Below are 71,549 nucleotides of genomic sequence, written 5' to 3'. Positions count from 1 at the left end.
GAACTCCCTCCTACTGTCTCTGTACGTTCTCCCTACCTACCAATTAGATTGTAAGCTCCTCGGGGCAGGGACTCCTCTTCCTTAATGTTACTTTTATGTCTAAAGCACTTATTCCCATGATCTGTTATTTATATTATCTGTTATTTATTCGATTACCACATGTATTACTACTGTGAAGCGCTATGTACATTAATGGCGCTATATAAATAAAGACATACAATACAATACAATAATAATAATAATAATAATAAGGTCTCATTAGTATTACTTTTGTGATTCACGGGATCAGTAATTACACCACCAGGAAACAGCAAGAGAGGATCAGAGATATAACAGATCAGATATGAGCGCATGGAAATCAGACAAATAATAACATATTTAGAGATATATTTTTGGGGCCGAAATCCTTTTCTTTGTCTCTTGTTTTACTGCCTTTACATTTAGTTGTGTTCAAGTAATGAAGTAAGAAATTACATTGACTCAAGTAGTCTCGTAAGAACATTTTATGCACAACCCCCCCCCAATATGTTACTAGTTTCCTTCCCACATATTCCTATTATCTCGAATAAATGTTCAGAAGACAACCCCACACATTTCTGCTGTGCCCTTCCTCCGTCTTTATACCAAATGACTCAGACAATTGAATAAGCAGCCACATTTTACGGGTACCTTGTCTCAGTGTTATTCTCCTCCTGTTCGTCTTTCTTCCCGTTCCCCCGCTGGATGTAAGATCTGCGACGGATGAGCACCTCTCTGCAGGCTGCTGCGCTCCTCGTAGATAGAATGAGTGATGTCAGGAGGAGATCTGCGTTTAGGTTGGTGTGCGTGGGGAGCGCGTCACATCAGATCCAATCAGATATCAACGCAACGCATCGTCATCCACCTAAGCCTCTAGAAAACAAATTCTTTCAGAAGACAAAGATGAACGGCTCTACGTGCTCAAAATATTACATTCAAAAGTAGTACAAATCTTCCTAAACTGTATAATGCTGTGTTTATCACGGTTGTTCTGCGACTTCATGATGTTTGTTTGTGAAATGATGTTTGATTCGTTGCATCACGTAGAATACACGATTGATACAATTTAAATTAAAACAGAATGAAGGGTATTTTGTTATTTACAACTAGTATAACTAGTAAATATTAGTGTGATATTATTTATTATTGACATAGTTCATTTTCTTAATCTACATAACGAAACTTCCAAGCGGCATTACATATTATTTGGTGTGATACATAAGACCCTCATTCTGTGCGAACACGGGAAACTGTTCGGAATGACCCGGGTTTTACTTGGCCGGCGATTTTGATGCAGGTTAAACTATTCTTTGAAGTAGATACCATTTACACCTGTGCACCCACGCACCTCACTTCATTGTGCCAGATTAACGGATTAAAACTGTTTCTTACACCTTGGGCTCACAGTAGGAAAACACGGTTTGTACACAAACGCACACTAGAGCAATATCTTTTTGTTATATCCATGCATCAATTTTACGCTAAACCTTTGCGATGTTTAGTAGATAGAACCCAGAAAAGGGTATTTTTTTTAATTTTCTTGTAAGCCAAGGCATAACATAATAAAAGTGAGCATGGGGATTTGGTTTGAGCATTCATGGTTTCCTACACAAGAGAAACATACAGTAGCCACAGTTTTGGACTTGCCTATTTATACCTACTATACAGTGAGTATGCATTCTATATGAGCCAAGACATATACTGTATATGTCCAAATAGAAATGATTCAGCGCACAGCCAATGGCGTGGGTCCCAAACAGAATAAGTAAAAAATGATCTTTATTGGTCCATAGTTAAAAAAACCCGGAGGTAAGTACCCTCCTACGCGTTTCGTACCTGAATGGCACTTTATCAAGTGTGCTGAATCTAGAGCGCTGAATTATTCCCTGATGAAGTAGCGTTTCAGCTACGAAACGCGTAGGATTAGTGTTTTACACTGTTCAATTGCACATTCCAATTTATTGTGGGACATTTGTCAGCCATATATTCCGCTTATATATGACGGAAGAGCGGTGGACATCCCCTGTGACGGGGCTAGCGGTCACATTACGCTCTAAGTGTCACTGTGGGGCTCTATGATCCGAGTCCTGTGTTGTTTGGACTGACACCTCGCATCACGCATGCGCAAAGGACTTACCATCACGTGACTGCCTTACCTCCGAGTGGTGACGCAGCCCAGGGTATTCTGGGACTCTCATTGCCTTCGCTTTTCGAGGGGGATCCCCTATTAACAAGGTCTGTGCCAAGTGAAGGACGGAGTTTGCAGCGCGCCATCTGTTCGAGACGCGGAGCTGACGTCACAAACTCATTCGAGGTCTATCAGAGGGCATATTTCATCTGCTGCAGTTCTACCGTGTGGTAACCTGTGTATTACACACTCAATGCGCTTGTTTTATCTACTAAATGTACGCAGAATACTTACCTTATACTTTAATCAATTATACTTGATATACTTCACTATTGCGGTTTTGCGCTGTTGTTTTTGTTTTTATATACATCAGGAACCTTCTCCCACTCCGTATACATCAGGAACCTTCTCCCACTCCTTATACATCCGGAACCTTCTCCCACTCCGTATACATCAGGAACCTTCTCCCACTCCGTATACATCAGGAACCTTCTCCCACTTTGTATACATCAGGAACCTTCTCCCACTCCGTATACATCAGGAACCTTCTCCCACTCCGTATACATCAGGAACCTTCTCCCACTCCGTATACATCAGGAACCTTCTCCCACTCCGTATACATCAGGAACCTTCTCCCACTTTGTATACATCAGGAACCTTCTCCCACTCCGTATACATCAGGAACCTTCTCCCACTCCGTATACATCAGGAACCTTCTCCCACTCCGTATACATCAGGAACCTTCTCCCACTCCGTATACATCAGGAACCTTCTCCCACGCCGTATACATCAGGAACCTTCTCCCACTCCGTATACATCAGGAACCTTCTCCCACTCCGTATACATCAGGAACGTTCTCCCACTCCGTATACATCAGGAACGTTCTCCCACTCCGTATACATCAGGAACCGTCTCCCACTCCGTATACATCAGGAACCTTCTCCCACTCCGTATACAACAGGAACCTTCTCCCACTCCATATACATCAGGAACGTTCTCCCACTCCGTATACATCAGGAACGTTCTCCCACTCTGTATGCATCAGGAACCGTCTCCCACTCCGTATGCATCAGGAACCGTCTCCCACTCCGTATGCATCAGGAACCTTCTCCCACTCCGTATGCATCAGGAACCTTCTCCCACTCCGTATACATCAGGAACCTTCTCCCACTCCGTATACATCAGGAACCTTCTCCCACTCCGTATACATCAGGAACCTTCTCCCACTCCGTATACATCAGGAACCTTCTCCCACTCCGTATACATCAGGAACCGTCTCCCACTCCGTATACATCAGGAACCTTCTCCCACTCCGTATGCATCAGGAACCTTCTCCCACTCCGTATACATCAGGAACCTTCTGCCCTCCGTATACATCAGGAACCTTCTCCCACTCCATATACATCGGGAACCTTCTCCCACTCTGTATATATCGGGAACCTTCTCCCACTCCGTATACATCAGGAACCTTCTCCCACTCCGTATACATCAGGAACCTTCTGCCCTCCGTATACATCAGGAACCTTCTCCCACTCCATATACATCGGGAACCTTCTCCCACTCCGTATACATCAGGAACCTTCTCCCACTCCGTATACATCAGGAACCTTCTCCCACTCCGTATACATCAGGAACCGTCTCCCACTCCGTATACATCAGGAACCTTCTCCCACTCCGTATACATCAGGAACCTTCTCCCACTCCGTATACATCGGGAACCTTCTCCCACTCCTTATACATCAGGAACCTTCTCCCACTCCGTATACATCGGGAACCTTCTCCCACTCCGTATACATCAGGAACCTTCTCCCACTCCGTATACATCAGGAACGTTCTCCCACTCCGTATACATCAGGAACGTTCTCCCACTCCGTATACATCAGGAACCGTCTCCCACTCCGTATACATCAGGAACCTTCTCCCACTCCGTATACATCAGGAACCTTCTCCCACTCCATATACATCAGGAACGTTCTCCCACTCCGTATACATCAGGAACGTTCTCCCACTCTGTATGCATCAGGAACCGTCTCCCACTCTGTATGCATCAGGAACCGTCTCCCACTCCGTATGCATCAGGAACCTTCTCCCACTCCGTATGCATCAGGAACCTTCTCCCACTCCGTATACATCAGGAACCTTCTCCCACTCCGTATACATCAGGAACCTTCTCCCACTCCGTATACATCAGGAACCTTCTCCCACTCCGTATACATCAGGAACCTTCTCCCACTCTGTATACATCAGGAACCGTCTCCCACTCCGTATACATCAGGAACCTTCTCCCACTCCGTATGCATCAGGAACCTTCTCCCACTCCGTATACATCAGGAACCTTCTGCCCTCCGTATACATCAGGAACCTTCTCCCACTCCATATACATCGGGAACCTTCTCCCACTCTGTATATATCGGGAACCTTCTCCCACTCCGTATACATCAGGAACCTTCTCCCACTCCGTATACATCAGGAACCTTCTGCCCTCCGTATACATCAGGAACCTTCTCCCACTCCATATACATCGGGAACCTTCTCCCACTCCGTATACATCAGGAACCTTCTCCCACTCCGTATACATCAGGAACCTTCTCCCACTCCGTATACATCAGGAACCTTCTCCCACTCCGTATACATCAGGAACCTTCTCCCACTCCGTATACATCGGGAACCTTCTCCCACTCCGTATACATCAGGAACCTTCTCCCACTCCGTATACATCGGGAACCTTCTCCCACTCCTTATACATCAGGAACCTTCTCCCGCTCCGTATACATCAGGAACCTTCTCCCACTCCGTATACATCAGGAACCTTCTCCCACTCCGTATACATCAGGAACCTTCTCCCACTCCATATACATCAGGAACCGTCTCCCACTCCGTATACATCAGGAACCTTCTCCCACTCCGTATACATCAGGAACCTTCTCCCACTCCGTATACATCGGGAACCTTCTCCCACTCCTTATACATCAGGAACCTTCTCCCACTCCGTATACATCGGGAACCTTCTCCCACTCCGTATACATCAGGAACCTTCTCCCACTCCGTATACATAGGGAACCTTCTCCCACTCCTTATACATCAGGAACCTTCTCCCGCTCCGTATACATCAGGAACCTTCTCCCACTCCGTATACATCAGGAACCTTCTCCCACTCCGTATACATCAGGAACCTTCTCCCACTCCATATACATCAGGAACCGTCTCCCACTCCGTATACATCAGGAACCTTCTCCCACTCCGTATACATCAGGAACCTTCTCCCACTCCGTATACATCGGGAACCTTCTCCCACTCCTTATACATCAGGAACCTTCTCCCACTCCGTATACATCGGGAAACGTCTCCCACTCCGTATACATCAGGAACGTTCTCCCACTCCGTATACATCAGGAACCTTCTCCCACTCCGTATACATCAGGAACCTTCTCCCACTCCTTATACATCAGGAACCTTCTCCCACTCCGTATACATCAGGAACCTTCTCCCACTCCGTATACATCGGGAACCGTCTCCCACTCCGTATACATCAGGAACCTTCTCCCACTCCTTATACATCAGGAACCTTCTCCCACTCCGTATACATCGGGAACCGTCTCCCACTCCGTATACATCAGGAACGTTCTCCCACTCCTTATACATCAGGAACCTTCTCCCACTCCGTATACATCAGGAACCTTCTCCCACTCCGTATACATCAGGAACCTTCTCCCACTCCATATACATCAGGAACCGTCTCCCACTCCGTATACATCAGGAACCTTCTCCCACTCCGTATACATCAGGAACCTTCTCCCACTCCGTATACATCAGGAACCTTCTCCCACTCCGTATACATCAGGAACCTTCTCCCACTCCGTATACATCAGGAACCGTCTCCCACTCCGTATACATCAGGAACCTTCTCCCACTCCGTATGCATCAGGAACCTTCTCCCACTCCTTATACATCAGGAACCGTCTCCCACTCCGTATACATCAGGAACATTCTCCCACTCCTTATACATCGGGAACCTTCTCCCACTCCGTATACATCAGGAACCTTCTCCCACTCCGTATACATCAGGAACCTTCTCCCACTCCGTATACATCGGGCACTATTCACCTCGAAAAGAAGGTGAATTTACAATTTACGCCGCACTACTAACTCGCCTTTGTGCCGGTAAGTCTACCAATAAACTAATTAGATTGTCAGCTCCTCAGGGCGTCCTCTCCCTTTGCCTCGTGTTATCATTTACTTGCTGCTTTTTAACCCCGTTATTTGTACTTTGTTTTCCCTGTATTGTAAGTCGGTAAAGTGCTGCGTACACAATTCCCCCCTGAAACGGGGGGAAGATCACAGCACGCCCTGAAACGGGGGGAGATCACAGCACGCCCTGAAACGGGGGAAAGATCACAGCACGCCCTGAAACGGGGGGAAGATCACAGCACGCCCTGAAACGGGGGGAAGATCACAGCACGCCCTGAAACGGGGGGAGATCACAGCACGCCCTGAAACGGGGGGAAGATCACAGCACGCCCTGAAACGGGGGGAAGATCACAGCACGCCCTGAAACGGGGGGAAGATCACAGCACGCCCTGAAACGGGGGGAAGATCACAGCACGCCCTGAAACGGGGGGAGATCACAGCACGCCCTGAAACGGGGGGAAAATCACAGCACGCCCTGAAACGGGGGGAAGATCACAGCACGCCCTGAAACGGGGGGGAAGATCACAGCACGCGCTGAAACGGGGGGAAGATCACAGCACGCCCTGAAACGGGGGGAAGATCACAGCACGCGCTGAAACGGGGGGAAGATCACAGCACGCCCTGAAACGGGGGGAAGATCACAGCACGCCCTGAAACGGGGGGAAGATCACAGCACGCCCTGAAACGGGGGGAAGATCACAGCACGCCCTGAAACGGGGGGAAGATCACAGCACGCCCTGAAACGGGGGGAAGATCACAGCACGCCCTGAAACGGGGGGAAGATCACAGCACGCCCTGAAACGGGGGGAAGATCACAGCACGCCCTGAAACGGGGGGAAGATCACAGCACGCCCTGAAACGGGGGGAAGATCACAGCACGCCCTGAAACGGGGGGAAGATCACAGCACGCCCTGAAACGGGGGGAAGATCACAGCACGCCCTGAAACGGGGGGAAGATCACAGCACGCCCTGAAACGGGGGGAAGATCACAGCACGCCCTGAAACGGGGGGAAGATCACAGCACGCCCTGAAACGGGGGGAAGATCACAGCACGCCCTGAAACGGGGGGAAGATCACAGCACGCCCTGAAACGGGGGGAAGATCACAGCACGCCCTGAAACGGGGGGGGAAGATCACAGCACGCCCTGAAACGGGGGGAAGATCACAGCACGCCCTGAAACGGGGGGAAGATCACAGCACGCCCTGAAACGGGGGGAAGATCACAGCACGCCCTGAAACGGGGGGAAGATCACAGCACGCCCTGAAACGGGGGGAGATCACAGCACGCCCTGAAACGGGGGGAAAATCACAGCACGCCCTGAAACGGGGGGAAAATCACAGCACGCCCTGAAACGGGGGGAAGATCACAGCACGCCCTGAAACGGGGGGAAGATCACAGCACGCCCTGAAACGGGGGGAAGATCACAGCACGCCCTGAAACGGGGGGAAGATCACAGCACGCCCTGAAACGGGGGGAAGATCACAGCACGCCCTGAAACGGGGGGAAGATCACAGCACGCCCTGAAACGGGGGGAAGATCACAGCACGCCCTGAAACGGGGGGAAGATCACAGCACGCCCTGAAATGGGGGGAAGATCACAGCACGCCCTGAAACGGGGGGAAGATCACAGCACGCCCTGAAACGGGGGGAAGATCACAGCACGCCCTGAAACGGGGGGAAGATCACAGCACGCCCTGAAACGGGGGGAAGATCACAGCACGCCCTGAAACGGGGGGAAGATCACAGCACGCCCTGAAACGGGGGGAAGATCACAGCACGCCCTGAAACGGGGGGAAGATCACAGCACGCCCTGAAACGGGGGGAAGATCACAGCACGCCCTGAAACGGGGGGAAGATCACAGCACGCCCTGAAACGGGGGGAAGATCACAGCACGCCCTGAAACGGGGGGAAGATCACAGCACGCCCTGAAACGGGGGGAAGATCACAGCACGCCCTGAAACGGGGGGAAGATCACAGCACGCCCTGAAACGGGGGAAGATCACAGCACGCCCTGAAACGGGGGGGAAGATCACAGCACGCCCTGAAACGGGGGGAAGATCACAGCACGCCCTGAAACGGGGGGAAGATCACAGCACGCCCTGAAACGGGGGGGAAGATCACAGCACGCCCTGAAACGGGGGGGAAGATCACAGCACGCCCTGAAACGGGGGAAGATCACAGCACGCCCTGAAACGGGGGAAGATCACAGCACGCCCTGAAACGGGGGGGAAGATCACAGCACGCCCTGAAACGGGGGGGGGGAAGATCACAGCACGCCCTGAAACGGGGGAAGATCACAGCACGCCCTGAAACGGGGGAAGATCTAGCACGCCCTGAAACAGGGGAAGATCACAGCACGCCCTGAAACGGGGGGGAAGATCACAGCACGCCCTGAAACGGGGGGGGGAAGATCACAGCACGCCCTGAAACGGGGGAAGATCACAGCACGCCCTGAAACGGGGGAAGATCTAGCACGCCCTGAAACAGGGGAAGATCACAGCACGCCCTGAAACGGGGGAAGATCACAGCACGCCCTGAAACGGGGGGAAGATCACAGCACGCCCTGAAACGGGGGGAAGATCACAGCACGCCCTGAAACGGGGGGAAGATCACAGCACGCCCTGAAATGGGGGAAGATCACAGCACGCCCTGAAATGGGGGGAAGATCACAGCACGCCCTGAAATGGGGGGAAGATCGCAGCACGCCCTGAAACGGGGGGGGGGGGGGGGGGTAAGAGCCGCAGGGAGCCAGGATTCCAGTAGTTTTCAACTTTTTGGGGGTAAGGAACCCTATAATTATATTGTGAAATTCTTTGTAACCCCAACCCTCTCTAATAGCTCGTCTGAGATCAGATGCATTGTAAGGAACCCCGACCCTCTCTAATAGTGTGTCTGAGATCAGATGCATTGTAAGGAACCCCAACCCTCTCTAATAGCGCGTCTGAGATCAGATGCATTGTAAGGAACCCCAACCCTCTCTAATAGCGCGTCTGAGATCAGATGCATTGTAAGGAACCCCCACTCTCTCTAATAGCGCGTCTGAGATCAGATGCATTGTAAGGAACCCCAACCCTCTCTAATAGCGCGTCTGAGATCAGATGCATTGTAAGGAACCCAAACCCTCTCTAATAGCGCGTCTGAGATCAGATGCATTGTAAGGAACCCCAACCCTCTCTAATAGCGCGTCTGAGATCAGATGCATTGTAAGGAACCCCAACCCTCTCTAATAGCGCGTCTGAGATCAGATTCATTGTAAGGAACTCCAACCCTCTCTAATAGCGCGTCTGAGATCAGATTCATTGTAAGGAACCCCAACCCTCTCTAATAGCGCGTCTGAGATTAGATTCATTGTAAGGAACCCCAACCCTCTCTAATAGCGCGTCTGAGATCAGATGCATTGTAAGGAACCCCAACCCTCTCTAATAGCGCATCTGAGATCAGATGCATTGTAAGGAACCCCAACCCTCTCTAATAGCGCGTCTGAGATCAGATGCATTGTAAGGAACCCCAACCCTCTCTAATAGCGCGTCTGAGATCAGATGCATTGTAAGGAACCCCAACCCTCTCTAATAGCATGTCTGAGATTAGATTCATTGTAAGGAACTCCAACCCTCTCTAATAGCGCGTCTGAGATTAGATTCATTGTAAGGAACCCCAACCCTCTCTAATAGCGCGTCTGAGATTAGATTCATTGTAAGGAACCCCAACCCTCTCTAATAGCGCGTCTGAGATCAGATGCATTGTAAGGAACCCCAACCCTCTCTAATAGCGCGTCTGAGATCAGATGCATTGTAAGGAACCCCAACCCTCTCTTATAGCGCGTCTGAGATCAGATGCATTGTAAGGAACCCCAACCCTCTCTAATAGCATGTCTGAGATTAGATTCATTGTAAGGAACTCCAACCCTCTCTAATAGCGCGTCTGAGATTAGATTCATTGTAAGGAACCCCAACCCTCTCTAATAGCGCGTCTGAGATTAGATTCATTGTAAGGAACCCCAACCCTCTCTAATAGCGCGTCTGAGATCAGATGCATTGTAAGGAACCCCAACCCTCTCTAATAGCGCGTCTGAGATCAGATGCATTGTAAGGAACCCCAACCCTCTCTAATAGCGCGTCTGAGATCAGATGCATTGTAAGGAACCCCAACCCTCTCTAATAGCGCGTCTGAGATCAGATGCATTGTAAGGAACCCCAACCCTCTCTAATAGCGCGTCTGAGATCAGATGCATTGTAAGGAACCCCAACCTTTTCTTGTAAATTCTTCTGTATTTGATATAATATTGAAATGAAAATTGCAGAGACCCCTTTAGCGATCCCGGGGAACCCAGGGGTCCTAGGAATCCCTGTTGAAAAACCCTGCAGTAGGCTAACTCTGACCTGCTGAGGCTATCTGCTGCTCTCACTGTGGCCAGAGCGCCTGCAGGGGATGTTAATGTGGCTGCATCTGTATATACATATCCTGTGGAGTTCCCTTATATACCTGCAGCTCTGTGAGGGACAGGTGTGATTAGAGGGACAGGTGAGATTAGAGGGACAGGTGTGATTAGAGGGACAGGTGAGATTAGAGGGACAGGTGAGATTAGAGGGACAGGTGGGATTAGAGGGACAGGTGGGATTAGAGGGACAGGTGGGATTAGAGGGACAGGTGAGATTAGAGGGACAGGTGAGATTAGAGGGACAGGTGTGATTAGAGGGACAGGTGAGATTAGAGGGACAGGTGAGATTAGAGGGACAGGTGTGATTAGAGGGACAGGTGAGATTACAGGTGAGATTAGAGGGACAGGTGGGATTAGAGGAACAGGTGGGATTAGAGGGACAGGTGTGATTAGAGGGACAGGTGAGATTAGAGGGACAGGTGAGATTAGAGGGACAGGTGTGATTAGAGGGACAGGTGTGATTAGAGGGACAGGTGTGATTAGAGGGACAGGTGAGATTAGAGGGACAGGTGAGATTAGAGGGACAGGTGAGATTAGAGGGACAGGTGTGATTAGAGGGACAGGTGTGATTAGAGGGACAGGTGGGATTAGAGGGACAGGTGTGATTAGAGGGACAGGTGAGATTAGAGGGACAGGTGAGATTAGAGGCACCTGCAGTGTGTGCTAATGACATCAGTCAGCTTGTTCTCTCTCCCTAAGGACACGAGGAGCAGGAGATGCAGATAGTGAATCTCAGGGAGGAGAAAGTGGCATATCAGGCCAGGGACATCTGGGTCAGTGCGGCTACCTAACCACCATGGTGCATCCTGCAAAGCAATAGCACTTTCCCTGTAACCAGACAGAGGCCAGCAACGTATTCCAGGACATGCTGGCAGTGAATGGGTTAAGCTCCCCCCGCTCACCCCCACCCACCCCACAGCTGGCCCACCCGTCACCCCCTCACCCCCAGCAGCTGGCCCACCCGTCACCCCCTCACCCCCAGCAGCTCCCCAGGGCCCAGGAAGAGGCGTCAGTCCCAGGGAACCCAACACTTACCCAGCGCCGGGTCTGAGTGCTGCCTCCTCCAGCCGCAGGGAAACCAGTGCCATCTAGTGGTCATTATACAGAAATGACCCAGTGAGTGTTCATAATGTGTCCCATAGCAGCACCTGTGTATGTCCCCTAATACAGCCCCTGTGTATGTCCCCTAATACAGCCCCTGTGTATGTCCCCTAATACAGCCCCTGTGTATGTCCCCTAATACAGCCCCTGTGTATGTCCCCTAATACAGCCCCTGTGTATGTCCCCTAATACAGCCCCTGTGTATGTCCCCTAATACAGCCCCTGTGTATGTCCCCTAATACAGCCCCTGTGTGTGTCCCCTAATACAGCCCCTGTGTATGTCCCCTAATACACCGCCTGTGTATGTCCCTAATACAGCCCGTGTGTATGTCCCCTAATACAGCCCCTGTGTATGTCCCCTAATACAGCCCCTGTGTGTGTCCCCTAATACAGCCCCTGTGTATGTCCCCTAATACAGCATCTGTGTGTGTCCCCTAATACAGCCCCTGTGTATGTCCCTAATACAGCCCCTGTGTATGTCCCCTAATACAGCCCCTGTGTGTGTCCCCTAATACAGCCCCAGTGTATGTCCCCTAATACAGCCCCTGTGTATGTCCCCTAATACAGCCCTGTGTATGTCCCCTAATACAGCCCCTGTGTATGTCCCCTAATACAGCCCCTGCGTATGTCCCTAATACAGCCCCTGCGTATGTCCCCTAATACAGCCCCTGTGTATGTCCCCTAATACAGCCCCTGTGTATGTCCCTAATACAGCCCCTGTGTATGTCCCCTAATACAGCCCCTGTGTATGTCCCCTAATACAGCCCCTGTGTATGTCCCTAATACAGCCCCTGCGTATGTCCCCTAATACAGCCCCTGTGTGTGTCCCCTAATACAGCCCCTGTGTATGTCCCCTAATACAGCCCCTGTGTGTGTCCCCTAATACAGCCCCTGAGTATGTGCCCTAATACAGCCCCTGTGTGTGTCCCCTAATACAGCCCCTGTGTGTGTCCCCTAATACAGCCCCTGTGTATGTCCCTAATACAGCCCCTGTGTGTGTCCCCTAATACAGCCCCAGTGTATGTCCCCTAATACAGGCCATGTGTGTGTCCCCTAATACAGCCCCTGTGTATGTCCCTAATACAGCCCCTGTGTATGTCCCCTAATACAGCCCCTGTGTATGTCCCCTAATACAGCCCCTGTGTATGTCCCCTAATACAGCCCCTGTGTGTGTCCCCTAATACAGCCCCTGTGTATGTCCCTAATACAGCCCCTGTGTGTGTCTCCTAATACAGCCCCTGTGTGTGTCCCCTAATACAGCCCCTGTGTGTGTCCCCTAATACAGCACCTGTGTATGTCCCCTAATACAGCCCCTGTGTATGTCCCCTAATACAGCCCCTGTGTGTGTCCCCTAATACAGCCCCTGTGTGTGTCCCCTAATACAGCCCCTGTGTGTGTCCCCTAATACAGCCCCTGTGTACGTCCCCTAATACAGCCCCTGTGTACGTCCCCTAATACAGCCCCTGTGTACGTCCCCTAATACAGCCCCTGTGTACGTCCCCTAATACAGCCCCTGTGTACGTCCCCTAATACAGCCCCTGTGTACGTCCCCTAATACAGCCCCTGTGTACGTCCCCTAATACAGCCCCTGTGTACGTCCCCTAATACAGCCCCAGTGTACGTCCCCTAATACAGCCCCTGTGTATGTCCCCTAATACAGCCCCTGTGTATGTCCCCTAATACAGCCCCTGTGTATGTCCCCTAATACAGCCCCTGTGTGTGTCCCCTAATACAGCCCCTGTGTATGTCCCTAATACAGCCCCAGTGTATGTCCCCTAATACAGGCCATGTGTATGTCCCCTAATACAGCCCCTGTGTATGTCCCTAATACAGCCCCTGTGTATGTCCCCTAATACAGCCCCTGTGTGTGTCCCCTAATACAGCCCCTGTGTATGTCCCTAATACAGCCCCTGTGTATGTCCCCTAATACAGCCCCTGTGTGTGTCCCCTAATACAGCCCCTGTGTATGTCCCTAATACAGCCCCAGTGTATGTCCCCTAATACAGGCCATGTGTATGTCCCCATATACAGCCCCTGTGTATGTCCCTAATACAGCCCCTGTGTATGTCCCCTAATACAGCCCCTGTGTGTGTCCCCTAATACAGCCCCTGTGTGTGTCCCTAATACAGCCCCTGTGTATGTCCCCTAATACAGCCCCTGTATGTGTCCCCTAATACAGCCCCTGTGTATGTCCCTAATACAGCCCCTGTGTATGTCCCCTAATACAGGCCATGTGTATGTCCCCTAATACAGCCCCTGTGTATGTCCCTAATACAGCCCCTGTGTATGTCCCTAATACAGCCCCTGTGTGTGTCCCTAATACAGCCCCTGTGTATGTCCCTAATACAGCCCCTGTGTGTGTCCCCTAATACAGCCCCTGTGTATGTCCCTAATACAGCCCCTGTGTATGTCCCCTAATACAGCCCCTGTATGTGTCCCCTAATACAGCCCCTGTGTATGTCCCTAATACAGCCCCTGTGTATGTCCCCTAATACAGGCCATGTGTATGTCCCCTAATACAGCCCCTGTGTATGTCCCTAATACAGCCCCTGTGTATGTCCCTAATACAGCCCCTGTGTGTGTCCCTAATACAGCCCCTGTGTATGTCCCTAATACAGCCCCTGTGTGTGTCCCCTAATACAGCCCCTGTGTGTGTCCCCTAATACAGCCCCTGTGTGTGTCCCTAATACAGCCCCTGTGTATGTCCCTAATACAGCCCCTGTGTGTGTCCCCTAATACAGCCCCTGTGTATGTCCCCTAATACAGCCCCTGTGTATGTCCCTAATACAGCCCCTGTGTATGTCCCCTAATACAGCCCCTGTGTATGTCCCTAATACAGCCCCTGTGTATGTCCCCTAATACAGCCCCTGTGTATGTCCCTAATACAGCCCCTGTGTATGTCCCCTAATACAGCCCCTGTGTATGTCCCTAATACAGCCCCTGTGTGTGTCCCCTAATACAGCCCCTGTTTATGTCCCCTAATACAGCCTCTGTGTATGTCCCCTAATACAGCCCCTGTGTATGTCCCTAATACAGCCCCTGTGTATGTCCCCTAATACAGCCCCTGTGTGTGTCCCCTAATACAGCCCCTGTGTGTGTCCCCTAATACAGCGCCTGTGTGTGTACCTAATACAGCCCCTGTGTATGTCCCTAATACAGCCCCTGTGTGTGTCCCCTAATACAGCCCCTGTGTGTGTCCCCTAATACAGCCCCTGTGTGTGTCCCCTAATACAGCCCCTGTGTATGTCCCCTAATACAGCCCCTGTGTGTGTCCCCTAATACAGCCCCTGTGTGTGTCCCCTAATACAGCCCCTGTGTGTGTCCCCTAATACAGCCCCTGTGTGTGTCCCCTAATACAGCCCCTGTGTGTGTCCCCTAATACAGCCCCTGTGTGTGTCCCCTAATACAGCCCCTGTGTGTGTCCCCTAATACAGCCCCTGTGTGTGTCCCCTAATACAGCCCCTGTGTGTGTCCCCTAATACAGCCCCTGTGTGTGTCCCTAATACAGCCCCTGTGTGTGTCCCCTAATACAGCACCTGTGTGTGTCCCCTAATACAGCCCCTGTGTGTGTCCCCTAATACAGCCCCTGTGTGTGTCCCCTAATACAGCCCCTGTGTGTGTCCCCTAATACAGCCCCTGTGTGTGTCCCCTAATACAGCCCCTGTGTATGTCCCCTAATACAGCCCCTGTGTGTGTCCCCTAATACAGCCCCTGTGTGTGTCCCCTAATACAGCCCCTGTGTGTGTCCCCTAATACAGCCCCTGTGTGTGTCCCCTAATACAGCCCCTGTGTGTCCCCCCTAATACAGCCCCTGTGTGTGTCCCCTAATACAGCACCTGTGTATGTCCCCTAATACAGCCCCTGTGTATGTCCCCTAATACAGCTCCTGTGTATGTCCCCTAATACAGCTCCTGTGTGTGTCCCCTAATACAGCCCCTGTGTGTGTCCCCTAATACAGCCCCTGTGTGTGTCCCCTAATACAGCCCCTGTGTGTGTCCCCTAATACAGCCCCTGTGTGTGTCCCCTAATACAGCCCCTGTGTGTGTCCCCTAATACAGCCCCTGTGTATGTCCCCTAATACAGCACCTGTGTGTGTCCCCTAATACAGCCCCTGTGTATGTCCCCTAATACAGCCCCTGTGTATGTCCCCTAATACAGCCCCTGTGTATGTCCCCTAATACAGCCCCTGTGTGTGTCCCCTAATACAGCCCCTGTGTGTGTCCCCTAATACAGCCCTGTGTGTGTCCCCTAATACAGCCCCAGTGTATGACCCTAATACAGCCCCTGTGTATGTCCCCTAATACAGCCCCTGTGTATGTCCCCTAATACAGCCCCTGTGTATGTCCCCTAATACAGCCCATGTGTACGTCCCCTAATACAGCCCCTGCGTATGTTCCCTTAGGAGCCTCTGAATTGGAAGAGGTGTCAGATGTGGATGCAAAACAGTATCAGTTGCACAGATGGGCCCATTAAACAGATCACTGTGGTGCTAGGAGGGAGTGTATTACAGACTAAGCTACTCTGGTACTAACACAATCAGAGAGATCGACACAACGTATAACAAGGCAACACTTAAAGACCCTTCTATCCATTAGCAGTATGAACATAACATTGTATTGCTTCTATAGCAGGACTGGCCAACTTCAGTCCTTAAGGGCCACCATCAGCTCAGGTTTTCAGGATATCCCTGCTTCAGCACAAGTGGCGCAGTCATTGACTGAGCCACTTGTGCTGAAGCAGGAATATCCTGATAACCTGACCTGTTGGTGGCCCTTGAGGAGTGGAGTTGGCCAGTCCTGTGCTATACCTTTGCATGAACTGTGGGCGTTTGAATGATCACACGGAGATAATGTGTCAGCTCCGGCAGAATAATGCACATACTGTACTGTAACTATGTAACTATAACATACTGTACTGTAACTATGTAACTATAACATACTGTACTGTAACTATGTAACTATGTAACATACTGTACTGTAACTATGTAACTATAACATACTGTACTGTAACTAGGTAACTATAACATACTGTACTGTAACTAGGTAACTATAACATACTGTACTGTAACTATAACATACTGTACTGTAACTAGGTAACTATAACATACTGTACTGTAACTAGGTAACAATAACATACTGTACTGTAACTATGTAACTATAACATACTGTACTGTAACTAGGTAACTATAACATACTGTACTGTAACTAGGTAACAATAACATACTGTACTGTAACTATGTAACTATAACATACTGTACTGTAACTATGTAACTATAACATACTGTACTGTAACTATGTAACTATAACATACTGTACTGTAACTATGTAACTGTAACATACGGTACTGTAACTATGTAACTATAACATACTGTACTGTAACTATGTAACTGTAACATACTGTACTGTAACTATGTAACTATAACATACTGTACTGTAACTATGTAACTATAACATACTGTACTGTAACTATGTAACTATAACATACTGTACTGTAACTATGTAACTATAACATACTGTACTGTAACTATGTAACTATAACATACTGTACTGTAACTATGTAACTATGTAACATACTGTACTGTAACTATGTAACTATGTAACATACTGTACTGTAACTATGTAACTATGTAACGTACCGTACTGTAACTATGTAACTATGTAACGTACCGTACTGTAACTATGTAACTATAACATACTGTACTGTAACTATGTAACTATACCATACTGTACTGTAACTATGTAACGATGTAACATACTGTACTGTAACTATGTAACGATGTAACATACTGTACTGTAACTATGTAACTATGTAACACTGTACTGTAACTATGTAACTATGTAACATACTGTACTGTAACTATGTAACTATAACATACTGTAACTATGTAACTATAACATACTGTACTGTAACTATGTAACTATAACATACTGTACTGTAACTATGTAACTATAACATACTGTACTGTAACTATGTAACTATAACATACTGTACTGTAACTATGTAACTATAACATACTGTACTGTAACTATGTAACTATACCATACTGTACTGTAACTATGTAACTATACCATACTGTACTGTAACTATGTAACGATGTAACATACTGTACTGTAACTATGTAACGATGTAACATACTGTACTGTAACTATGTAACTATAACATACTGTGCTGTAACTATGTAACTATAACATACTGTACTGTAACTATGTAACTATAACATACTGTACTGTAACTATGTAACTATAACATACTGTACTGTAACTATGTAACTATAACATACTGTACTGTAACTATGTAACTATAACATACTGTACTGTAACTATGTAACATACTGTTCTGTAAGAATGTAACTATGTAACTACGTAACTATGTAACATACTGTACTGTAAGACTGTAACTATGTAACATACTGTTCTGTAAGAATGTAACTATGTAACTACGTAACTATGTAACATACTGTACTGTAAGACTGTAACTATGTAACATACTGTTCTGTAACATACTGTTCTGTAACTATGTAACTATGTAACATACTGTTCTGTAAGAATGTAACTGTGTAACTATGTAACGTGCTGTTCTGTAACTATGTAACTATGTAAGATACTGTTCTGTAAGAATGTAACTATGTAACGTGCTGTTCTGTAACTATGTAACTATGTAACATACTGTTCTGTAACTATGTAACTATGTAACATACTGTACTGTAAGAATGTAACTATGTAACATACTGTTCTGTAACTATGTAACTATGTAACATACTGTTCTGTAAGAATGTAACTATGTAACATACTGTTCTGTAAGAATGTAACTATGTAACTATGTAACGTGCTGTACTGTAAGAATGTAACTATGTAACATACTGTACTGTAAGAATGTAACTATGTAACATACTGTTCTGTAACTATGTAACTATGTAACATACTGTTCTGTAAGAATGTAACTATGTAACATACTGTTCTGTAAGAATGTAACTATGCAACTATGTAACGTGCTGTTCTGTAACTATGTAACTATGTAACGTGCTGTTCTGTAACTATGTAACTATGTAACATACTGTACTGTAAGACTCCCCTGTGTGCTCTCCTCCAGGGAACGGAGATCGGCGGAGTTGGCCGGCGAAGGAAATGATAGCATCTTTCTCAGAAAGCCAGATACATTCCTGCGTTATGGTGGGCAGCAGAGCCCTCGGGCAGAGTCAGTATTTTCTAACAACATGGTTACGGTCAGGCATCGTTTCATTGTCTGAAATACTTCAAGTCAGGCTTTTATTGAAAAAGTGGTGGTATACAAGGGGCGAAGGCGTTACACACATCCAATAAGAGGCAACGGGATATTTCACTATCTACTGAAAAGAGTGTGCTAAAAAGTGTGACACGGAGGTGAGGAGGAAGTGTTCCCCTGTCAGACTTTATTTTTGATAGGCTGCTGTGTTCACCCATTGGGTTCCAGGAGACCCTGCAGCGTATGGGGGCGGGGGGGGTTATGTGACAGAGGTTAAGGCGGACCAGCACACCTCAGGTGGCAGCCCCAGCTGTTACTGGCATGCAGAATATAGGATATGAGAACTGATAGTAGGAAACTCTAAAACAAACTATGAACTGAATAATATATGTGTGAAGTGTTTCCTCCCTGACTTTACCTGGGCGCTCTGTATAATCATAGAGAGGGGGGAGAGAACCTCCCTCCCCGCTCCGTATAATCCCCTCCTCTGTTTCATACTAATGCCATTTGTGTTACTCTTCACAGTTACTTCTGGACACCCAATGATTTTCTCAGCCACAATTTCCAGTGGAATCTCTTCACTGTTCCAAAGTTCAGAAAACCCAGACAGACCCAATTGTACGTTATTTAGCTGTACGTTATTTAGCTGTACGTTATTTAGCTGTACGTTATTTAGCTGTACGTTATTTAGCTGTACGTTATTTAGCTGTACGTTATTTATCTGTACGTTATTTAGCTGTACGTTATTTATCTGTACGTTATTTAGCTGTACGTTATTTAGCTGTACGTTATTTAGCTGTACATTGTTTATCTGTACATTATTTAGCTGTACATTGTTTATCTGTACGTTATTTAGCTGTACGTTATTTAGCTGTACGTTATTTATCTGTACGTTATTTATCTGTACGTTATTTATCTGTACGTTATTTATCTGTACGTTATTTATCTGTACGTTATTTATCTGTACATTATTTATCTGTACATTATTTAGCTGTACATTGTTTATCTGTACATTATTTAGCTGTACATTGTTTATCTGTACGTTATTTAGCTGTACGTTATTTAGCTGTACATTGTTTATCTGTACATTATTTAGCTGTACATTGTTTATCTGTACGTTATTTAGCTGTACGTTATTTAGCTGTACATTGTTTATCTGTACATTATTTAGCTGTACGTTGTTTATCTGTACGTTATTTAGCTGTACGTTATTTATCTGTACGTTATTTATCTGTACGTTATTTATCTGTACGTTATTTATCTGTACGTTATTTATCTGTACATTATTTAGCTGTACATTATTTAGCTGGCGGCCCTGAGATAAACACAGTGTTTGTGTAAACGGTTATCCAGGAAAGCTAAGACTGCGTCCCCGCTGGCGCTGACCGCGCTCATGCTTGGAGAGCGGTGACGTCACCAGCTTTCCAAGCATGAGCGCCAGGTGTCGTGCTATTTTGCAAGCGCACGCGGGGGGGGGGGGGGCATTGCAGGCAAGCTGAGCGCGGTTAAAAGTCATTTTTTTTGTTTATGTGTGGGTGAACGTGTGTGCGCGCGCACCGCGTGAGCGGGAACGTCAAAATTTAAATTGTGAGAAGTAACCTCGTCAAGCACCGTGTGGTCACCGTGGTCAGCACGAATCAGCGGCAGCGCGGTCAGCGGCAGGGCGGCCGCAGCCTTAGGAGAGAACTGAAATAAATGTTGCTACATGGCTTGGAGATTCCTCCATTAGGGCTTAATATCTAAACAGTTCTAAGAAATCCTACAAATATATTAGTGTTTGTTTGTAAGAGTGGATGTTCCTTTACATAACTCCCACCACAAACACTGTAAAGGATTGTAGGACTGTAACAGGGACTTATCCCTGGTGAAGAAACTATCTCTAAAATCCAGCAGGGATCTGGTTAAGTGCAGCAGGCGATTAACCAGACTCCACCTGGCCAATTCACTCTGTAAGAAAAGTGTTCTGTTGGAAACAGGAGAGAAATTCCTTAGCTCACATTTGGGCTGACATAAGGAGAGGGAGGACTGTAGAGATTTCCTTAGCCTACAACTGGGCTGACCTAAGGAAAAGATGATGTCTTGATGCACACAGAAGGACTGTATGCTGACTGTATGCTGACAGCAAGACAAGGGGACAAGACCCCTATACCTGGACACAGAGAGTGCCATAGCACACAACGGTGCTGACCCAGGAGAGCAGAGAGGCCTTCCCCTATAGCTACAACAGAAACAGATCAGAGACTTTCTTGTTGGATTGTTGTGTGTGAATATATATATATATATATATATATATTTGTTTGGGGTGGTAATCAGCCTAGCTACCCACCCAGTTAGATAGGGCTGGTGTAAAGGTTTAATTATTTCTCCAAAATGGAGTAGGTTTTTCTTTTATGTTTTGTGTTTACAGTGTTTAAAGGAACAGGCAATAAAGCCTTATATTAATTTCACCCTAAAACGGTCTCTATTTGCATACCTCTGCACACATCTCTTACAAGGATGTATGAGGCTATTTACAACCTGTCATGAAACCGTGTGTTGTTAATTCACAGATGGACAAGAGAAGGCAGGGGAATTAGGTATGTACTCAGTATGTGGACGGGAGATACATTAGGAGACAGTGGGATATGCCTGTTTCCAAGCCGAGAGATCTTTGATGGAGCGATCCCACAATAACTGTACAAGCCCAAGACTGTTTGACACAGAAGAATTGCTAAATTCTAGGAACAAAACGAACCACATGCCAGAAACACGGAAAATTGACTCTATTTTTTATCACAGACTTGATTTTGCAGACACATAGTTGATCTGTTGCCCCGGAGTGACCAGCGCTCCCACATATCAGAGGGCCGAGAGTAGCCTCCTAAGTCTCAAGTAATACTGTTAGATTGGTAATCATTTGACTGGTACAAAATACAAGATATGCAAAACCCGTCAGAGAAACGTTCAGAAGCCTCAGGGGATGAAACCGCGGCCCCACAATTATCTGCCCACGGGGCAGCTGTCCTCGGAAGGCTTGCTTTTTACATGGAGAATAATGCATTCTGCACTGGTGCCAGCCTGGAAGAACGCCCCCAGGAAGCTGAGGTGGGCAGCTCAGGCCTTGGAGGTGTTTGTAATATACATCGCATGGGCTGGGGTTTTACTGTCACCCAAAACTTTAAACAGGAGGAAGTGGTGAATGGATCATTTCTAGCCACAAATCTGTGTGTGTGCCAGGAGGACTTCGCAGTGTAAAGGCCTCACTCAGCAGAGGCTCACAGAGAGATGCTCAGTGCATCGGCAATCTTGTTTTTAATGTAACTTCTTCGGTGACTGAATACATCGCGTGCCCCTCCAATGCTAAATGGGACATATTACACGAAGCCAAGAAAAGATCTTTAGGTGATGAGTTATGAGTTCTGCATTAACAGCACTATTGAACCTCTGTGTAGTTTGTGTAATGTTTGCGTGTCTTTCACTTTATTGCACTTTTAAATAGTGTTGCAGTTTTGATCCTCCGAGTTTGGACAGCCCGGCTGCCCCCCGCACTGCCTTTATTACCCCCATTGTATGAGATAATGTTGTGGCCTATTCTTAGCAACAGACAAGTTACAATAACAGATGGACTTTAAGTTTCTCAGCGATATACAAAATGTTGCTGTTTGTGTGTAATGTCAGATACAAAGAAATACATCATTGTTTGCGATGGGTGAATTGTTTTTGCTGCCCCTGAAAAAAGGGCTATATACACAATTTAAAGACATGCAGAGAAGAAAACTGGGTGAGAGAGAAGGGAGGGGACGGGGACAGTATGGAATGGGGGGGTGGGGGTGCGCGGTTTATGCGGGTGACACTGAGGAGTTGGAGACAGAAGACACTTCTGTCCGGGACGTAGAAGAAACCTCAGAACCGTCATCAACCTTCCTGCCAAAAAGCTGAGAGATACAGTTGCGGAACTGGAAGGAGAGAGAGACATCCTGTTATAGCAGCAGTTACACCGGGTATAACAGCAAAAAGCAATGTATTCCCGGAACAGCGGGGTAATGTATGGTGCTGGCTGGACCACTGAACCCAAAATACAGCACCAGCTTTATCAGAGAAGCTATTCCCAGCTATATCAGAGAAGCTATTCCCAGCTATATCAGAGAAGCTATTCCCAGCTATATCAGAGAAGCTATTCCCAGCTATATCAGAGAAGCTATTCCCAGCTATATCAGAGAAGCTATTCCCAGCTATATCAGAGAAGCTATTCCCAGCTATATCAGAGAAGCTATTCCCAGCTATATCAGAGAAGCTATTCCCAGCTATATCAGAGAAGCTATTCCCAGCATTATAATAGACGTGGTGCGGGTTGTTGCCAGGATATCGCATCAATTCTGCAGCCAGGACACCTTGAGAAGTAATATAGTGCAAAAATGTCACATTTACAATGAGCAGTAATAATCCCTTTAATTTAGTAACTTTCTACCGTAACCAGGCTCTGAAGCCCCCACGTCCAAGGTTAGCGTACGTGTTCTCCAACGGAGCGCTGGGCTGTGCGCCTCTCCGATACTAAACCCCCCTAGGCTACCTGCCGTAGGACGAAAGCACCGAGCGCTGCACCCACCTGCCTGTTCATGAAGACGTAGATTATAGGGTTGTAAATCGTGGCACTCTTGGCAAAGAAGGCGGGCAGCGAGGCAGCCAGGGGGTGGAAGGAATAGCCTGGGTTGGCAGCAGCAAAGCAAGCAAAGAAGGTGTACGGTCCCCAGCAGAAGATGTACGCCATGATCATCACCACCACCATCCTGGAGACCTCCCGCTCGGCTTTCTGGGTGGATTCCGACTCTTTCTGCTGCTGAGCAACCTGAGATATTCCAGGATAAAAACGTGCGCTGTGTCTCTTATCCGGCTACTTTACCATCTTCCAATAAAGGAAGGCCCAAGAACGCATGGGGTGTAACTTCCCTTAGCAGAAACCCCACACACTTCTCTCTTTATAGGCTATACCCCCCTCCCCCGCTCCTCCTTATATCTCCCCCTAATATCTCACTATACCCCCCTCCTCTGCCCCTCCTTACAGCTCACCCTAATATCTCACTATATCCTCCTCTGCCCCTCCTTATATGTCACCCTAATATCTCACTATATCCTCCTCTGCCCCTCCTTACATCTCACCCTAATCTCTCACTATACCCTCCTCTGCCCCTCCTTACATCTCACCCTAATCTCTCACTATACCCTCCTCTACCCCTTCTTACATCTCACCCTAATATCTCACTATACTCTCCTCTGCCCCTGCTTACATCTCACCCTAATCTCTCACTATACCCTCCTCTGCCCCTCCTTACATCTCACCCTAATATCTCACTATACCATCCTCTGCCCCTCCTTACATCTCACCCAAATATCTCACTATACCCTCCTCCGCCCCTCCTTACATCTCACCCTAATATCTCACTGTACCCTCCTCTGTCCCTCCTTACATATCACCCTCATATCTCACTATACTCTCCTCTGTCCCTCCTTACATCTCGCCCTAATATCTCACTATACCCTCCTCTGCCCCTTCTTACATCTCACCCTAATATCTCACTATACCCTCCTCTGCCCCTCCTTACATATCACCCTAATATCTCACTATACCCCCCTCTGCCCCTCCTTACATATCACCCTAATATCTCACTATACTTTCCTCTGCCCCTACTTACATATCACCCTAATATCTCACTATACTCCCCTCTGCCCCTCCTTACATATCACCCTAATATCTCACTATACCCCCCTCTGCCCCTCCTTACATATCACCCTAATATCTCACTATACTTTCCTCTGCCCCTACTTACATATCACCCTAATATCTCACTATACCCCCCTCTGCCCCTCCTTACATCTCACCCTAATATCTCACTATACCCTCCTCTGCCCCTCATTACATCTCACCCTAATATCTCACTATACCTTCCCGCCTAAAACCTCTCTCACTCACTGCCCCGCACCCCTGGGATGTCCTTACCCTTAATATCCGACACACACCCTCTCTCTCCACCTTTAAAACCCATCTTAAACACACCTCTGTAACGCAGCTTATGGGCAGCTCCGTGGCGGATACTATACACCTCGTGCACTGACCCCCTGCAGATGCACTGACCCCCTGCAGACGCACTGACCCCCTGCAGATGCACTGACCAGAACGCGCCCTCCTATTGCCTCTGTAAGTTCTCCCTAATCACTACGTAGATTGTAAGCTCTTCGAGGCACAGAATCCTTTTCCCAATGTTACCTTTATGTCTGAAGCGCTTATTTTCATTATGTGTTATATGATTATGTTGCGTGTATTACTGCTGTGAGGCACTATATACATAAAGATATACATACCCATTAAGCCATGTCTCCTATACACCCTGAGAAAAGAAACGGCGAGGTCTGTGCGGCGAGGTCTGTGCGGCAATGTCTGTGCGGCAAGGTCTGTGCCCCAATGTATCAATGCCCCAAGGTATCAATGCCTCAAGGTATCAATGCCCGAAGGTATCAATGCCCCAAGGTATCAATGCCCCAAGGTATCAATGCCCCAATGTATCAATGCCCCAAAGCTCAATGCCCCAATGTATCAATATCAAAATGTATCAATGCCCCAATGTATCAATATCCCAATGTATCAATATCCCAATGTATCAAAAGCACTTGCTCACCTTTCGAATGGCCCACCAAACCTGTATATAGCACAGGATTATGACGGACAGAGGCAGAATGCAGCATGTAGTCATAAGCACCATCATGTAGGACTGCACTCCTGGGTCAGAACTTCCACTGAACACATCTGGACCACAAGAGGTCTTCAAACCGTGAGGCCAGTACCTGCAGGGACAGATTGGGATGGGATGGCAGGAGCTGTTATTCTAAAAAGGGAACTGGATGCATGAGAAATATTGCGCATGCGTGTTAAAGTGTTACAGTCACAAGCTGGCTCTGTGTCTTTTTCTTTCCTTCACAATCATTTTGTATCAGACATTTGAAAGCTTCAAAGTTCACAAATGTGTCCTCGTTAGCGAGATGCCTCCTGATTGCGTCGTTATCGCCTGGTTAGTTGCAGTAGCTGTGAGATTTGCAGCTTAGGGAATATGAGCCGTAGACAGTTATAATCATTTGCAAAAACATTGGTTACACACGTGCCCCTCGTTCCATGAGCAGGGGCAGATAATGCGGACAGGACTTCTCCAGGACACAGCTTCCTGCCCAGTATGGTGAATGTGTCCTTAGTGATAGCATCACTTAGTAATGCTGGGCTTTAATCTGCAAAGTATTTTATTTCTATGACCAAATAAGAAATGTTCTCCTGTATTGCGTTTTTTGGGGGATCTTTCTGTATTATAAATTCAAACTAAGTGCAGTGGCCCCAGAATACTAATACTATTTGTGGGCAGGTGCAAAGACGGAGGGGCTGGTACTATGTCTGCGGCAGCGTCCGATCGCGCCATTCTCAGACAAAACTCGCCATTGACTTCCTGACCGCTGCGACAGATGTAGAATAAGCGCCCAATAAACCGGGTGTTAGAGGCACTGCTGGGTTTACCTGCTCCAGCCAAATATAGGAGGTGCACACCAGCACGACGCCCACGACCAGGCGAAGACGATGCCCGCGATTGCCAGTTTGCCATCAAACTTAATGTTTCCAAATGGCTTGCACACCACGAACCACCTCTCCCACGCTATGATGGTCAGGGACCAGAGGCCAGTGATTCCTGGGGAGAGAGCAGTGATACTGCGTTACATCGGGGTCACAGGGGAGCAGTGATACTGCGTTACATCGGGGTCACAGGGGAGCAGTGATACTGCGTTACATCGGGGTCACAGGGGAGCAGTGATACTGCGTTACATCGGGGTCACAGAGCAGGAGAGCAGTGATACTGCGTCACATCGGGGTCACAGGGGAGCAGTGATACTACGTTACATCGGGGTCACAGGGGAGCAGTGATACTGCGTTACATCGGGGTCACAGGGGAGCAGTGATACTGCGTTACATCGGGGTCACAGGAGAGCAGTGATACTGCGTTACATCGGGGTCACAGGGGAGCAGTGATACTGCGTTACATCGGGGTCACAGGAGATCAGTGATACTGCGTCACATCGGGGTCACAGGAGATCAGTGATACTGCGTTACATCGGGGTCACAGGGGAGCAGTGATACTGCGTTACATCGGGGTCACAGGGGAGCAGTGATACTGCGTTACATCGGGGTCACAGGAGATCAGTGATACTGCGTCACATCGGGGTCACAGGAGAGCAGTGATACTGTGTTACATCGGGGTCACAGGAGAGCAGTGATACTGTGTTACATCGGGGTCACAGGAGAGCAGTGATACTGCGTTACATCGGGGTCACAGGAGAGCAGTGATACTGCGTTACATCGGGGTCACAGGGGAGCAGTGATACTGCGTTACATCGGGGTCACAGGGGAGCAGTGATACTGCGTTACATCGGGGTCACAGGGGAGCAGTGATACTGCGTTACATCGGGGTCACAGGAGAGCAGTGATACTGCGTTACATCGGGGTCACAGGGGAGCAGTGATACTGTGTTACATCGGGGTCACAGGAGATCAGTGATACTGCGTCACATCGGGGTCACAGGAGATCAGTGTTACTGCGTTACATCGGGGTCACAGGGGAGCAGTGATACTGCGTTACATCGGGGTCACAGGAGAGCAGTGATACTGCGTTACATCGGGGTCACAGGGGAGCAGTGATACTGCGTTACATCGGGGTCACAGGAGAGCAGTGATACTGCGTTACATCGGGGTCACAGGGGAGCAGTGATACTGCGTTACATCGGGGTCACAGGGGAGCAGTGATACTGCGTTACATCGGGGTCACAGGGGAGCAGTGATACTGCGTTACATCGGGGTCACAGGAGAGCAGTGATACTGCGTTACATCGGGGTCACAGAACAGGGGAGCAGTGATACTGTGTTACATCGGGGTCACAGGGGAGCAGTGATACTGCGTTACATCGGGGTCACAGGGGAGCAGTGATACTGCGTTACATCGGGGTCACGGGAGCAGTGATACTGCGTTACATCGGGGTCACAGGGGAGCAGTGATACTGCGTCACATCGGGGTCACAGGGGAGCAGTGATACTGCGTTACATCGGGGTCACAGGGGAGCAGTGATACTGCGTTACATCGGGTCACAGGGGAGCAGTGATACTGCGTTACATCGGGGTCACAGGGGAGCAGTGATACTGCGTTACATCGGGGTCACAGGGGAGCAGTGATACTGCGTTACATCGGGGTCACAGGGGAGCAGTGATACTGCGTTACATCGGGGTCACAGGGGAGCAGTGATACTGCGTTACATCGGGGTCACAGGAGAGCAGTGATACTGCGTCACATCGGGGTCACAGGGGAGCAGTGATACTGCGTCACATCGGGGTCACAGGGGAGCAGTGATACTGCGTCACATCGGGGTCACAGGAGAGCAGTGATACTGCGTTACATCGGGGTCACAGGAGAGCAGTGATACTGCGTCACATCGGGGTCACAGGGGAGCAGTGATACTGCGTTACATCGGGGTCACAGGGGAGCAGTGATACTGCGTTACATCGGGGTCACAGGAGAGCAGTGATACTGCGTTACATCGGGGTCACAGGAGATCAGTGATACTGCGTTACATCGGGGTCACAGGGGAGCAGTGATACTGCGTTACATCGGGGTCACAGGGGAGCAGTCATACTGCGTTACATCGGGGTCACAGGAGAGCAGTGATACTGCGTTACATCGGGGTCACAGGGGAGCAGTGATACTGCGTTACATCGGGGTCACAGGGGAGCAGTGATACTGCGTTACATCGGGGTCACAGGGGAGCAGTGATACTGCGTTACATCGGGGTCACAGGAGAGCAGTGATACTGCGTTACATCGGGGTCACAGGGGAGCAGTGATACTGCGTTACATCGGGGTCACAGGGGAGCAGTGATACTGCGTTACATCGGGGTCACAGGAGAGCAGTGATACTGCGTTACATCGGGGTCACAGGGGAGCAGTGATACTGCGTTACATCGGGGTCACAGGGGAGCAGTGATACTGCGTTACATCGGGGTCACAGGAGATCAGTGATACTGCGTTACATCGGGGTCACAGGGGAGCAGTGATACTGCGTTACATCGGGGTCACAGGGGAGCAGTGATACTGCGTTACATCGGGGTCACAGGGGAGCAGTGATACTGCGTTACATCGGGGTCACAGGAGAGCAGTGATACTGCGTTACATCGGGGTCACAGGAGAGCAGTGATACTGCGTTACATCGGGGTCACAGGAGAGCAGTGATACTGCGTTACATCGGGGTCACAGGGGAGCAGTGATACTGCGTTACATCGGGGTCACAGGGGAGCAGTGATACTGCGTTACATCGGGGTCACAGGGGAGCAGTGATACTGCGTTACATCGGGGTCACAGGGGAGCAGTGATACTGCGTTACATCGGGGTCACAGGGGAGCAGTGATACTGCGTTACATCGGGGTCACAGGGGAGCAGTGATACTGCGTCACATCGGGGTCACAGGGGAGCAGTGATACTGCGTTACATCGGGGTCACAGGGGAGCAGTCATACTGCGTTACATCGGGGTCACAGGAGAGCAGTGATACTGCGTTACATTGGGGTCACAGGGGAGCAGTGATACTGCGTTACATCGGGGTCACAGGGGAGCAGTGATACTGTGTTACATCGGGGTCACAGGAGAGCAGTGATACTGCGTTACATCGGGGTCACAGGGGAGCAGTGATACTGCGTTACATCGGGGTCACAGGAGAGCAGTGATACTGCGTTACATCGGGGTCACAGGAGAGCAGTGATACTGCGTTACATCGGGGTCACAGGGGAGCAGTGATACTGCGTTACATCGGGGTCACAGGGGAGCAGTGATACTGCGTTACATCGGGGTCACAGGGGAGCAGTGATACTGCGTTACATCGGGGTCACAGGGGAGCAGTGATACTGCGTTACATCGGGGTCACAGGGGAGCAGTGATACTGCGTTACATCGGGGTCACAGGGGAGTAGTGATACTGCGTCACATCGGGGTCACAGGGGAGCAGTGATACTGCGTTACATCGGGGTCACAGGGGAGCAGTGATACTGTGTTACATCGGGGTCACAGGGGAGCAGTGATACTGTGTTACATCGGGGTCACAGGGGAGCAGTGATACTGCGTTACATCGGGGTCACAGGAGAGCAGTGATACTGCGTTACATCGGGGTCACAGGGGAGCAGTGATACTGCGTTACATCGGGGTCACAGGGGAGCAGTGATACTGCGTTACATCGGGGTCACAGGGGAGCAGTGATACTGCGTTACATCGGGGTCACAGGGGAGCAGTGATACTGCGTTACATAGGGGTCACAGGAGAGCAGTGATACTGCGTTACATCGGGGTCACAGGAGAGCAGTGATACTGCGTTACATCGGGGTCACAGGAGAGCAGTGATACTGCGTTACATCGGGGTCACAGGGGAGCAGTGATACTGCGTTACATCGGGGTCACAGGGGAGCAGTGATACTGCGTTACATCGGGGTCACAGGAGAGCAGTGATACTGCGTTACATCGGGGTCACAGGAGAGCAGTGATACTGCGTTACATCGGGGTCACAGGGGAGCAGTGATACTGTGTTACATCGGGGTCACAGGAGAGCAGTGATACTGCGTTACATCGGGGTCACAGGGGAGCAGTGATACTGCGTTACATCGGGGTCACAGGGGAGCAGTGATACTGCGTCACATCGGGGTCACAGGGGAGCAGTGATACTGCGTCACATCGGGGTCACAGGAGAGCAGTGATACTGCGTTACATCGGGGTCACAGGAGAGCAGTGATACTGCGTTACATCGGGGTCACAGGGGAGCAGTGATACTGCGTTACATCGGGGTCACAGGACAGGGGAGCAGTGATACTGCGTTACATCGGGGTCACAGGAGAGCAGTGATACTGCGTTACATCGGGGTCACAGGGGAGCAGTGATACTGCGTTACATCGGGATCACAGGGGAGCAGTGATACTGTGTTACATCGGGGTCACAGGGGAGCAGTGATACTGCGTTACATCGGGGTCACAGAGCAGGAGAGCAGTGATACTGCGTTACATCGGGGTCACAGGGGAGCAGTGATACTGCGTTACATCGGGGTCACAGGAGAGCAGTGATACTGCGTTACATCGGGGTCACAGGACAGGGGAGCAGTGATACTGCGTTACATCGGGGTCACAGGGGAGCAGTGATACTGCGTTACATCGGGGTCACAGGGGAGCAGTGATACTGCGTTACATCGGGGTCACAGGGGAGCAGTGATACTGCGTTACATCGGGGTCACAGGAGAGCAGTGATACTGCGTTACATCGGGGTCACAGGGGAGCAGTGATACTGCGTTACATCGGGGTCACAGGAGAGCAGTGATACTGCGTTAAATCGGGATCACAGGGGAGCAGTGATAGTGCGTTACATCGGGGTCACAGGAGAGCAGTGATACTGCGTTACATCGGGGTCACAGGGGAGCAGTGATACTGCGTTACATCGGGGTCACAGGGGAGCAGTGATACTGCGTTACATCGGGGTCACAGGGGAGCAGTGATACTGCGTTACATCGGGGTCACAGGGGAGCAGTGATACTGCGTTACATCGGGGTCACAGGGGAGCAGTGATACTGCGTTACATCGGGGTCACAGGGGAGCAGTGATACTGCGTTACATCGGGGTCACAGGACAGGGGAGCAGTGATACTGCGTCACATCGGGGTCACAGGACAGGGGAGCAGTGATACTGTGTTACATCGGGGTCACAGGGGAGCAGTCATACTGCGTTACATCGGGGTCACAGGAGAGCAGTGATACTGCGTTACATCGGGGTCACAGGAGAGCAGTGATACTGCGTTACATCGGGGTCACAGGGGAGCAGTGATACTGCGTTACATCGGGGTCACAGGACAGGAATTCGTGTTGTGTGTGAGGATTTAAAAATAAAAAGTTTGCGGCTCTGAAAGAGAAAACATTAACAAAGTAATAGCACAAACTGCCTGGGACTGTCTTCCATTAGTGATACACCCACCACAAAGGGCAGCGATGTCACAGGCCTGCATGGAAGATGGGCTTGTCTGACGGGGTCTCACTTGCAGATATGGTGCATTCCGCATTGTATAATTTGGAACGGTTATGCCAAACAGGCTTGTGTAGGGTGGAGAAGGGGGGCTATACAGGGCACGTATCTCCTTAGATCAGCCTCAGGAAACCTGCTTATAGTTCCGAGGTTCCATAAAGAATCGGGGCGCTCTTCCTTCTCTTACCGAACACCCCACTTCTGGAACAATTTACCCGAGTCTCTCAAAACCTCCCCCTGACTACATTCTTCCAAGACTTTCGCTGTTTCCTACTGGAAACATGTTTGTAACGGTAACTTGTCATGTTGTCTACTTATTACGCTGTACCCAGGACATAGTTGAAAACGAAAAATTTCCAGGTTAAATATTTTATAAATAAATAAAACTCCTTGAATCCGCCCAGAACAGTAACGGCCCCTAGCACGACATGATAAGATATTGTAGGCCCATTATAAGAGTGAATATGAGTAACAATGTGCAGAGTTCTTAGTTCCCAGACCCTCAGACACATTACATAGAGATTAATTACTTAATGAGGTCTCCCGGTGTTAATATTTCGGAGCCCCAAGTCTGAGCGTGTGTGGGGGTATCTTACCGCAGACTGAGACCGTGTAGCCTTCAATGACACAGAGCGGGTGTCCTAGGATGAAATAGCCGAAAAGCTGGTTGATGACACTGATGGTGCTGGCGATGACCGTCTCTCCGAGGTCAGCGATGGCCAGGTTGACCAGGATCCAGTTCAGGGGGTGCCGGAGCTTCTTGAACTTAAAAGTGGCCACCAAGACCAGCCCGTTAGTAAATACAGAGGCAATAACCACAAAGACCATCCAGAGCGTGGTGATGTTGTAGACCCAGCGAGGAGCAATGTGGTAATTCGGACCCTCAAACGGGCCTGCAAATGGATGAACACGAGGGGTTACAACGCCGTGCACAGCCGCCAGGACAACAAGCCTTCACATGCATCAGACAGAGTTCCTGCTGCGTGGGTCATCTGCATTATTTGGGTTTAGCCTCAGGGTAGCGTAATAAATGTGTCTGTAATCTGTGGGATCTATGTACCAGGGGAGGGGTCCCCAGGGAAAGGGTCCCCAGGGAAGGGGTTCCCAGGGAAGGGGTCCCCAGGGAAGGGGTCCCCAGGGAAGGGGTCCCCAAGGAAGGGGTCCCCAGGGAGGGGGTCCCCAAGGAAGGGGTCCACAGGGAGGGGGTCCCCAGGGGAGGGGGTCCCCAGGGAAGGGGTCCCCAGGGAGGGGGTCCCCAGGGAAGGGGTCCCCAGGGAGGGGGTCCCCAGGGAAGGGGTCCCCAGGGAGGGGGTCCCCAGGGAAGGGGTCCCCAGGGAAGGGGTCCCCAGGGAAGGGGTCCCCAGGGAGGGGGTCCCCAAGGAAGGGGTCCACAGGGAGGGGGTCCCCAGGGGAGGGGGTCCCCAGGGAAGGGGTCCCCAGGGAGGGGGTCCCCAGGGAAGGGGTCCCCAGGGAGGGGGTCCCCAGGGAAGGGGTCCCCAGGGAGGGGGTCCCCAGGGAAGGGGTCCCCAGGGAGGGGGTCCCCAGGGTGGGGATCCCCAGGGAAGGGGTCTACCCTGACGCGGGTGCATACATTTAAAAAAAAGAAAAGTGTTTCTGTCTGAAATGCGACATTTCTCGGGTGTATTTCTACGCTTTTAGAATTTGACGCGCGCTGCGCTAATATTTTCCGAGATTTGTGCGACCTTCGCGGTGCCGGCGAAAACCAACGCAGAAAACGGCCAAGGAACGTAACGCCGGCCGCGCGTTTCTTAGTGCAGAGACCTGCGCCAGTATGCAAATGTTCCACCCCCCAAACCCCTCCCCCTGCTCCATCAATCCCTCATCTTCCCGCCGACAGACGCAGACATCCCGGAAAATTACGCAAGAGCAATAACACCCGCCCAGGTGTATCTTAGCGTGGGGTGCGACAAAATAACGACTACGCCGGCAATAGTAATTTGATATAGCGCCTTGTATCTAGTAACCTCGTCCCTGCTGGAGTATTCTGCAATACAGCGCTTTGCGTGTTGTTATAATGCTTGCAATGAGTTGTAAACCACTTTGGCAGCAGAGGGGTTTAACATTTAGTGGACTCGGTGTGGTTTGGTTTCGCGCCCCCCCCCCCCCCCCCCCCCGTGCCTTCTCCTTCAGACAATTTATCCTTTCATTCATGCTTTTTTAAATCTGGTTTCCAGGGTACACCCGATATCTCTCGGCATTTGTCGGACGTAAGTGACATCGCTGGGTCAGAGGTCATTCCTACAATACACAATTACACTAATCTATATCTCCTTGGAACTTTTCCTCACAAAGGCAGATCTATCCGTGCAATTTGTAACTGATATTAAAAATAAACCGGAACAGATGCACCAGCCGGTGGGTTCAATCCCAGCCCTTTACCTTCCTGTGCCTCAGTGTTAGATAACAACTGCGCAGTGACACTCCATGGACCAGATCCACAAAAGGGTGCTAAGTTTTAGCACGCTTTTACTCCAATGGGAGTCAAAGCGTTCTAAAGCTTAGCACCCTTTTATGTATCTGGTCCATGAGAGCTAAACACCGGGGAATATCTGCAGTAGGAACGGGTTTGTCCCAGTAAAAGCTTAGTCCAAAAGTACCTCCGGAACAGCCTGGATTCGGGGGAATTGTGCGAGTTTAATGGGCTGGAGAATCTCAGTATTTAAGGCCCTCTCACGTGGCAGAATCTGCTATTTGTCCAGCAACTTAACGACTCCCCTGCTTTATTTATACTATACAAACCATGCGATGAAATGGGGTTACACGCAGAGCACACCGGGGTGTCATTCAATATTCTCCGAAGCGGCATTGTTACTGACCGAAAATACCCAATCAAGCCAATTGCCACATTGGTCTATATTGCATTAGTACCGTAGATATACGTGATAAGAGGATCACCCCGAAGGCAGCGGTGAAGTGGTCAGTATTTATTCATCCAACGTTTCGGGCCAGCCCACGACCTTTCTCAAGGGTAACCTACGGTGCTGGCCCGAAACGCTGGATGAATAAATACTGACCACTTCACCGCTGCCCGGGGGTGGTCCTCTTATCACGTATATCTGTGGGAATTCACCGCCGAGTTTTAGCACCTGCAAGTATTGTCTGGTCTCTTTGAGTGCACGTATATTCTTTAAAAGGGACCAATATTTATCAGTATCAAAGAAAACTAGGCCTGCTGCCAGGATTAATCTCTCCAGGGCGGGTAACACTTGGAAGTGTATCAGACAACCTTCCCCATAACACCTGCAGGGCTGTATTTACTAAACAGTGCTACTCCATAAGACACCTTCCGTATGGGGGACTTGCTACAGCCCATAATGGAGTAGAATTACTTAGTAAACATGGCCCTCAATATGTTACCATGAAGAAATCATGGTCCCAGCTCGCGGCTTCTTGGCGAGCAGCCATCAGGAACAACCCAACCTCCTTCTCCAGCTACACACTGTGTTTCCACGCTCCCCTTTCCTTTCTGATTGTAAGCTCTGCAGACCAGGGCCCTTCTTACCTGCTGTAGCAGCGACGGGTAACATTGCAATGCTTTATTATTCTGTTCACACCCCAGCTGGACAACGCAGGAGAATCTTTCTGGTGCGTTATAAATAAATGGGAACAATACAATACATAGAGGTTCCTGCGCATTTCATAGAGGTAGAGGGGGAGGGGTGGGGGGGGGGCAGAGTAAGAGTTAATTTATTAAAGACATTGTTGCCCAGAAACAGTCCTGTTCTGGGGCTTGTTTGGTCCTTGGCACCCACTTCCTCGGAGTTGATACTGGGTGCTACAGACCCTCGCCTTTGACCCCCCACAATGAGCAAATCTTTTATTTTATAAAAACAATTAAAAAAAGGCTTCCAAAGAGCCCCGCCGTTTCACCGCGCTCAGTACCGCTAGTTTTATGTGATGGTGCTGACAGCTGGCTTCCTCTATCCCAGCGGCCGTCAACAGGTTTTCAGGATATCCCTGCTTCAGCACAGGTGGTGCAGTCTTCGACTGAGCCACTGATTGAGCCACCTGTGCTGAAGCAGGGATATCCTGAAAACCTGCCCTGTTGGTGGCCGTTGGTCACCACTGCTCTATCCACTGTATATACCCCGCAGGCCCAACCTGCCTCCTCCGTGGCCCGGCACTACTCACCCCGTGTGTTGTTGCTATTTGTATATGTGAATATGCTACTCCTGGTCGTCTCCTCCTCGTCCTGCCTCCGCCGGGCGGAAAATACGGCTTCATTCCACGGCGCCGCCATAACCCGCGGGTCCCACCAGCTTCCTCCTCGTGTCTGCTGTGCGGTTTCAGCTATCCCGTGATTCCTTTCCACCACCTCCTTGGCGCTCCCTATCCTGCGCACTCCCTAGCCTCTCCCCGCGTTCTCTGTCCTTGGCTGTCACCTGGATGGGTAGTGGGGGGGGACTTCCCGCGCGTTATATACCAAGCTCAGCAGGATTAACCCAGACACTCACAAACCAGCTCAAACCCCCTTTAAACTTTTTATCTCTTAATTGGCATTGGGGTTTTACCTTCACCCCTCCTCTCCGGCCCTTCTCTTTCCTTCTTGGCTCCTGACGTCAGTGGATCAGGCTAAGAGTGACTTTTCTGGACACTCCAGGTGACAGGATCAGCGCTTTATCTATAGGATGAAAGAGAGAGAAGGAGGGGAGAGGCTTCGGGGGGGTTTATAGTCATCAAATCCCATCTCATCTTCTCCATGTCGTTCCATTTGCTAATGTCCTACACTTTGTGAAATTGGGGGAAATGTGTTAATTAGGAGAAGCCGAAATCGAACACAAAGTAAAGACCAGTGTCCCTTGTTGGAAGAATTCACGCTGAGTACCTCTACCCGCTACACTGATTGCCTGGAGATCCTCCATACGAGCAGTGAATCTGTGGGAGAAACCTCTGGCAAGGAGACAGCTTCAGAATGTCAGACACCTTCTCTCCTGCCACCTGGTCCCAACAGTTAGATCTGTGTCATTCCGAGACCGCAGAATGTGACATTGTGTGCGGACACCTGGTCCTCACTCAGCAGACATCTCCTTCCTCTCCTCCCTCACTAGGTTCATTTTCCGAGGATACAACGCGTTCCACGTCACACGCCAGTGACAGTGAGGCGCTAACAGTGGCACTGCTTCTCCTGAACCCCTTGAAAGTAAACACCATGCAAAACCAATGAAACCAACGGAGTATGACCGAGGTCTTTAACCGTCAAGACCTTTGACCCAGGGAGAGAAGAGACTCCCCAGAATTGTCACTGGTGTCCCCTTTCTTCGTTACATCTGCTTATAATATTCCCTTCCAAACACCGCTATAGAAACTTAACGTGGGGTAGGGAAGTGTTTAGAGAGGCTTATTCTCACCATACAATGTGCCTACTTTATTTTTTGGGAGGGTGGTTGCTAAAAATAAACAGAGAGAGAGGCCCATGCCCCTATTCAATGCGGACGTTAGTGCATTTTAAACGGTGTGTTAACTCACTGTATTAGATATGGAAGTGGAGATGAGCGAGAGAAGAAGGGGACATTATTCAATATTCTGTGAAACTGCTCCTTGTGCTGGAGAATATTTGAGTCCCATTAATTTTTGGATGAAGCTGAGATCTTCTCTAGCACTGGGAGAGGAAGAGACAGTCTGAGAGGAACACGTTCACCTTGGCTGAAACGATAATTTTCAGGTGGTAATTGAATTCCGGCGCTTATCTGGCAGATGCACCTGAGATTATCTCTGCTCTCTGCTTCGGGCCGCGAAACCGGTTAACACAAAGAACTCCCAATCTTATAAATGTGTCACGCTCCCCGGAGCAGCCTGATGGAACGTGACACCAAATGTCCCTGAGAATCACTAATCCCCCCCGGGATTTCTTAGTTCAGAGCAGGGGAGGAAGATTAAAGAAATGTTTAATCTCCGCAGGCCGGGGAGAAGGGGGCAGCAACATTTAGGCCAGTGATGGGGGGAGAAGCGTTAGCACGAAGAAAAGAGTGTGAAGGGGGGGGGGGGGGGTGTAAAAACACACTGTCGCTCAGATATTCAGTGGTCAGTGTGTGTGTGTGTGTATCTGGTGTGTGTGTTTATTGTGCTTTGTATGCAGCGTGCATATTGTATGGTGTGTGTATCTGGTGTGTGTTTGTGCGTTTGTATGCAGCGTGCTTATTGTATGGTGTGTGTGTGTATCTGGTGTGTGTGTTTATTCTGCTTTGTATGCAGCGTGCTTATTATATGGTGTGTGTGTATCTGGTGTGTGTGTTTGTGCGTTTGTATGCAGCGTGCTTATTGTATGGTGTGTGTGTGTGTGTGTCTGTGTAGTGGGATGCGTGGGACAGGTGGCTGGGCTTGACCTCTGGGCTGTTAGTGGCCGCCCGCCCCTGTGGTCACTGAGTCAGGACGGTGGCAACTTGGAAAGGTGAATCTGCAAGAAAAAGGTGCAACTCTGGACTTAGTTTCTGGAAAGAGGTACCAAGCGTTTACTCACAACAGGTCTCCCTGCCGGGGGTAGGACAGACAGACAGACAGACAGGTGACATGGCAGCCAGGTCCAGAGGAGTCAGGACATACAGCCATATAAAGACAGATTGCATTAAATAAGGGAGCGAGGCGGCGACTGAAGGGGATTATCCCAAATCCAGAGAACATGTCGGTGCTGGGAAAATATGCGCAGATAGAACCACTGCTCTCTCTCACTGCGGTGCCTCCCGCTGCTCTCTCTCACTGCGGTGCCTCCCGCTGCTCTCTCTCTCTCGCTGCGGTGCCTCCCGCTGCTCTCTCTCGCTGCGGTGCCTCTCGCTGCTCTCTCTCACTGCGGTGCTGCCCGCTGCTCTCTCTCACTGCGGTGCCTCCCACTGCTCTCTCTCCCTGCGGTGCCGCCCGCTGCTCTCTCTCTCACTGCCGGTGCCTCCCGCTGCTCTCTCACCCACTGCGGTGCCTCCCACTGCTCTCTCTCCCTACGGTGCCAACCCGCTGCTCTCTCACTGCGGTGCCTCCCGCTGCTCTCTCTCACTGCGGTGCCTCCCGCTGCTCTCTCTCACTGCGGTGCCTCCCGCTGCTCTCATCTCATTGCGGTGTCTCCCGCTGCTCTCTCTCACTGCGGTGCCTCCCGCTGCTCTCTCTCACTGCGGTGCCTCCCGCTGCTCTCTCTCACTGCGGTGCCTCCCGCTGCTCTCTCTCACTGCGGTGCCTCCCGCTGCTCTCTCTCATTGCGGTGTCTCCCGCTGCTCTCTCTCACTGCGGTGCCTCCCGCTGCTCTCTCTCACTGCGGTGCCTCCCGCTGCTCTCTCACTGCGGTGCCTCCCGCTGCTCTCTCACTGCGGTGCCTCCCGCTGCTCTCTCACTGCGGTGCCGCCCGCTGCTCTCTCACTGCAGTGCCGCCCGCTGCTCTCTCACTGCAGTGCCTCCCACTGCTCTCTCTCCCTGCGGTGCCTCCCGCTGCTCTCTCTCTCTCACTGCGGTGCCATCCCAGCTGCTCTCTCTCCCTGCGGTGCCTCCCGCTGCTCTCTCTCTCCCTGCGGTGCCTCCCGCTGCTCTCTCTCTCACTGCGGTGGCCTCCCGCTGCTCTCTCACTGCAGTGCCGCCCGCTGCTCTCTCACTGCAGTGCCGCCCGCTGCTCTCTCACTGCAGTGCCGCCCGCTGCTCTCTCACTGCAGTGCCTCCCACTGCTCTCTCCCTGCGGTGCCTCCCGCTGCTCTTCTCTCACTGCGGTGCCTCCCACTGCTCTCTCTCACTGCGGTGCCTCTCGCTGCTCTCTCTCACTGCGGTGCCTCCCGCTGCTCTCTCTCACTGCGGTGTCTCTCGCTGCTCTCTCTCACTGCGGTGCCTCCCGCTGCTCTCTCACTGCGGTGCCTCCCGCTGCTCTCTCACTGCGGTGCCTCCCGCTGCTCTCTCTCACTTCGGTGCCTCCCGCTGCTCTCTCACTTCGGTGCCTCCCGCTGCTCTCTCACTGCGGTGCCTCCGGCTGCTCTCTCACTGCAGTGCCGCCCGCTGCTCTCTCACTGCAGTGCCCTCCCACTGCTCTCTCTCCCTGCGGTGCTTCCCGCTGCTCTCTCTCACTGCGGTGCCTCCCGCTGCTCTCTCTCTCACTGCGGTGCCTCCCGCTGCTCTCTCTCGCTGCGGTGCCTCCCGCTGCTCTCTCTCACTGCGGTGCCTCCCGCTGCTCTCTCTCCCTGCGGTGCCTCCCGCTGCTCTCTCTCCCTGCGGTGCCTCCCGCTGCTCTCTCTCTCACTGCGGTGCCTCCCGCTGCTCTCTCACTGCGGTGCCTCCCGCTGCTCTCTCACTGCGGTGCCTCCCGCTGCTCTCTCACTGCAGTGCCTCCCGCTGCTCTCTCTCACTGCAGTGCCTCCCGCTGCTCTCTCACTGCGGTGCCTCCCGCTGCTCTCTCTCACTGCAGTGCCTCCCGCTGCTCTCTCACTGCGGTGCCTCCCGCTGCTCTCTCTCACTGCGGTGCCTCCCGCTGCTCTTTCTCCCTGCGGTGCCTCCCGCTGCTCTCTCCTCCCTGCGGTGCCGCCCGCTGCTCTCTCACTGCAGTGCCTCCCACTGCTCTCTCTCCCTGCGGTGCTTCCCGCTGCTCTCTCTCACTGCGGTGCCTCCCGCTGCTCTCTCTCTCACTGCGGTGCCTCCCGCTGCTCTCTCTCGCTGCGGTGCCTCCCGCTGCTCTCTCTCACTGCGGTGCCTCCCGCTGCTCTCTCTCTCCTGCGGTGCCTCCCGCTGCTCTCTCTCCCTGCGGTGCCTCCCGCTGCTCTCTCTCTCACTGCGGTGCCTCCCGCTGATCTCTCTCCCTGCGGTGCCTCCCGCTGCTCTCTCTCACTGCGGTGCCTCCCGCTGCTCTCTCACTGCAGTGCCTCCCGCTGCTCTCTCTCACTGCGGTGCCTCCCGCTGCTCTCTCTCACTGCGGTGCCTCCCGCTGCTCTCTCTCACTGCAGTGCCTCCCGCTGCTCTCTCACTGCGGTGCCTCCCGCTGCTCTCTCACTGCGGTGCCTCCCGCTGCTCTCTCTCACTGCGGTGCCTCCCGCTGCTCTCTCTCACTGCGGTGCCTCCCGCTGCTCTCTCTCACTGCAGTGCCTCCCGCTGCTCTCTCTCACTGCAGTGCCTCCCGCTGCTCTCTCACTGCGGTGCCTCCCGCTGCTCTCTCTCCCTGCGGTGCCTCCCGCTGCTCTCTCTCCCTGCGGTGCCGCCCGCTGCTCTCTCCCTGCGGTGCCGCCCGCTGCTCTCTCACTGCAGTGCCTCCCGCTGCTCTCTCTCACTGCGGTGCCTCCCGCTGCTCTCTCACTGCGGTGCCTCCCGCTGCTCTCTCTCACTGCAGTGCCTCCCGCTGCTCTCTCACTGCGGTGCCTCCCGCTGCTCTCTCTCACTGCGGTGCCTCCCGCTGCTCTTTCTCCCTGCGGTGCCTCCCGCTGCTCTCTCTCCCTGCGGTGCCTCCCGCTGCTCTCTCTCACTGCGGTGCCTCCCGCTGCTCTTTCTCCCTGCGGTGCCTCCCGCTGCTCTCTCCCTGCGGTGCCTCCCGCTGCTCTCTCACTGCAGTGCCTCCCGCTGCTCTCTCACTGCAGTGCCGCCCGCTGCTCTCTCACTGCAGTGCCGCCCGCTGCTCTCTCACTGCAGTGCCGCCCGCTGCTCTCTCACTGCAGTGCCTCCCGCTGCTCTCTCTCACTGCGGTGCCTCCCACTGCTCTCTCTCCCTGCGGTGCCTCCCGCTGCTCTCTCTCACTGCGGTGCCTCCCGCTGCTCTCTCTCTCACTGCGGTGCCTCCCGCTGCTCTCTCACTGCAGTGCCGCCCGCTGCTCTCTCACTGCAGTGCCGCCCGCTGCTCTCTCACTGCAGTGCCGCCCGCTGCTCTCTCACTGCAGTGCCTCCCGCTGCTCTCTCTCACTGCGGTGCCTCCCACTGCTCTCTCTCCCTGCGGTGCCTCCCGCTGCTCTCTCTCACTGCGGTGCCTCCCGCTGCTCTCTCTCTCACTGCGGTGCCTCCCGCTGCTCTCTCTCTCACTGCGGTGCCTCTCGCTGCTCTCTCTCACTGCGGTGCCTCCCGCTGCTCTCTCTCACTGCGGTGTCTCTCGCTGCTCTCTCTCACTGCGGTGCCTCCCGCTGCTCTCTCACTGCGGTGCCTCCCGCTGCTCTCTCACTGCGGTGCCTCCCGCTGCTCTCTCTCACTGCGGTGCCTCCCAGTGCTCTCTCACTGCGGTGCCTCCGGCTGCTCTCTCACTGCAGTGCCTCCCGCTGCTCTCTCACTGCGGTGCCTCCCGCTGCTCTCTCACTGCAGTGCCTCCCGCTGCTCTCTCTCACTGCGGTGCCTCCCGCTGCTCTCTCACTGCGGTGCCTCCCGCTGCTCTCTCTCGCTGCGGTGCCTCCCGCTGCTCTCTCTCACTGCGGTGCCTCCCGCTGCTCTCTCTCCCTGCGGTGCCTCCCGCTGCTCTCTCTCCCTGCGGTGCCTCCCGCTGCTCTCTCTCTCACTGCGGTGCCTCCCGCTGCTCTCTCACTGCGGTGCCTCCCGCTGCTCTCTCACTGCGGTGCCTCCCGCTGCTCTCTCTCACTGCGGTGCCTCCCGCTGCTCTTTCTCCCTGCGGTGCCTCCTGCTGCTCTCTCTCCCTGCGGTGCCTCCTGCTGCTCTCTCTCACTGCGGTGCCTCCCGCTGCTCTCTCTCACTGCGGTGCCTCCCGCTGCTCTCTCTCACTGCGGTGCCTCCCGCTGCTCTCTCTCACTGCGGTGCCTCCCGCTGCTCTCTCTCTCACTGCGGTGCCTCCCGCTGCTCTCTCTCCCTGCGGTGCCTCCCGCTGCTCTCTCTCTCACTGCGGTGCCTCCCGCTGCTCTCTTACTGCGGTGCCTCCCGCTGCTCTCTCTCTCACTGCGGTGCCTCCCGCTGCTCTCTCTCGCTGCGGTGCCTCCCGCTGCTCTCTCTCACTGCGGTGCCTCCCGCTGCTCTCTCTCTCACTGCGGTGCCTCCCGCTGCTCTCTCTCTCACTGCGGTGCCTCCCGCTGCTCTCTTACTGCGGTGCCTCCCGCTGCTCTCTCTCTCACTGCGGTGCCTCCCGCTGCTCTCTCTCACAGGATGGAGGCATCTCCCCCCCCCCCCCCCCCCTTAGCAGGCAGCTCAGGTCCTTGTATCTCCAGTCCAAGGTTCTGGCTGCACTGGCTGCTGCTTTGTCCCTTCTGCATCTCTTCAGCACTCCTTATAACCGCTGACAGCCCCCTGTATAACACACTTGGGAGCCATGTTCTCCCTACAATTCAATATGCAACTACAGCACACATCACTGCGAAATGCTCAGAGAACTAGATTGGCCATCACTCGAGTCCAGGCGCAAAGTTAATCTCACCTGCCCTTGCCTTCAAATACTTCCTGAATAAGCTCCTCACCCCTACCACACGCAGCACTTATCATCTGAGATCTGACTCCAAAAGACTGTTCATGTTCCCAAGGTTCAGCAAAGTATCCGGCCGCTCCTCCTTCTCTTACCGTGCACCCCAAAACTGGAACAATCTACCGGAGACTCTCACAGCCGCCACCAGTCTAAGTTCTTTCATAACTAAAGCTGTCTCACATTTTAACCTGGACTGTAACTGTTACATACGCCTATAATATATATTATCTCTTACTGTGCATGCCATGTCTTGTATATAATGTGTACCCTGCTCCCTTATGTAACTGTACTTGTAACCGTGTATTATTTGTAATTTAACTCTGTGCCCAGGACATACTTGAGAACGAGAGGTAACTCTCACTGTATTACTCCCTGAGGTAACTCTCACTGTATTACTCCCTGAGGTAACTCTCACTGTATTACTCCCTGAGGTACCTCTCACTGTATTACTCCCTCAGGAAACTCTCACTGTATTACTCCCTGAGGTACCTCTCACTGTATTACTCCCTGAGGTACCTCTCACTGTATTACTCCCTGAGGTAACTCTCACTGTATTACTCCCTGAGGTAACTCTCACTGTATTACTCCCTGAGGTAACTCTCGCTGTATTACTCCCTGAGGTAACTCTCACTGTATTACTCCCTGAGGTAACTCTCGCTGTATTACTCCCTGAGGTAACTCTCACTGTATTACTCCCTGAGGTAACTCTCACTGTATTACTCCCTGAGGTAACTCTCACTGTATTACTCCCTGAGGTACCTCTCACTGTATTACTCCCTGAGGTAACTCTCACTGTATTACTCCCTGAGGTACCTCTCAATGTATTACTCCCTGAGGTACCTCTCACTGTATTACTCCCTGAGGTAACTCTCACTGTATTACTCCCTGAGGTAACTCTCACTGTATTACTCCCTGAGGTAACTCTCACTGTATTACTCCCTGAGGTAACTCTCACTGTATTACTCCCTGAGGTACCTCTCACTGTATTACTCCCTGAGGTACCTCTCAATGTATTACTCCCTGAGGTAACTCTCACTGTATTACTCCCTGAGGTAACTCTCACTGTATTACTCCCTGAGGTACCTCTCACTGTATTACTTACTGAGGTACCTCTCACTGTATTACTCCCTGAGGTAACTCTCACTGTATTACTCCCTGAGGTACCTCTCACTGTATTACTCACTGAGGTAACTCTCACTGTATTACTCCCTGAGGTACATCTCAATGTATTATTCCCTGAGGTAACTCTCACTATATTACTCCCTGAGGTAACTCTCACTGTATTACTCCCTGAGGTAACTCTCACTGTATTACTCCCTGAGGTACCTCTCACTGTATTACTCCCTGAGGTAACTCTCACTGTATTACTCCCTGAGGTACCTCTCAATGTATTACTCCCTGAGGTAACTCTCACTGTATTACTCCCTGAGGTAACTCTCACTGTATTACTCCCTGAGGTAACTCTCACTGTATTACTCCCTGAGGTAACTCTCACTGTATTACTCCCTGAGGTAACTCTCAATGTATTACTCCCTGAGGTAACTCTCACTGTATTACTCCCTGAGGTACCTCTCACTGTATTACTCCCTGAGGTACCTCTCACTGTATTACTCCCTGAGGTACCTCTCACTGTATTACTCCCTGAGGTAACTCTCACTGTATTACTCCCTGAGGTACCTCTCACTGTATTACTTACTGAGGTACCTCTCACTGTATTACTCCCTGAGGTAACTCTCACTGTATTACTCCCTGAGGTACCTCTCACTGTATTACTTACTGAGGTACCTCTCACTGTATTACTCCCTGAGGTAACTCTCACTGTATTACTCCCTGAGGTAACTCTCACTGTATTACTCCCTGAGGTAACTGTCACTATATTACTCCCTGAGGTACCTCTCACTGTATTACTCCCTGAGGTACCTCTCACTGTATTACTCCCTGGTAACACGTTATAAATAAATAGTTAGAAAGCTCCAGTGTTTAGTAGAATGTTATTTTCATTTCATGTTCTACGCCAGGTGTGGCCAACTCCAGTCCTCAAGAGCCACCAACAGGTCAGGTTTTCAGGATATCACTGCTGCAGCACAGGTGGTTCAGTCATTGAGCCACCTGTGCTGAAGCAGTGGTATCCTGAAAACCTGGCCTGTTCTACATCTCGTCCTCTCTACCCCAAGGCGCTGGCGGTGTAATCTAACATTTGGCCACTAGCTGGCAGTGTTTCTCCTTGGGACATCACAAGAGGACGATAGCCTGGTCAGTGACATTGAGGCCTCTCAGCTGCTGCCCAGCCTTCTTCACATCACCAGACTGCTAGATCCGACCTGGGGATACCGAGGTGCTGACAGTGTGCACGTCCGCGTACTGAAGCTGCACCCTCAGTGGATACCTCTTTGTTTTTAACATGGGTGGGGAGCAGGGGGTCTCCGGAGTTCAACGACTCTGCTGCCACTTCCGGGTTATTTAAACCTCCATTTTGTTTCCCCTGGAGGGAGGAATTGGCGGTACCTTCACCAGTAAGGTATCTCGGGGATCGGGGGATCCCGGAGGAGAAAAGAACGCGGTTTGGCTCCGGAGATATTCGCTTGTCCGCTTCCCACTCGTGCAAAAATCTGCAGGGAAAGCGGCTCCTCCCAGCTGTACGGAGGTTATCAGTCATCATTATAGGGAGCGGTTATACGGGGTAATAGGAGGAGTTATAGGGAGCGGTTATATGGGGTAATAGGAGGAGTTATAGGGAGCGGGTATATGGGGTAATAGGAGGAGTTATAGGGAGCGGGTATATGGGGTAATAGGAGGAGTTATAGGGAGCGGTTATATGGGGTAATAGAAGTTATAGGGAGCAGTTATATGGGGCAATAGGAGGAGTTATATGGAGCAGTTATAGGGGGCAATTGGAGTTATAGGGAGCGGTTATATGGGGCAATAGGAGGAGTTATAGGGAGCGGTTATATGGGGTAATGGGAGGAGTTATAGGGAGCGGTTATATGGGGTAATAGGAGGAGTTATAGGGAGGGGGTATATGGGGTAATAGGAGGAGTTATAGGGAGCGGGCATATGGGGTAATAGGAGGAGTTATAGGGAGAGGTTACATGGGGTAATAGGAGGAGTTATAGGGAGCGGGCATATGGGGTAATAGGAGGAGTTATAGGGAGAGGTTACATGGGGTAATAGGAGGAGTTATAGGGAGCGGGTATATGGGGCAATAGGAGGAGTTATAGGGAGCGGTTATATGGGGTAATAGGAGGAGTTATAGGGAGTGTACATGGGGTAATAGGAGGAGTTATAGGGAGCGGTTATGTGAAGTTTTGGGAAGGAGTTGCAGACATTAATGCTAATATTATTTGTGAATTCTGTGTTCCTTGGCATTAATTATCACTAAGCACTATTCCAATGAGGAGACGGGAGCCGAGTTAAGCTTGTTGGTTTAGGAAACCTTAATGAAACCTAACCTCTCCCAATATTGTGTTTTTAGCAGCACAAACAGCAGGTCTGTCTTTATAATAAAGGCATTAACAGTGCGGGTTCCACAGGCGGTAACGCGCGGTAACCTCCCGTGCGATGCGATTGCTACAACGTGTTTCCTGCGCTCAGAGAACAGGCGGCTGGATCAGCTGCAAACCCCCAAATGAAAGAACGCCCCGGGAGCCGGCGAGAAAGATGCATCTCTGATATGTTTATTTAAAGAAATGACAGTTACCCGAAGCTAAGCTACTCCTTACAGAAAGAAATACCGACACGGGCCTGGAGAGCGGCGCCACCCAACGTTATGTACAATGCAGAGCGTCAGTGAGATGATGCCAGGGTCCCAGTGTGGGAAGGGTTAATGAGATGATGGGAAGAGCAAAGGAGACAAAGGAACTGAGCCAACAAAGAAGCCACTGGGCAAACACAGCACAAAGCAGCTTTCAGCTGCAAAATGGGTCCGAGAAAGATTGTTTCCACCCTAATTTTGCCTCTCAGAGGTGCTCAGAGCTGGGATTTCCCAGCAGGTAGTGTCTATACAGGGGTACACTCCTCGTACCTCTCTCTCCGGAGGACATGGGGGCGCTTCATTAAATGCAGCATGTTCTGGGCACATGTGGAGGTCTCTCCTGCAGCAAATTCATTAGAAGTAAAATGTATCCCAGTGCTGCCAGGAAGGACACAGCATCACGCTACCTATATCCCGTAACACTCTCCTGCAGTAATACTGCTTCGGAATAATACGTTGTGGGGGATTTAAAATCAGCTCCTGATTAAAATAAATAATGCTGAAATTGCACAACACTTGCACAGATTCTGTGACGTTATTTTGGGTACAATTAATACAATCTTTAAACAACCAACAAAATGTGTTACATTATTTCCATTCTACCCCAAAAAACAATATTAGTAGCAGCTTATACAAAGTTCAGATAATGTCATAATCCCATTGCTCACACCATCATTGTAGCCACTGTCAGTTACAGGAATTAAATGTGTAATTAGACAGATTAATATGCGAACTTGAATGAAAGGGATGGCAAGAGCTCTATATTCTCTCAAATATTTTTCATTCTTAATCCCCGTTGCAATGTTGAATTTGTATAACCTCTTGAGTGGGTTAAGGTAACTGGAACACGTAATAATACAAGTGGGTTTCACACAATGGCAGCTATGTTACAGCTGGTGCGACCGCGTCATTTTAGCTGCATCAATAAATGACTCCCCAAGACCTGCGGGATTGCAGACCTCGTGCGCTGAATCCCTGGGGTCTATTGGCTGCCCCTACCTACCGGGAGAAACGTGGGGGCTCCTGATGCTGTGCAGGGGGTGGATCTGCGTGGCCAGGGTGAGAGGGTTTTACATGGACGTGTTGGGGAGAAGATGATGTGGGGTGGGTGTGGGATCTTGTCTGGTAGCTGTGTCATCTGGAAGCTTTGGAGGGCACCGAGCCGTGGCAGCAGGCGTGGCAGGACAGAGGCCAGGTGAGGCTGGTGTTATGCCGGAGCCACCTGGCTCGTGGACACTGAAGACACCTGGGTAGATCCAGCAGAGGCGGTCATATCCTCATCATCCCCAAAGGGATTCTTCCCGCAGAAGATCAGCCTCATCATGCAGGAACGGAACTGCGGGAAGGACATGGAAGGGTTAACAAGGAGGAACCGACTCCCCGGGCTGGAGAAGGATTTATTCCCCTTCGTTTGGGTAGAGATAATCTCTTCTCCAGCCCGGGGATGAGTCTTCACAGCATAGAAACATAGACTTTGATGAGGACCTCTTTCCTCCCGTCTACCAATTTCCCATCTTCTGTAAAACCTATTTCACCCTATTTTATCCCTTTTGTTTCTCCCGTATTTAGGATCTTGCCTTGTATCTGTCCCAAGCAATGTTGAATTCCCTTACAGTATTAGTGCCTCCCACCTCTGCTGGGAGTCTAGTCCATGGAACCACCGGCCTTTCCATGAAGGAGGACTTCCTCACACTTCCCCTCCAGCTTCAGAGCACGTCCCCTTGGTCTAACTCTACTCTTCCTCTGAAGCATATGGAATACGGCTCAGAGAGAGGTAATACAAACACCTACACAGTATCCAAAATGTGTGACCGTACCCCGGAAAATACGTGTATACCATAAATGTGTGTTATTGGGCGGGATCCAAAGGGGACACTATATACAATCCAAACCGGAACCGGGAACAACTCTACCACCAAAGAATGGAATCCCCAAACTAGGACACGCGAGGGCAATGTACAAATACAGCTCTCGGCCCGCACAGCTCCTCGCTCACCTGTCTGTTCATGAATATGTAGATGAACGGGTTGTAGACGGTGGAAGCCTTGGAGAACACAGAGGGGATGGAGGCCATGCGCAGGTCAAACAACTCGCCGCGGTGCGTCACTGCCCAGAGAGCGAAGGACGCGTAAGGGAGCCAGCACACCAGGAATCCGATGACCATCATGATCACCATCTTGGTCACCTCGCGCTCGGCTTTCTGAGTGGTGGCCGACTGTTCCTGCTGCTTAGCAACCTGCGCACAGACCGGGGAAAACAGTAACATTGTAACGCGGGAGGGCCGACTATTACTAACAGGAAGAACCGGAGGAACAGCTCGTACTGTGCTTATAATGTCATTCCCTACAGGAGGGGGTCTCAAGACCCCCCAACAGGTACGGGTTTCAGGATATCCCTGCTTCAGCACAGGTGGCTCAATCAGTGGCTCCCAACGGAGCCTTTATCACGTGCCGTTTTTCACACTGACACTCCCTTGTAAATGAATATAATGTAAATATTTATGGCGCTCATGGTATAAAGTTGTGCAAAATGTTGAAATCTAATAATTAAGTCATTAAAGGTATCTAAAACTGATATTAAAGTTCTGGCCTCTTTAATCCCGGAGGTTTTCTGATCTGACCTCTGCGGGGAACCAGTGATTCCTGATATAAACACACAGACAATGGGAAGTAAAGGAAGAGGATATAGTAACAGAATGGTATTTTCATTCCTAGAAAGAGACACACGGAGGCAGAACTCGCTGCCCCGAGGCGCTGGCCTTTCCCCTGGGACAGACACATACACAGGTATTCGGGACGTGTTCTGTAGGGTAATAAAAGGGTCCGAGTTCCATTCTCTCGGAGTGTCGGATCCGAGGAGGTTCAGTAACTCAGGGTTCATTACGTGACGTTACTATAGTCATTAATGGTTCTTATTTTTAACTTATGCACATAGCTAATTATATGTAAAAATAACAGCCGCTGTATATCTTATTAGCATAGGCTTAACGTCATCTTCAGATAACACAGTGTTACATTGTTACACGAGTTAGAAAACAGACATGTCCCTCAAGTTCAACCTGTACAAAATGTCGGCAACATACTTATCCTATATTTGTATTTACACTATTAAGCCTGTCTGACATAAAGGTGGCGTTACCCCCCCCCCCCCTCCGTACCCCCCCCGGCCGCGCGCCCCCATATATCAGTCTCAGTCTCTCTGTCTCTCCAGCCAAGCTCACACGCCAGGATCTCTCTAGATCAGGAGTGGCCAACTCCAGTCCTCAAGGGCCACCAACAAGTCAGGTTTTAAGGATATCCCTGCTTCAGCACAGGGGGCTCAATCAGTGGCCCAGTCAATGACTGCACCACCTGTGTTAAAACAGGGATATCCTGAAGACCTGTCCTGTTGGTGGCCACCCCTGCTCCTAGATGGTTTAATTGAAGCCACTTAATGGAGATTGCGTGTAGATTTGGGGCTCCGCGAGTCCTGACCTGCACACGCACAGTTTAGCGATAGATGCCCAGATATTCTGTAACTACCCCTCCCTCACCCATCTGTGTTCCTGGGAGAAATCGATCAGTTCCCAGCCATTACCCCTCCCTCACCCACCTGTGTTCCTGGGAGAAATTGATCAGTTCCCAGCCATTACCCCTCCCTCACCCACCTGTGTTCCTGGGAGAAATCGATCAGTTCCCAGCCATTACCCCTCCCTCACCCACCTGTGTTCCTGGGAGAAATCGATCAGTTCCCAGCCATTGCCTAATCTCACCAATTAAAACCAGGTTAAAAAAATGACTAATCTCTCTTCCTCTTCCCCTATTTTAATCCTCACGGTTAATTTAGAGACGCTGCTCAAAGCTTCACTTGTCAACACAGATTATCTCTCGGGGGGAACAGGCGACAAGAGCTGATTTCTACTCATTTAACCACTTAAATACCAAGTGGCGCCAGCGCGGATTTGCCTCAAGTGTAAGAATCCTAAGCGGACATTCCCTTCGGGCAGGAAACGCCCGGGTGTTGGTGCCAGAAAATCTTGTCCTAATTCATATCCTCATATGCATTTTCAGTGTAGAGTTTACACTTGTTTTCCCCAGGGACAGCCTACAACAGGGGCGGGAAACGACAGTCCTCAGGGGCCACCGACAGGATTTCAGGGTATCCCTGCTTCAGCACAGGTGGCTCAATCAGTGGCTCAGTCAAAGACTGCACCACCTGTGCTGAAGCAGGGATTTCCTGAGAATCTGTCGGTGGCCCCTGAGGACTGGAGCAGGGGTATCCTGAGAACCTCTTGCAGTAAATGCCGTGTATCTCCCTGCCAAACATAGAGCAAAAACACCTAGTAATCCGTGGTATAAAGGTCTATTTAGCAGGTGACATACGTGATATGTTCTGCAGCAGTGATACAATGAAGCTTGCTGTGGCTAACACAGAGCGTGGCTTTGATAAAAGTGGCACCCAAAAAATATGCCCTATTTTAAATTAGTGGTATATAGAAGCACATGCACACCGCTCGTAGGTGCTGGAGGGGGGTACTTATCTGCCGGTGCTATTTTAAATTAGTGGCACAGCTCCGTGGCCTGCGTTTTTCTAAAAGATTGAAGAAATGATTATTATTATCGTTTATTTGTAAAGCGCCCCACAGATTCCGCGGCGCTAATAAATGATAATAAAGCAATGTTTGTGTTGGGAAAATGAGGCGAGGGCAGTGTGAAACTAATCCCCTTCCTCCAAAAAATAAAGGGGAATTGTGTGTTTGTCAGAAAAAAATCAAACCGCGATTAATAGATACAATGGCAGCGCCCTGTGCAACCAGTCCTGTTACACTGCAGCGGCCGCGTGACACTCGGGTCGGTACACGGGCCAGGCCTGGAGAGACCTCACACAACACGAGAGGTACCGCTGAGCTTCCCAAAGACCTCTTATCCCTGCACCCACAGGCAGCGGCTTACAGCGTGGAGAGTGAGCAGGAGGCGCCCGTAGGAGAACACGATGACGGACAGAGGGACACCAAAGCAGAAGCAGAAGAGGAAGAGCACGTAGGACTCGTTGTTCCACTTGTTGTTCACGGTGTACCAGTCTGGGCCACAGGAGCACTGCAGGCCTTCAGGGATGTACCTGCAGAGGGACACACCACAGGGAGGTACAGAGAGGGGCTGCAGCCCAAGGCCTAACACAGCTGGATTTAGCTGCAACCTATCACTGGTTTTCCACACAAGTACAATTAAAGGAGACTACATGAGCGATGGATTCTCAGTCACCTCTGAACTCCTTTACTGTCCCAGGCCAAGAAATGCAGCGCAACCCCCTTATAACGCGGTGCTTGGGGTCCAAAGAATCACATCGCGTTATAAGCGGATCGCGTTAGAAATAATGTACAATTGTGTGCATTGGACAATGAAGTATTTAAGATACCAATAATCGTGTTGTAAAGTATTCATAAATACGAAAATTGGGAGCCACGCTTGCATCACGTTATGAGCGGATCCGCGTTATGAGCGGATTTGCGTTATAACGGGGTTGAGCTGTACACTGCAATAAATGGCAGTTCTGACCCCAGGTTTTTTATCGCTGATCCCAATAAGTGAGCTTCTTACCCCAAAAACAAATACATTGTTAAAGAATTATTGACATCCGTTAGATTTGCCCTGATAGGTGCAATCATGTCTCTCAGAGACTTTCTTGTTCTTTTATACCTATTTGAAATAAAGTCTTTTTATTTTCAGAAACAGACCTTGGGTACAAATACCTGAAGGAGCCTTAAAAGGAGGGACAGGGCTGACGGAGACGTCCCGTCACCCAGCAGCCGTGGCTACTTCTCAATTATTTTGTAAAATATATCATTATTAAAATAAGTAAAAATATGAAAAAGATGGGCTGTGCCTTTAAATCGGTGATTCTGATTGTTCTAGAAATTAGTGTTTCAAATTGTAACGTTGCCCCTGTATTGTCTAAAACAAGCATTTCTCCAACCATTCAAATATAGATTTACCTTTAGTATTTTTTTCTGTATTAGTAAAGTTTTTACTATTTTATAGCAAATAAAAAAAAAAAACCCACGTGTGCACACATTCCCACGTCTCTCACAGCTCTGCAACCCACCCTTCCCATTATCCGTTAGCATAACATGTGTTCTGTGCAGCCGAGGATTCTGGGTAATGTCACGCAAATGAGCACTCAAAGTGTGTCACTGTTTGCTTCATATCCACTGTAATACGGACCCCTATACTCGTGTACATACTTTCTTTATGCTGTTCAAGCTGGGATGTGAGTCTATAAATCTCTAATGTTCTAGTTTGTCAGAATGAATGAAATGTTTAACAATAACACCGAGTGACGCTGAGTGACATTGAGTGACACTGAGTGACTGACACTAAGTGACATTGAGTGACTGACACTAAGTGACACTGAGTGACATTGAGTGACACTGAGTGACATTGAGTGACACTGTGTGTCTGACACTAAGTGACATTGAGTGACTGACACTAAGTGACACTGAGTGACATTGAGTGACACTAAGTGACATTGAGTGACGCTAAGTGTCAGTGGGTGACGCGCGTCCCATCCCGGGGGGTCACCTTTCTGTGATCTGCGCACTTAAACAACCTTTCGAATGTATCCTCTGTCAAGTTCTCCTTCCTCTCGGAAATAAGCAGCCAGGTTGTAGCGCGCACAGGGTGTATCTGTGTATATCTGTATGGCAAACAGTGTTGTAATGTTCTACGTGTGTTATTAATACAATGCATTCTCCGGTATGATCACACACACACTGTCCCTGCTGTGTCCAAATAAAATACAGAAACAATACAACATGTTTTATGAGCCCAGTTATACAGCAGGATTCTCTCTGTGGCCCTAGAGCAGGGCGGGAAACTCCAGTCCTCAAGGGCCACCAACAGGCCAGGTTTTAAGGATATCCCTGCTGCAGCACAGGTGGTGCAGTTGAAGACTGAGCCACCTGTGCTGAAGCAGGGATATCATTAAAACCTGAACTGTTCATGGCCCTTGAAGATCCACAAAGGGTGCTAATTTTAGCACGCCTGAGCTCCCATTCATATAAAAGGGAGTAAAAGTGAGCTAAAGCTTAGCAGCGTTTTGCGAATCTGGGGCTGTGGCTGACCAGAGGGGGGAATGGAGTGCTGTGTGTGGGACAGTGTGTGTATATTAGGGAAGTGTGTGTATATTAGGACAGTGTGTGTATATTAGGACAGTGTGTGTGGGACAGTGTGTGTATATTAGGACAGTGTGTATATATTAGGACAGTGTGTGTGGGACAGTGTGTGTATATTAGGGCAGTGTGTGTATATTAGGGCAGTGTGTGTGGGACAGTGTGTGTATATTAGGGCAGTGTGTGTATATTAGGGCAGTGTGTGTGGGACAGTGTGTGTATAGTGTGTGTGGGACAGTGTGTGTATATTAGGACAGTGTGTGGGACAGTGTGTATATTAGGACAGTGTGTGTATATTAGGACAGTGTGTGTATATTAGGACAGTATGTGTATATCAGGACAGTGTGTGTATATTAGGGCAGTGTGTGTGGGACAGTGTGTGTATATTAGGGCAGTGTGTGTGGGACAGTGTGTGTATATTAGGGCAGTGTGTGTATATTAGGGCAGTGTGTGTGGGACAGTGTGTGTATATTAGGACAGTGTGTGTGGGACAGTGTGTGTATATTAGGACAGTGTGTGTGGGACAGTGTGTGTATTAGGACAGTGTGTGTATATTAGGACAGTGTGTGTGGGACACTGTGTGTATATTAGGACAGTGTTTGTATATTAGGACAGTGTGTGTATATTAGGACAGTGTGTATATTAGGACAGTGTGTGTATATTAGGACAGTGTGTGTATATTAGGACAGTGTGTGTATATTAGGACAGTGTGTGTATATTAGGACAGTGTGTGTATATTAGGACAGTGTGTGTATATTAGGATAGTGTGTGTGGGACAGTGTGTGAATATTAGGACAGTGTGTGTATATCAGGACAGTGTGTGTATATCAGGACAGTGTGTGTATATTAGGACAGTGTGTGTAGGACAGTGTGTGTGGGACAGTGTGTGTATATTAGGACAGTGTGTGTATATCAGGACAGTGTGTGTATATCAGGGAAGTGTGTGTATATCAGGACAGTGTGTGTATATCAGGACAGTGTGTATATATCAGGACAGTGTGTGTATATCAGGGAAGTGTGTGTATATCAGGACAGTGTGTGTATATCAGGACAGTGTGTATATATCAGGACAGTGTGTGTATATCAGGACAGTGTGTGTATATCAGGACAGTGTGTGTATATCAGGACAGTGTGTGTATATCAGGACAGTGTGTGTATATCAGGGCAGTGTGTGTATATCAGGACAGTGTGTGTATATCAGGGCAGTGTGTGTATATCAGGACAGTGTGTGTATATCAGGACAGTGTGTGTATATCAGGGCAGTGTGTGTATATCAGGACAGTGTGTGTATATCAGGACAGTGTGTGTATATCAGGACAGTGTGTGTATATCAGGACAGTGTGTGTATATTCCATCTCCTGGGCAGGGCAGGGAGGTGTAAGTCTGGGTAGATACCCGTGCAGAGGGGAGGATTTGATCTCAGTGTCTCTGTAAGGATGAGAGATACCTGCTCCAGCCCAGGAGTGGAGGAGTCGCTGCCATCAGCCCGATCACCCAGGTGAACATACAGCCCATGACCGCGTGGCTCTCCCGGAAGGTGAAGCTGCCCATCGGTTTACAGATCACCAGGAACCTTTCAAAAGCCACCACGGCCAGGGACCACAGACCAACCATACCTGAGAGAGGCCACGTGAAGGAAAGAGAGGTTAGTCCAACGCAAAGTCAAGAGGAGCTTCTCCAGAACATGGGACCACGTGGCATACACGTACAATGTCATATAGCTGTGTAACATCAAAGTGGAACATTTAAGTGTGTGGCAGAGTTAATCTTGGAGTTGAAATTGGAGGTAAAGATTGAGGAGGATCTGAACTCTGAACAACAACTTTACAACTGTGAGAACTTTACTTTCTAAACGCTGTGATTCTTTGTACTCTTCCTATCCTCCAATAACTGGCCTGTCTCTCCTCCTGCGTCTCTGTGCCCTCTCCTCCTGTATCTCACTATGCCCTCTCCTCCTGTATCTCACTATGTCCTCTCCTCCTGCGTCTCACTGTGCCCTCTTCTCCTGTATCTCACTATGCCCTCTCCTCCTGTATCTCACTATGCCCTCTCCTCCTGCGTCTCACCGTGCCCTCTCCTCCTGTATCTCACTATGCCCTCTCCTCCTGCGTCTCACTGTGCCCTCTTCTCCTGTATCTCACTATGCCCTCTCCTCCTGCGTCTCACTGTGCCCTCTTCTCCTGTATCTCACTATGCCCTCTCCTCCTGTATCTCACTATGCCCTCTCCTCCTGCGTCTCACCGTGCCCTCTCCTCCTGTATCTCACTATGCCCTCTCCTCCTGCGTCTCACTGTGCCCTCTTCTCCTGTATCTCACTATGCCCTCTCCTCCTGTATCTCACTATGCCCTCTCCTCCTGCGTCTCACCGTGCCCTCTCCTCCTGTATCTCACTATGCCCTCTCCTCCTGCGTCTCACTGTGCCCTCTCCTCCTGTATCTCACTATGCCCTCTCCTCCTGCGTCTCACTGTGCCCTCTCCTCCTGTATCTCACTATGCCCTCCCTATTTCTTTTTCTGTTTACTGTTTCCTCACTCCTTTGTGAGCATTTCTGTTCTCTACAACATCCCCACTGCACCATTTATACACATCTCCCAACAACTTCTTTACCCCTCAATAAAAAACACCCACACAAATCCTCTATTCACACCCTCTATCTACTCCTTCCTGCTGCTGGGGATCTCCCCTAAGCCTGAACCCAGACATACATACCTCCTCTCACCCACGCCTACCTGCCACCTCCTCTCACCCACGCCTCCCTGCCATCTCTTCCCCTGTAAATGGTGTTAACCATTTCATTTAACACTGACTAACCTTAAAACTCGCCCCACAAATCAAGTATCCCAAAAGCCTGCACTCATGGCTACTGTCCCACAGTCACTTATACCACCCATTGTGGCCAAGCACTGCCATCTACAGCACTTATTCCCTCTCCTGCTCTCTCTGTAAGTTTCCCCATAAACCTCCTTAGATTGTAAGCTCTTCGGGGCAGGGATTTCCTTTCCTATTGTCTGATTTTTGCTGCACTTATTGTATTATAATTCCCTGTACTGTATTCTTTGTGAAGCGCTGAGTACACTTTTGGCGCTATATAAATAAAGACATACAATACAATACAATATAGGGCCATGTCTACTAAGTAACTGTCTGCCAAGACACCGTGCAGATCATTCACGTGAATGGGGTGTAAGGTGTCTTAAAGCAGAAGAGTGCCAAGTAAATATGGCCCATAGATAGAAAAACAAGAGGGACACCCAAATAGAAAACTCAACACTGGGCTGAAGATTGTGGAGCCCACAGGGGAGGAAGGGACGATGAGGCTGAAGTAAATAGAGAGGAAATGGAAGTGAGGTCCAGCAGGCACTACATGGAAACCCGTGGACATTGAGCTGGAATAAAGACTCTCAGTTCCTCCCTGCCGGGGCCTCAGATAATGAGCTAGGAAATGGTGATCCCTGAAAATCAGTCCTTTCCAAACCCTCCAAAATGAGGAAACCTCCAAAAGTTCTAATACCTGCTCCATATTTACAGAGCCACGTCGCCACGGCCCGTTCCCACGTGTGAGGAGTGCTACCTTCCAGCATTCACGTGTTGGCACATTTCTCCCAACGGGGGATTTTTCATGAAACCCCATTACCGCACAGAACCTACCACTGACCTCAATGTGCCTCAATATGCACTGGCCTGGTGTAATGAATAGCCCCCTATAAATGCCCCGTACCTCCCTCCCACAGGTGGGATAAGACGAGCCACTGCTTTCTGCCCCACAGACCTGCCCGTGTGTACAAGCAGGACATGTGCGTTTCCATTGTATTTGCAAATGAGATAGCGGGATTTGAAATATCTGATTTAAACGTATCATTTGCCAGCGTACGCTGCAGGTTGGGATACTCCCATATGGTACCAGATTCCAGCCCCAGAAAGGTGTCTACTTGGGGTAACACCGCTTAGTAAACCCGTCCCTGTATGTTTAGGGTCAGTTATCTCTCTTTTTCCTGCATTCAGAATATCTGCCGCCCGCGGCGTCACAAACCTGCCTACTAGATCGATATCGGGTATAAGAAACGTATTCCATGCGCTGAGAAACCGCTTCCCAGCGCTGGAGAACAGATCAGCTCCATTCTACTGACCGGAACTCACATCTTCTCCGGGACTGGGACGTGGGTTCTCAGCACGTGCAGAAGGGGCCCACACTTTGCAGTTTCCCTAAAAAGCTCATAGGCATTTTTGAACGATTAATACAAAATATATAATATATACAGAGGGGGCAACCCCAGTCCCCAGGGGACACCAGCAGGTCAACTTTTCAGGATGTCCCTGCTTCAGCACAAGTGGCTCAACCAGTGGCTCAGTCTTTGACTGCACCACCTGTGCTGAAGCAGGGATATCCTGAAAACCCGTTGGTAGCCCTTGAGGACTGGAGTCACCCACCCACCCCTGGCCTATATATATATATATTATTTTTTTTATTATTATTATTTATTTTTAAGTTCTTTTTAATTTAGTCTAAAATGGAATAAAAATTTCCCCCCGAACATCAACAGCAATAAAACGTAAAACCGTGTGCTCCCGACATGGCTCAGACGCCAGCGTTTATCTACGTTATGCCGACATTGGCATGTCTTAGGCAGTTATGTGAACAGCAAACGGTGAGAGACGGCCCCGAACGCTCCAGTGAGAAGAATCGGCTGGAAGGAGAAAGGGATATGTGGGCCTGCGGTGACTGTGGTTTCGTCCGGCATTAGGCCTCGCTCAGACAGGCGCGTTGCAACGTGCGCGCGCACGATCGTCACTCTTTCAGTCTAGTGGATGACAGTTGTCACACTAGAAACTGCTTGTGGCGGCAAACTACAGCGTTAACGCTGCGACATTTTGCCGCCACAACCCAAATTGACATTTGGAGCGGCAGTCGCATGACGCAAGCTGGTTCAGCCAATAAAGGTGAACCAGCTCTGTCACGTGTTCGTTACGCCCCCGCCACGCCCCCAAACGCCGCAACCCAATTCCTGCAGCTTGAGCGCAGATCGCTGGGCTGCAGGAGCGCGCGGCGGATGCCTGCACGCAAGCGCGTGGACATAGCAGCCTGTCTGAGCGAGGCATTAAGGCGGGGGTGGTACAGAAAGATATAAGGGTATCACACCCAGATACAGCCAAAGGCTGGTCAGACTCAGACCTCTCACGAGTGGGCATGTAGTGCTTGATGTGGGAAGGGCGGGGGGATCACTCACCTCCCAAAGTGGCAGTGAAGCCTTCCACCTTGCAGGCAAAGGTACCCAAGGAGAAATACATCTGGGAGAAGCTGTAGAAGGCCGTGGTAGAGCCGACACAGATTACCATGAGATTGGCCACTGCCAGGTTCACCAGGATGTAGTTGAGGTGGGAGCGAAGCTTCTTGTACTTGGCGGTGCAGACGACAGTCAACAGGTTGAGGGGAAACCCGATGATCACTGTGAATAACATGAAGGCCGACATGCCCATGAAGACGCCCGGGGTCCCCAGATGTGTCTGGGGTACCAGGAACGGGCTGAGAGAGGTAATGTTAGTGGTTTCCAGAGGGACGGGGATGTAGAAATCGTCTGGCATCTCCATCCTTAAATCTGGGCGGCCTCTGCTCATCTTGGAACTTGGGAGAGTAACTACCGAGGACGATGCGAAAAAAACCTAAAATCACTGATCTCTAACAGGCGACTACAGGATCGTAAAAAGGAAATACGAAGGGACGCTACACTCGATGGCGCTACACTCGATGGCGCTACACTCGATGGCGCTACACTCGATGACGCTACACTCGATGGCGCTACACTCGATGGCCCCCTGGTACCGGCAAAGAGCTTTTCCCCTTTAGTGCAAAGCACAGGTACAGGGCGAGGCTCTTTTATACCCGGGGAAGGGAGGAAGAAGAGGTCTGGCATGGACCCCAGTTTTTCTTTTCTTCCTAATCGTATCTGAGAGCAGAAAGCCGGGCTTAGTGCTTTTATCCGGCCGTGCAACCTGCAGCATGGCGGGCTCGCATGGGAAGGTGGCAAGAGATAATCTGTCAGGCAATCTCCTTTACAGCCACTTAATCAGAGCCAGGGAGGTGTAATCGGCCCTGTTATAAGATACTTTGCTCGTCTGATAACACACCTGGATTACAGGGCACATTAAACTCACACAGGTGTGTCCGGGAATAATTGCTAGTGATTATCTGCAGAAACACGTACAGAACCCTGGCATATTTCTAAGGCATGTCCTCCGTAACAGGAAGTAAAATGTGAGGCCAATAAAATATTACGGGAATGTACAGCTTGTCCAAGTGCTCCCCATTAAATAAAGACTGATAACTCTGATTATTACACTTCCTTATTACTCTGGGAAAAATAAGCAATCACATACTGTGTGGGCCTCTAAACCAGCAGTTCCCAGCCATTGTTACACTGTGTCCCCCCCCCTACCCCTCCGTCCCCCCCCCCTACCCCTCCGTCCCCCCCCCTACCCCTCCGTCCCCCCCCCCTACCCCTCCGTCCCCCCCCCCTACCCCTCCGTCCCCCCACCACTAGAAAATATTTGTGCCACGAACCGCTAATTAATAAATCTAATCTTATCAACTCCTCAGACTATCGCTAATGAACCTGTGACCGATCCCAGGCCAGTGTCCTGGGCACGTGGGGGGAACACGCGCATAATAAGGCCCCAAACTGCCCCTCAGTGTGCGCAGGCGGCATGGGGGGTATAGCTGTCACTCACTGCCGGAGCTTCCAAAGTCACGCCCCACAATGCCTTGCTGTGGATGCAAAGCATCGTGGGTAGCAACTTTTGAAACCCCAGCTGTAAGTGATAATACTGCCTGGGATCCACCATATAGCTTTGTTTTGGCGAACCCCCTGCAGACCCCTCATGAACCCTGTTAGACATCACCGCTCTAAACTAATATAAACCACGGCAACTAGTTTGATATATATTGCCACTTTTGTATCTAATAATAATAATAGCGTGTTCTTGTATAGCGCTGCTAGTTTTACGTAGCGCTTTACAGAGACATTTTGCAGACACAGGTCCCTGCCCCGTGGAGCTCACAATGTCACAATGTCACAATGAGTGCCAGTCAGTGTCTTTACTCACTGAGCCACTCCCTCTCCCTTACACTGTATACACTCCCCAGTGTGACACATTCATGTTGATGACACAAGGTAACTTCATGTACAAAAGGGCACATTTCGGACACATTATTTAGATCTGACTTTTTCATACACAGATTAAAAAAAAAGAGTTAGATCAAAAAGATAATGGGGATGTACAATAGGGGAGAAAATAATTCCTTATACTTCTAATGTTAAACGCACTGCACTTTGCACTATAATCCGGGTGATAAAATGTGCTGCTTCAGAGAGATCCCAAAACCAGAGAGGAGAAGCAGGAGCGACACCTAGAAAAATTAGAGAATAAAATCAGTTCTGTGTGGATTTGCTGATAGAGAGGCCTGTAAAGGGGTTAAATAATTTTTAAAACCCTTGTATCTGTTACGAAGTTACAGCTAATTCAATACATCTTTGTAAGTATCCCTTCACCCTTAAAGTAGCAATCCCTGCCGAAACCCTGAGTTCTCATATACAGTTAGGTCCGGAAATAATTGGACACTGACACAATTTTCATAATTTTGGCTCTGTACGCCACCACAATGGATTTGAATTGAAACAACCGAGATGCAATAGACGTGCAGACTTTCAGCTTTAATTCAAGGGGTTGAACAAAAATATCGTATGAAACGTTTAGGAATTGCAACCATTTTCATACACAGTCCCCTTATTTCAGGGGCTCAAATGTAATTGGACAAATTAACACAATCATAAATAAAATGTTCATTTTTAATACTTTGTCGAGAATCCTTTGCCGGCAATGACTGCTTGAAGTCTGGAACACATGGACATCACCAAACGCCATTTCCTCCTTTGTGATGCTTTGCCAGGCCTTTACTGCCGCTGTCTTCAGTTGTTGTTTGTTCGTGGGTCTTTCTGCCTTAAGTTTTGTCTTCAGCAAGTGAAATGCATGATCGATCGGGTTGAAATCAGGTGATTGACTCGGCCATTGCAGAATATTCCACTTCTTTGCCTTAAAAAACTCCTGGGTTGCTTTCGCAGTATGTTTTGGGTCATTGTCCATCTGTAAAGTGAAGCGCCGTCCAATCAACTTCGCTGAATTTGGCTGAATCTGAGCAGACAATATATCCCTATACACTTCAGAATTCATCCGGCTGCTTCTGTCTTCTGTCACATCATCAATAAACACTAGTGACACAGTGCCATTGTAAGCCATGCATGCCCATGCCATCACACTGCCTCCACCGTGTTTTACAGCTGATGTGGTATGCTTCGGATCATGAGCCGTTCCAAGCCTTCTCCATACTTTTTTCTTCCCATCATTCTGGTACAGGTTGATCTTAGATTCACCTGTCCAAAGAATGCTGTTCCAGAACTGGGCTGGCTTTATTAGATATTGTTTGGCAAAGTCTAATCTAGCCTTTCTATTCTTGAGGCTTATGAATGGTTTGCACCTTGTGGTGAACCCTCTGTATTTGCTCTCGTGAAGTCTTCTCTTTATGGTAAACTTGGATAATGATTTGCCTACTTCCGGAGAGTGTTCTTCACTTGGCTGGATGTTGTGAAGGGGTTTTTCTTTACCATGGAAAGGATCCTACGATCATCCGCCACTGTTGTCTTCCGTGGACGTCCAGGCCTTTTTGTGTTGCAAAGCTCACCAGTGCGTTTTTTCTCTCAGAATGTACCAAACTGTTGATTTGGCCGCTCCTAATGTTCCTGCTTCTCTCTGATGGGGTTTCTTTTTATTTTGCAGCTTAAGGATGCCCTGTTTCACTTGCATTGAAAGCTCCTTTGACCGCATGTTGTGGGTTCACAGCAACAGCTTCCAAATGCGAATGCCACACCTGGAATCAACTCCAGACCTTTTACCTGCTTAATTGATGATGAAAAAACGAAGGAGTAGCCCACACCTGTCCATGAAACAGCTTTTGTGTCAATTGTCCAATTACTTTTGGTTCCTTGAAAAAGAGGGGGCTACATATTAAAGAGATGTAATTCCTAAACCCTTCCTCCAATTTGGATGTGAATACCCCCAAATTAAAGCTGATAGACTGCACTTTAATTAATACTACCCCTTCTCTCTTACGAGTCTCACCTGCTGTCGGTACGAATGTAACCCATTCCCTGACAGAGAGGCCTGGGATACGTTGCAAAGCAATTCACCAACATTACACAGCTTTGTAAGTGACAGCAGAAGATAAGAGCAGTGAAAGTGGCAGTGCATCCGCTTCAGCGAAGGAGCCATGTGTATTGCCTAGAAGAAATGGGTCATCTTTAGGACTGTGTTTGTGAGGGTCCCGGGGTAGCTGAATGCGCTGTGTATTTATGGGGGATGAACAGGAAACTCAATATACTGATTCTAAAACTTTCAGGAACACGAACTGGAAGTGGATAAATGCTTCTTTTTAATTATAGTTTAGGTATTAACTTATTTTTTCTCTCTTGGGATTCTGGCAACTCACAGCTGGATCTAATACAAATACTTCCCGTATTGTACGCGATGCAGAAATGCAGGATTGTGAGCGTTGCACCGGCTGTGCGTGTTACTGCGTCTCCGGGCCCACCCCTACAGTGTGAAGTGTTGTTATTAGTGTATCAGGCTCAGGCTGTGCGTGTTTCTGCGTCACCGAGCCCACCCCTACAGTGTGAAGTGTTGTTATTAGTGTATCAGGTTCAGGCTGTGCGTGTTACTGCGTCTCCGAGCCCACCCCTACAGTGTGAAGTGTTGTTATTAGTGTATCAGGCTCAGGCTGTGCGTGTTACTGCGTCTCCGAGCCCACCCCTACAGTGTGAAGTGTTGTTATTAGTGTATCAGGCTCAGGCTGTGCGTGTTACTGCGTCTCCGAGCCCACCCCTACAGTGTGAAGTGTTGTTATTAGTGTATCAGGCTGTGCGTGTTACTGCGTCTCCGAGCCCACCCCTACAGTGTGAAGTGTTGTTATTAGTGTATCAGGCTCAGGCTGTGCGTGTTACTGCGTCTCCGGGCCCACCCCTACAGTGTGAAGTGTTGTTATTAGTGTATCAGGCTGTGCGTGTTACTGCGTCTCCGAGCCCATCCCTACAGTGTGAAGTGTTGTTATTAGTGTATCAGGCTCAGGCTGTGCGTGTTACTGCGTCTCCGAGCCCACCCCTACAGTGTGAAGTGTTGTTATTAGTGTATCAGGCTCAGGCTGTGCGTGTTACTGCGTCTCCGAGCCCACCCCTACAGTGTGAAGTGTTGTTATTAGTGTATCAGGCTGTGCGTGTTACTGCGTCTCCAAGCCCATCCCTACAGTGTGAAGTGTTGTTATTAGTGTATCAGGCTCAGGCTGTGCGTGTTACTGCGTCTCCGAGCCCACCCCTACAGTGTGAAGTGTTGTTATTAGTGTATCAGGCTCAGGCTGTGCGTGTTACTGCGTCTCCGAGCCCACCCCTACAGTGTGAAGTGTTGTTATTAGTGTATCAGGCTGTGCGTGTTACTGCGTCTCCGAGCCCACCCCTACAGTGTGAAGTGTTGTTATTAGTGTATCAGGCTCAGGCTGTGCGTGTTACTGCGTCTCCGAGCCCACCCCTACAGTGTGAAGTGTTGTTATTAGTGTATCAGGCTCAGGCTGTGCGTGTTACTGCGTCTCCGAGCACACCCCTACAGTGTGAAGTGTTGTTATTAGTGTATCAGGCTCAGGCTGTGCGTGTTACTGCGTCTCCGGGCCCACCCCTACAGTGTGAAGTGTTGTTATTAGTGTATCAGGCTGTGCGTGTTACTGCGTCTCCAAGCCCATCCCTACAGTGTGAAGTGTTGTTATTAGTGTATCAGGCTCAGGCTGTGCGTGTTACTGCGTCTCCGAGCCCACCCCTACAGTGTGAAGTGTTGTTATTAGTGTATCAGGCTCAGGCTGTGCGTGTTACTGCGTCTCCGGGCCCACCCCTACAGTGTGAAGTGTTGTTATTAGTGTATCAGGCTGTGCGTGTTACTGCGTCTCCAAGCCCATCCCTACAGTGTGAAGTGTTGTTATTAGTGTATCAGGCTCAGGCTGTGCGTGTTACTGCGTCTCCGAGCCCACCCCTACAGTGTGAAGTGTTGTTATTAGTGTATCAGGCTCAGGCTGTGCGTGTTACTGCGTCTCCGAGCCCACCCCTACAGTGTGAAGTGTTGTTATTAGTGTATCAGGCTGTGCGTGTTACTGCGTCTCCGAGCCCACCCCTACAGTGTGAAGTGTTGTTATTAGTGTATCAGGCTGTGCGTGTTACTGCGTCTCCGAGCCCACCCCTACAGTGTGAAGTGTTGTTATTAGTGTATCAGGCTCAGGCTGTGCGTGTTACTGCGTCTCCGAGCCCACCCCTACAGTGTGAAGTGTTGTTATTAGTGTATCAGGCTCAGGCTGTGCGTGTTACTGCGTCTCCGAGCCCACCCCTACAGTGTGAAGTGTTGTTATTAGTGTATCAGGCTCAGGCTGTGCGTGTTACTGCGTCTCCGGGCCCACCCCTACAGTGTGAAGTGTTGTTATTAGTGTATCAGGCTGTGCGTGTTACTGCGTCTCCAAGCCCACCCCTACAGTGTGAAGTGTTGTTATTAGTGTATCAGGCTCAGGCTGTGCGTGTTACTGCGTCTCCGAGCCCACCCCTACAGTGTGAAGTGTTGTTATTAGTGTATCAGGCTCAGGCTGTGCGTGTTACTGCGTCTCCGGGCCCACCCCTACAGTGTGAAGTGTTGTTATTAGTGTATCAGGCTGTGCGTGTTACTGCGTCTCCGAGCCCATCCCTACAGTGTGAAGTGTTGTTATTAGTGTATCAGGCTCAGGCTGTGCGTGTTACTGCGTCTCCGAGCCCACACCTACAGTGTGAAGTGTTGTTATTAGTGTATCAGGCTTTGCGTGTTACTGCGTCTCCGAGCCCACCCCTACAGTGTGAAGTGTTGTTATTAGTGTATCAGGCTCAGGCTGTGCGTGTTACTGCGTCTCCGAGCCCACCCCTACAGTGTGAAGTGTTGTTATTAGTGTATCAGGCTGTGCGTGTTACTACGTCTCCGAGCCCACCCCTACAGTGTGAAGTGTTGTTATTAGTGTATCAGGCTCAGGCTGTGCGTGTTACTGCGTCTCCGAGCCCACCCCTACAGTGTGAAGTGTTGTTATTAGTGTATCAGGCTGTGCGTGTTTCTGCGTCTCCGAGCCCACCCCTACAGTGTGAAGTGTTGTTATTAGTTTATCAGGTTCAGGCTGTGCGTGTTACTGCGTCTCTGAGCCCACCCCTACAGTGTGAAGTGTTGTTATTAGTGTATCAGGCTCAGGCTGTGCGTGTTACTGCGTCTCCGAGCCCACCCCTACAGTGTGAAGTGTTGTTATTAGTGTATCAGGCTCAGGCTGTGCGTGTTACTGCGTCTCCGAGCCCACCCCTACAGTGTGAAGTGTTGTTATTAGTGTATCAGGCTGTGCGTGTTACTGCGTCTCTGAGCCCACCCCTACAGTGTGAAGTGTTGTTATTAGTGTATCAGGTTCAGGCTGTGCGTGTTACTGCGTCTCCGAGCCCACCCCTACAGTGTGAAGTGTTGTTATTAGTGTATCAGGCTGTGCGTGTTACTGCGTCTCCGAGCCCATCCCTACAGTGTGAAGTGTTGTTATTAGTGTATCAGGCTCAGGCTGTGCGTGTTACTGCGTCTCCAAGCCCATCCCTACAGTGTGAAGTGTTGTTATTAGTGTATCAGGCTCAGGCTGTGCGTGTTACTGCGTCTCCGAGCCCACCGCTACAGTGTGAAGTGTTGTTATTAGTGTATCAGGCTCAGGCTGTGCGTGTTACTGCGTCTCCGAGCCCACCCCTACAGTGTGAAGTGTTGTTATTAGTGTATCAGGCTGTGCGTGTTACTGCGTCTCCGAGCCCACCCCTACAGTGTGAAGTGTTGTTATTAGTGTATCAGGCTCAGGCTGTGCGTGTTACTGCGTCTCCGAGCCCACCCCTACAGTGTGAAGTGTTGTTATTAGTGTATCAGGCTCAGGCTGTGCGTGTTACTGCGTCTCCGAGCCCACCCCTACAGTGTGAAGTGTTGTTATTAGTGTATCAGGCTCAGGCTGTGCGTGTTACTGCGTCTCCGAGCCCACCCCTACAGTGTGAAGTGTTGTTATTAGTGTATCAGGCTGTGCGTGTTACTACGTCTCCGAGCCCACCCCTACAGTGTGAAGTGTTGTTATTAGTGTATCAGGCTCAGGCTGTGCGTGTTACTGCGTCTCCGAGCCCACCCCTACAGTGTGAAGTGTTGTTATTAGTGTATCAGGCTCAGGCTGTGCGTGTTACTGCGTCTCCGAGCCCACCCCTACAGTGTGAAGTGTTGTTATTAGTGTATCAGGCTCAGGCTGTGCGTGTTACTGCGTCTCCGAGCCCACCCCTACAGTGTGAAGTGTTGTTATTAGTGTATCAGGCTCAGGCTGTGCGTGTTACTGCGTCTCCGAGCCCACCCCTACAGTGTGAAGTGTTGTTATTAGTGTATCAGGCTCAGGCTGTGCGTGTTACTGCGTCTCCGAGCCCATCCCTACAGTGTGAAGTGTTGTTATTAGTGTATCAGGTTCAGGTTGTGCGTGTTACTGCGTCTCCGAGCCCACCCCTACAGTGTGAAGTGTTGTTATTAGTGTATCAGGCTGTGCGTGTTACTACGTCTCCGAGCCCACCCCTACAGTGTGAAGTGTTGTTATTAGTGTATCAGGCTCAGGCTGTGCGTGTTACTGCGTCTCCGAGCCCACCCCTACAGTGTGAAGTGTTGTTATTAGTGTATCAGGCTCAGGCTGTGCGTGTTACTGCGTCTCCGAGCCCACCCCTACAGTGTGAAGTGTTGTTATTAGTGTATCAGGCTCAGGCTGTGCGTGTTACTGCGTCTCCGAGCCCACCCCTACAGTGTGAAGTGTTGTTATTAGTGTATCAGGCTGTGCGTGTTACTGCATCTCCGAGCCCACCCCTACAGTGTGAAGTGTTGTTATTAGTGTATCAGGCTCAGGCTGTGCGTGTTACTGCGTCTCCGAGCCCACCCCTACAGTGTGAAGTGTTGTTATTAGTGTATCAGGCTGTGCGTGTTACTGCGTCTCCGAGCCCACCCCTACAGTGTGAAGTGTTGTTATTAGTGTATCAGGCTGTGCGTGTTACTGCGTCTCCGAGCCCACCCCTACAGTGTGAAGTGTTGTTATTAGTGTATCAGGCTGTGCGTGTTACTGCGTCTCCGAGCCCACCCCTACAGTGTGAAGTGTTGTTATTAGTGTATCAGGCTCAGGCTGTGCGTGTTACTGCGTCTCCGAGCCCACCCCTACAGTGTGAAGTGTTGTTATTAGTGTATCAGGCTGTGCGTGTTACTGCGTCTCCAAGCCCACCCCTACAGTGTGAAGTGTTGTTATTAGTGTATCAGGCTCAGGCTGTGCGTGTTACTGCGTCTCCGAGCCCACCGCTACAGTGTGAAGTGTTGTTATTAGTGTATCAGGCTCAGGCTGTGCGTGTTACTGCGTCTCCGAGCCCACCCCTACAGTGTGAAGTGTTGTTATTAGTGTATCAGGCTCAGGCTGTGCGTGTTACTGCGTCTCCGAGCCTACCCCTACAGTGTGAAGTGTTGTTATTAGTGTATCAGGCTCAGGCTGTGCGTGTTACTGCGTCTCCGAGCCCACCCCTACAGTGTGAAGTGTTGTTATTAGTGTATCAGGTTCAGGTTGTGCGTGTTACTGCGTCTCCGAGCCCACCCCTACAGTGTGAAGTGTTGTTATTAGTGTATCAGGCTGTGCGTGTTACTACGTCTCCGAGCCCACCCCTACAGTGTGAAGTGTTGTTATTAGTGTATCAGGCTCAGGCTGTGCGTGTTACTGCGTCTCCGAGCCCACCCCTACAGTGTGAAGTGTTGTTATTAGTGTATCAGGCTCAGGCTGTGCGTGTTACTGCGTCTCCGAGCCCACCCCTACAGTGTGAAGTGTTGTTATTAGTGTATCAGGCTCAGGCTGTGCGTGTTACTGCGTCTCCGAGCCCACCCCTACAGTGTGAAGTGTTGTTATTAGTGTATCAGGCTGTGCGTGTTACTGCATCTCCGAGCCCACCCCTACAGTGTGAAGTGTTGTTATTAGTGTATCAGGCTCAGGCTGTGCGTGTTACTGCGTCTCCGAGCCCACCCCTACAGTGTGAAGTGTTGTTATTAGTGTCTCAGGCTGTGCGTGTTTCTGCGTCTCCGAGCCCATCCCTACAGTGTGAAGTGTTGTTATTAGTGTATCAGGCTCAGGCTGTGCGTGTTACTACGTCTCCGAGCCCACCCCTACAGTGTGAAGTGTTGTTATTAGTGTATCAGGCTGTGCGTGTTACTGCGTCTCCGAGCCCACCCCTACAGTGTGAAGTGTTGTTATTAGTGTATCAGGTTCAGGCTGTGCGTGTTACTGCGTCTCCGAGCCCACCGCTACAGTGTGAAGTGTTGTTACTAGTGTATCAGGTTCAGGCTGTGCGTGTTACTGCGTCTCCGAGCCCACCCCTACAGTGTGAAGTGTTGTTATTAGTGTATCAGGCTCAGGCTGTGCGTGTTACTGCGTCTCCGAGCCCACCCCTACAGTGTGAAGTGTTGTTATTAGTGTATCAGGCTCAGGCTGTGCGTGTTTCTGCGTCTCCGAGCCCACCCCTACAGTGTGAAGTGTTGTTATTAGTTTATCAGGTTCAGGCTGTGCGTGTTACTGCGTCTCCGAGCCCACCCCTACAGTGTGAAGTGTTGTTATTAGTGTATCAGGCTCAGGCTGTGCGTGTTACTGCGTCTCCGAGCCCATTCCTACAGTGTGAAGTGTTGTTATTAGTGTATCAGGCTCAGGCTGTGCGTGTTACTGCGTCTCCGAGCCCATTCCTACAGTGTGAAGTGTTGTTATTAGTGTATCAGGCTCAGGCTGTGCGTGTTACTGCGTCTCCGAGCCCACCCCTACAGTGTGAAGTGTTGTTATTAGTGTATCAGGCTCAGGCTGTGCGTGTTACTGCGTCTCCGAGCCCACCGCTACAGTGTGAAGTGTTGTTATTAGTGTATCAGGCTCAGGCTGTGCGTGTTACTGCGTCTCCGAGCCCACCCCTACAGTGTGAAGTGTTGTTATTAGTGTATCAGGCTGTGCGTGTTACTACGTCTCCGAGCCCACCCCTACAGTGTGAAGTGTTGTTATTAGTGTATCAGGCTGTGCGTGTTACTGCGTCTCCGAGCCCATCCCTACAGTGTGAAGTGTTGTTATTAGTGTATCAGGCTCAGGCTGTGCGTGTTACTGCGTCTCCAAGCCCACCGCTACAGTGTGAAGTGTTGTTATTAGTGTATCAGGCTGTGCGTGTTACTGCGTCTCCGAGCCCACCGCTACAGTGTGAAGTGTTGTTATTAGTGTATCAGGCTGTGCGTGTTACTGCGTCTCCGAGCCCACCCCTACAGTGTGAAGTGTTGTTATTAGTGTATCAGGCTCAGGCTGTGCGTGTTACTGCGTCTCCGAGCCCACCGCTACAGTGTGAAGTGTTGTTATTAGTGTATCAGGCTCAGGCTGTGCGTGTTACTGCGTCTCCGAGCCCACCCCTACAGTGTGAAGTGTTGTTATTAGTGTATCAGGCTCAGGCTGTGCGTGTTACTGCGTCTCCGAGCCCACCCCTACAGTGTGAAGTGTTGTTATTTGTGTATCAGGCTGTGCGTGTTACTGCGTCTCCGAGCCCACCCCTACAGTGTGAAGTGTTGTTATTAGTGTATCAGGCTCAGGCTGTGCGTGTTACTGCGTCTCCGAGCCCACCCCTACAGTGTGAAGTGTTGTTATTAGTGTATCAGGCTGTGCGTGTTACTGCGTCTCCGAGCCCATCCCTACAGTGTGAAGTGTTGTTATTAGTGTATCAGGCTCAGGCTGTGCGTGTTACTGCGTCTCCGAGCCCACCCCTACAGTGTGAAGTGTTGTTATTAGTGTATCAGGCTGTGCGTGTTACTGCGTCTCCGAGCCCATCCCTACAGTGTGAAGTGTTGTTATTAGTGTATCAGGCTCAGGCTGTGCGTGTTACTGCGTCTCTGAGCCCACCCCTACAGTGTGAAGTGTTGTTATTAGTGTATCAGGCTCAGGCTGTGCGTG

General features: G+C 50.1%; 3 protein-coding genes across 5 annotated transcripts in view; all 3 read right to left on the bottom strand.

The window, feature by feature from the left end:
• The window catches only part of LOC142471901 (uncharacterized), a 65,064-nt gene extending 53,135 nt beyond the window's left edge, over positions 1 to 11,929 (bottom strand). Inside the window, exons 1-2 of one of the 2 annotated variants that reach the window (XM_075578345.1) lie at positions 11,810 to 11,929; positions 670 to 891 (exon numbers count right to left, since the gene is read on the bottom strand). The gene's annotated coding sequence lies outside the window, so the exon portion shown is untranslated. Of the gene's footprint in view, positions 1 to 669; positions 892 to 11,750; positions 11,771 to 11,809 lie in introns of those variants that run through there. The other variant, XM_075578346.1, reaches the window with a different exon arrangement.
• Positions 11,930 to 21,843: 9,914 nt separating this feature from the next.
• On the bottom strand, positions 21,844 to 36,621 carry LOC142471900 (red-sensitive opsin). Of its 2 annotated transcripts, none has more exons than XM_075578343.1 (6): positions 36,339 to 36,621; positions 32,783 to 33,079; positions 26,628 to 26,796; positions 25,747 to 25,912; positions 23,686 to 23,921; positions 21,844 to 23,031 (listed from the first exon to the last, which is right to left on the bottom strand). In XM_075578343.1, exons 1-6 carry the CDS (start codon positions 36,445 to 36,447, stop codon positions 22,830 to 22,832), a joined length of 1,179 nt encoding a protein of 392 aa, XP_075434458.1. In that variant the 5' UTR covers positions 36,448 to 36,621; the 3' UTR covers positions 21,844 to 22,829. The 2 variants fall into 2 exon arrangements, with proteins under 2 accessions (XP_075434458.1, XP_075434459.1); XM_075578344.1 differs by having other exon boundaries at positions 23,682 to 23,921; positions 36,339 to 36,620.
• An 11,731-nt stretch (positions 36,622 to 48,352) lies between these two features.
• LOC142471899 (blue-sensitive opsin-like) lies at positions 48,353 to 60,290 on the bottom strand. The gene is made up of 5 exons (XM_075578342.1): positions 59,659 to 60,290; positions 55,881 to 56,049; positions 52,218 to 52,383; positions 49,283 to 49,522; positions 48,353 to 48,622 (listed from the first exon to the last, which is right to left on the bottom strand). Exons 1-5 carry the CDS (start codon positions 60,044 to 60,046, stop codon positions 48,494 to 48,496), a joined length of 1,092 nt encoding a protein of 363 aa, XP_075434457.1. The 5' UTR covers positions 60,047 to 60,290; the 3' UTR covers positions 48,353 to 48,493.
• Between the last annotated feature and the right edge of the window lie 11,259 nt (positions 60,291 to 71,549).

The sequence above is a fragment of the Ascaphus truei genome, chromosome 21 (genome assembly GCF_040206685.1).
Source record: "Ascaphus truei isolate aAscTru1 chromosome 21, aAscTru1.hap1, whole genome shotgun sequence".
NCBI classification, from domain to species: domain Eukaryota; kingdom Metazoa; phylum Chordata; class Amphibia; order Anura; family Ascaphidae; genus Ascaphus; species Ascaphus truei.
The sequence above is the reverse complement of the archived record's forward strand: the minus strand, read 5'-3'. Positions and strand labels throughout refer to the sequence as shown.

Excerpts from the sequence above, each read along its gene's own strand:
- LOC142471900 (XM_075578343.1), bottom strand. The coding sequence starts at position 36,447 with ATGGCGGCGCCGTGGAATGAAGCCGTATTTTCCGCCCGGCGGAGGCAG. Across the intron at positions 33,080-36,338 it reads AAATAGCAACAACACACGGG|GCCCGTTTGAGGGTCCGAAT; the intron begins GTGAGTAGTGCC and ends ATCCATTTGCAG. Across the intron at positions 26,797-32,782 it reads CTACACGGTCTCAGTCTGCG|GAATCACTGGCCTCTGGTCC; the intron begins GTAAGATACCCC and ends CTCTCTCCCCAG.
- LOC142471899 (XM_075578342.1), bottom strand. The coding sequence starts at position 60,046 with ATGAGCAGAGGCCGCCCAGATTTAAGGATGGAGATGCCAGACGATTTC. Across the intron at positions 56,050-59,658 it reads CTTCACTGCCACTTTGGGAG|GTATGGTTGGTCTGTGGTCC; the intron begins GTGAGTGATCCC and ends GGCCTCTCTCAG. Across the intron at positions 48,623-49,282 it reads ACATATTCATGAACAGACAG|TTCCGTTCCTGCATGATGAG; the intron begins GTGAGCGAGGAG and ends TCCTTCCCGCAG.